Here is a 72,089-nt window from a genome sequence, read left to right as displayed (position 1 = left end):
TGCACTCGGACTGCCCGTCCGTCTGAGGGTGAAAAGTTGTGCTCAACTCAATCTGAGTACCCAACTCTCACTACACAGACCTCCAAATCTGTAAAGTAAACTAAGTGCCCCTATCTGAGATGATGGAAACTGGGACACCATGCAAATGAACAAACTCCCGGATATAGATCTCTGCCAACCACGCTGAAGAATAGGTAGTACACACAAGAATGAAGTGCGTGGACTTGGTCAGCCGATCCACAATCACCCAAATAGCATCGAACTTCTTCAAAGTCCATGGAAGTCCAACTACAAAGTCCATAGTGATCCTCTCCCACTTCCACTCTGGAATATCCATCCGTTGAAGCAAGCCACCCGGTCTCTGATGCTCATATTTCACCTGTTGACAATTGAGACACCGAGTTATAAATCCCACAATGTCTTTCTTCATTTTTCTCCACCAATAATGCTACCTCAAATCGTGATACATCTTTGCGGAACCCGGATGAATGGAATATTGCGAGCTATGGGCCTCCTCCAGAATCAACTCTCGAAGCCCATCCACATTGGGCACACATACCCGGCTCTGCTTCCTCAACACCCCATCATCACCGATGGTTACATATCTGGCATCATCATGCTGAACTCTGTCCTTAAGGACAATTAAATGCGGATCATCATACTGGCGCTCTTTGATGCGATCATATAAGGAAGACCGAGAAACCACACAAGCCAATACCCGACTGGGCTCCGAAATATCTAACCTCATGAACCGATTGGCCAAGGCCGAACATCAACTGCAAGAGGTCTCTCCCCAACTGGAATATAAGTCAAACTCCCCATACTCACCACCTTTCAGCTCAAAGCATCAGCTACCACATTGGCCTTTCCCGGATGGTATAATATAGTGATATCATAGTCCTTAAGCAGCTCCAACCATCTCTGCTGCCTCAAATTAAGATCTTTCTTCTTTAACAAGTGTTGGAGGCTATGATGATCTCATAAGACACACCATACAAGTAATGCCTCCAAATCTTCAATGCGTGCACAATGACAGCCAACTCCAAATCATGAACGGGGTAGTTCTTCTCATGGGGCTTCAATTGACGAGAAGCATAAGCAATAACTCTACCCTCCTACATCAATACATAACCAATACCAACTCCTGAAGCATCACAATACACGGTATATGAACCTGAAGCTGATGGCAAAACTAATACTGGAGTTGTGGTCAAGGCAATCTTGAGCTTCTGAAAGCTCTCCTCACACTCATCCGACCATACAAAGGAAGCACCCTTCTGAGTCAACTTGGTCAAGGGTGATGCGATAAACGAGAATCCCTGAACAAACCTTCAATAATAGCCTGCCAAACCAAGAAAGCTGCAAATCTCTATGGTGAGGATGGCCTGGGCCAACTTTGAACCGCCTCTATCTTCTTCAGATCAACCTGAATACCCTCGCTGGACACCACGTGCCCCAAGAAAGCCACTGAACTGAGCCAAAACTCACACTTGGAGAATTTTGCATAAAGTTTCTCCTCCCTCAATCTCTGCAACATAACTCTCAAATGCTCCGCGTGCTCTTCCTGACTACGCAAATACACCAGAATATCATCAATGAAGACTATAACAAACGAGTTAAGATAAGGCCGGAACACGATGTTCATCAGATGCATGAATATTGTTGGGGCATTGGTCAGCCCAAAAGATATCACCAAGAACTCATAATGACCATATCGGGTCCTAAAAGCTATCTTAAGAATATCCGAGTCCCTGATCTTCAACTGGTGATAACCTGAATGGAGATCAATCTTGGAGAACACTCTCGCTCCCTGAAGCTGGTCAAATAAATCATCAATGCGAGGCAAATGATACTTGTTCTTAATTGGTACTTTGTTCAATTGTCTATAATCAATGCACATCCTTATAGTGCCATCCTTCTTATTCACAAATAGAACCGGCGCACCCCAAGGTGACACACTAGGCCAAATCAACCCCTTATCAAAGAGTTCTTGAAGTTGCTCCTTTAACTCCTTCAACTCCGTTGGTGCCATATGATATGGCGGAATAGAAATGGGCTGAGTGCCCAATACCAGGTCAATACCAAAATCAATATCCCTGTCCGGTGGCATGCCCGACAGGTCTGCAGGAAACATATCGGGAAAATCCCTCACAACTAGAACAGAATCAATACTGGGAGTCTTTGCACTGACATCCCTCACAAAGGCTAGATACGAAAGACAACCCTTCATAACCATACGCTGGGCTTTCAAGAATAAGATCACTCTACTGGGAACAAAATAATCAAACCTCGCCACTCAATCCGTGGCACACCCGGTATAGCCAATGTCACTATCTTAGCATGACAGTCCAGAATAGCACGACACGAAGATAACCAATCCATGCCCAAAATGATATCGAAATCCACCATACACAATAATAAAAGATCCACTCCAGACCCCCCAATAGTCACTATACACGACCAGTACACACGGTCTACAATAATAATATCACCCACCGGGGTAGATACATGAACAGGTAAAGCAAGAGACTCATAGGGCGTATCCAAATAACGAGCAAAGTATGATGACACATAAGAAAAGGTGGAACCGGGATCAAATAATACAGAGGTATCTTTGTGGCAGACTGAAACAATACCTGTAATGACAACATCGGAAGCAATAGCATCGAGTCTAGCTGGAAGTGCATAGAAACGGGTCTGACCGCCACCTGATCAAACTCCCCCTCTAGGGCGACCCCTAGTTGACTTACCTCCACCCCTAGTTGGCTGGGCGGGTGGTGGTGAAGTAACTGGCGCTGAAGTCGATGACTGACCCCTTTGCTGAGATGAACCCGCAAGACGACGAGGACACTGTCTCCACATATGGCCCATCTCTCCACACTCATAACAACTCCTAGGTAACAGATAAGGGGACTGAAGGGAACCCCTCGCACCGAAGTGACTAGCAGATACACCTGGCATGGAAGAGCCCTAAACTGATGGAGTACGAGATGAACTCTGAGCTGGAAGGGCACTAAGTGATGACTGGACCTGATGAGAATTGTGAGAACCATGACCCGATGACGCCCCACGATAACCTGGGCGAGCTGGCTGAGCATGCCTAAATGGACAACATCTGTCGTGCTGAAACTAACCTCTCGAAGTAGCACCACTATAACTACCAGATCCTCGATGCCTCTTGGCCTCCCTCTCCTCTCGCTCCTGGCAATGAATAGACTCAATATCATGAGCAATGTTCACAACCTCCTCAAAGGTAGTACCAGTCACCCTCTCCTTGGTCATAAGAATACGAAGCTGATAAGTGAGGCCATCAACAAATCTCCTAATCCTCTCTCTATATGTCGGAACCAACCAACTAGCATGACGAGATAACTCAGAGAACCTCATCTCATACTACGTCACAGTCATCTCTCCCTGATGCAACCACTCAAACTCCCTACGCAACTCCACTCTACGAGACTGCAGCACATACTTCTCCAGAAAGAGAACGAAAAACTACTGCCAGGTAAGGGGTATTGCACCAATAGGCCTACGCCTCTCAAAAGTCTCTCACCAAGTGAAGGCAGCTCCAGAAAACTGATAAGTAGTGAAAGCGACCCCGCTGGTCTCCAGAATACCCGTTGTACGAAGCATCCTCTGGCACTTATCCAAGAAACCCTGGGCATCCTCGCCCTCTGCACCACTGAAGGTCGGAGGCTGAAGTCTACCAAACCTCTCCAACCTACGCTACTTGTCATCTGGCATGGCAGAAACTACATAGTCCTGAGCAGCTGCAACTGGCTGGGCTGGATGTGCCCCCGGCGTCTAAAGTCCCTGCACGACCTGCTCAGGTGTGCGAGCGGCGGGAGTCTGATTGCCTCCCCTGGCCTGAGAAGTAACTACGGCTGTAGTGACTGAAACCGCCTAAGCTAGGCTAGTGCAAACTGATAGAATCTGAGCCAAGGCCTCTTGAAGACCTGGAATCACAATGGGCATAGCTGGTGCCTGAGCTGGTACTGCTGGAGCATCCACAACTGGGACCTAATCCTGAATTGGGGTGGCTGGTGGATCTGCAGGTGCTGCCCTAGCTGTTGTGCGGGCCACGCCTCCGCCCCTACCATGACCACGACCGCGTTCTCAGCCTCTAGTGGTCGCAACTAGCAGTACTGCTGGTTATCCATCCTGATCGGTAGCGTGTGTCCTCACCATCTGTGAGAGAATAGAATAACAGAAGTTCAGTACTCGGATCAACAAATTTGCACGACAAAAATTCCAAGTATATGAAGTTTTTCCTAAAGGTTCTACAGCCTCTCAAGGATAAATACAGACGTCTCTGTACCGATCCACGAGACTCTACTAAACATGCTCATGCCTCGTGAGACCTATGTAACCTAGACTTTGATACCAACTAGTCACGACCCCAACCCGGACCCGGTCGTAATGGCGCCTCTCGTGAAGACAAGGTCAGCCGACACTTACCAATTTCAGTTTTAGGCAATTAAACAGCACAAATTTAGTTTGAAACATGATAAATAATCCAAAAGTAAGTAGTTAACAGTACAGTTGCGGAAGATAAACCCAACACAGCCCGATACCGGGGGTGTCACTAGTCATGAGCATCTAAAAATATGCTATAAGTCTGAAATGCCTATGAAACTATTACAGAACAACTGATAAGGAGATAGAAATGAGATAAGGTGGAGAAACACGGGACTGCGGACACCAAACAGCTACCTCGTGGACTCCAAAGTCTGTCGGGAGCTCTCAACTCGCGCTAGCAGGGTCAGCAACGCCTGAATCTGCACACGGGGTGCAGGGAGTAAAGTGAGTACTCCAACTCAGTGAGTAATAATCATAAATAAATGACTGAGAGATATGAAAACACGTAAGGCACATTACATGCTATAATGAAGTAGTAAAACAGGTAAGAATAGTGATTCAGTAAAGATATGTAAAATCATATAAGTTCAGTTTAAGCTTCATGAAATGCCTATTCAACAATTAAACATGTAAACGATGGACAAATAAGAAAGATAAACACATAAATGTTCGCCCCTCGAGCACAATATCAACAAATCCGCCCCTCGAGCAATATCTCGGAACAATACCAGCCCCTCGGGCTATATCTCATATCACAATGGGTACCCACACTCACTGGGGGTGCGCAGACTCTTGGAAGGGCCCCTTTCGGCCAAGCACAATATCAAGCCATCTCGTGGTATCATCACTAGGCCCTCGGTCTCATATCAAAAAGCCACCTAGTGGCGTACATATCTCAAGCCCTCGGCTTCATAATCATAATCAGTGTTTCCTCACAACATAAGCCCTCGGCCTGACTCAGTCAGAATCTCGCAGCCACTTGAGAAATAGTAAAACATAGTGCTCAGCCCAAAATATCATTTAAAATGTCATTTAAGTGTTAAAGTAGAGTAAACATGGCTGAGTTATGAAAAACATTAGGATATAGCATGACTGAGTTCAAGTATAAAGTCAAAATAGTGAGGAAATATCAATACAAATACCCTAAGGGTTCAAATAGATAGCACGAAGCCCAAATATGGCATTTAGCCCAAAACATGATGTTCACAAATAAGTTTCAGTCAAATACGTGGTAAAATAGTCATTCGGGACGGACTAAGTCACAATCCCCAATAGTGCACGACCCCACGCTCTTCATCTAGCGTGTGTGTCACCTCAATATGGCATAACAATGTGCAATCTGGGGTTTCATACCCTTAGAACATCATTTACAATCATTACTCACCTCAATCCAGTCAAATCTCTAGCCCACGGCGCCTTTGCCCCTCGAATCGGCCTCCACTCGCGTCGAATCTATCCAAAATCATAATCACGACGTCAAAATATGCTAAGAGAACGAAGCCCAAGCGAAAATATGCAATTTACAACATAAATCCCGAAATTACCAAAACCCGACCTCTAGGCCCACGTCTCGGATCCCGATAAAAATCACATAAATGTATTCCTTATTACTCCTCGAGTTCATACATACCAAAAGCATCAAAATCCAACTACAAATGACCCCTCAAATACCCATTTCTAGGTCTCCAATTTCAAGCCCTAGTTCTTCCATTTTAGGCTTAATTTCCATGATTAATTAGGTAGATTTCACATTAGAATTGAGTTATAAGTCCATGAATCTTACCTCCAAGTTATTCCCCTTGAATCCCTCTTTAATCATCTTCAAAAAGCTCCAAAAATGCTCAACAATGGTGAAAATAAACCCCAAAATCGCGGACAAGACGACTATTTAAACATTCTGCCCGGGCCTGAAATCCTTCTTCGCGAACGCGGTCGACGCCTCGCGTTCGCGAAGCACAAATCAACTTTGACCAAAATTACTCTTCGCGATCGCGACCTTCCCATCGCAAACGCAATGCTTTCCTCAGACCACTCTTCGCGATCGTGTTAGCCCTCTCGCAAACGCGATGAATAAAATACCTCAAGTCCAGCTGACCAAATTCCTCTATGTGAACGCGGTCCTCTTCACGTGAATGCGATGACCCAACACCCAGCCCTTCGCGAACGCGGAGCCTTCCTCGCGAACGCGAAGGCTTAAATCCCAGATCAACTGACCCTTCACGAACGTGAGGACCCTCTCTGCAACACTGATTTGCAATTTTCTGTAATTCCAAACATCATGAAATGGTCCGATTGACCACCCAAAACTCACCCGAGTCCCCCGGGACCTCGACCAAACATGCCAACATATCCCATAACCTCATTCAAACTTGTTCCAACCTTCGGAATGATCAAAACACCAAATTCGCATCGGATTCAAGCCTAAGAATTCCAAAATCTTCTAAATTACGCTTTTGATCAAAAACCCAACCAAACCACATCCGAATGACCTGAAATTTTGCACACACATCCCAAATGACACAACGGAGCTACTGCAACTCTCGTAATTCCATTTCAACCCCTATATTAAAATCTCACCCATCAAACAAAAATCGCCAAAATACCAACTTCGCCAATTCAAGCCTAAATCTACTCTGGACCTCCAAAATACATTCCGATCACGCTCCTAACTCCCAAATCACCTCCCGAAGCTATACGAACCATCGGAACTCACATCTGAGCCCTCTAACATATAAGTCAACATTCTGTTGACTTTTCCAACTTAAGCTTCCTCAAAAGAGACTAATAGCCTGTATGGCCAAAAATTGAGTTGTTTGGCCAAGGTTATGGAATGAAAAAAAGCAGTTTTGGGGAAGCAGAAAAAAGTAGCCTCTCTCCAAAAGCACTTTTTTGAGAAGCACTTTTGAGAATACACTTAGAAGCAGTTTTTTAAAGCTTGGACAAACACTAATTGCTGCTCAGAAGTGCTTTTCAAATTAATTAGCCAAACACAAACATCTTCTCACCAAAAGTACTTTTGAGAAAAGCACTTTTGAAAAAAGCACTTCTCAAAATAAGCTGATTTTTGCAGCTTGGCCAAACGGGCTATAAGTGTCTCAAACCTTACCCAATCCTTTTCGAACCCGAGCCAATCAACCTGATCATATATAGAACCGATAGACAAAGCAATAAGAAGCATAAATGGGAAAAACCGAGCGCTAACTCATGAGATGATTGACCGGGTCGTCACATGAGTCCCTCAATGGTTTTCTCTAGGTTAGTGATTATCACTAAAGAATCATCCCTCTCTTGCTCAGTAGCTAAAAAATTTCTTCTAGAGTGTGTTTCTCATTACTGAGACCTTCTATTGTTTCCTTCAAGTCAACAACCACTACCATCAGGTTATCTCTCTCATTTTCTACACTATTTATTTTTTTATTTAGAGCATCTTTTTCTTTTTCAAGATTAGCTATGGTCTCAATTAGGTCCACTACACAGACCACCAAATCATCTCTAGATTGTTCAGCTTCTCCTAGTTCTATGGTCAGGATCTCCTTATCATTATCAAGGCTATAATAAGCATCAATTAGAACATTTGCTAATGACCTTAACTTCTTAGAAGAGTAGGATTTCAGATTTCTCTGAACATCCCTGAAATTTACCTCATCATCTTCATCCTCATCATACTGAGCCATCAGCGCGAACAATGAGTCATACTTCATTGCTTCAGATTCCACTGCCATCATGGAACTGTTTTTTGCATCTGGTTCCCTTTCTGATTCACTGGAGGAGTCTCCTCAAGTAGCAAGAGCCTGCTTCACAATATTGTCAGCTGCACTTTTTCGATTGAATCGTTTGTCTGGAAACAGGTTCCTTTTTTATGCTTTGTCAGGATTTTGTTTGTATTGCTCCCGTTTCACAAATGGACAGTCTTTGATGAAGTGCCCTGGCTTTTCGCACCTGTGATAGAGATCATTGTTCCTTGCCTTACTTGAACTGCCCCTCTTTGGTATACAACCATTTCTTCGAACCATCTTTTGAAAACTTTTAGTAAGATAGGTCATATCACTATCTTCATCACTTGAGTCACTGCTTTCAGCCTTGAGTACCAGGTTCTTTTCCTTCTTCGGCTCTCTCCTTTCATTGTCTTTCTTTCTTTTCATCTCGTATGTCTTCATATTACCAATCAACTCATCCATGGTTAGAGTTTGTAGATCTTTAGCTTCAGTGATGGCATTTACCTTACTTTCCTAAGAACCAGGTAGAACACTGAGGATTTTCCTTACAATCTTGTTTCTGGGAATAACATATCCAAGTGAATGAAGCTCATTTATGATGGAATGGAATATGGTGTGCATATCCTGTATAGACTCATCATCCTTCATCCTAAAGAGCTCATACTCTATGGTGAGCATGTCAATCTTGGACTGTTTGACCTGAGTAGTTCCTTCGTGTGCGGTTTGCAATGTTTCCCATATTTCTTTGGCAGTATCACAAGCTGAGACTCTATTGTACTCATCAGGTTCTATACCACACACTAAGATTTTCTTGGTGTAATAGTTTTTTTTCTACGGCTTTTCTGTCAATGTCGTTGTACTCTTTTCTATCTTTCGGCACTATTGGTCCAGTTTCTTCAAGCTTCTTCATAGGAACATGTGGACCATCACAAATGATGTCCCACAGTTCCGAATCTTCGGACATTATGAAATCATGCATGCGAGACTTCCACCAGCCGTAGTATTGACCATTGAATCTAGGAGGTCTGTAGGTTGATTGTCCTTCCTCAAAGTTGGGTAGAGCAGCCATTGAGATCCTTTCTAGGTGTTAACCTTTTAGAAAGAACCTGCTCTGATACCAATTATTATTTTATATGAGTCCACCAAACAGTAGAGTACCTGGTCCTCTATGAGGTTAAGTTGAGAATGCTAGTAAAACTGTAAGTAAATGAGACACAAGATTTTTACGTGGAAAAATTCCACACAGGGGGACAAAAACCACGACCTACACTTGTAGGCTTTCAACTTCACTAACTTGTAATCTCACTATTACAAGCCACGTTGTAATACCTATACTACAAAGGATTCAACTTAACTAACTTGTGATACTCTTACCACAAGCCACTTTGTGACTCTCTAGTTACAAAGGCTTTAAACTTATGACTAAACCTAGTCACAACATAAACTCAGAAAGTTTACGGATTTTGGGTTTCCTAAAACAAAGCTTCTAAGAAAGCAAGATAGGAGTTACAATGAAGAACAAATAACAAGATTACAACTCAACTATGGATACACATAGACTCATTGTCAAACTGATCCTTAAGTGGAGTTGTCTTCTTGTTCTTGACACACCAGTGACTTCAATGTCGGATAAACACTTTAATGTTTGAGAGAATATCACTGAATGCACAAGTAAATGTGTTGTGCCTTGCACCAGGTTGTTATACCACAAAAGACATCACAGTGGTGATGTCAAATCTCGGTACATGCTTCTTTCTAATGAGAAGTGATTGATGCACTGTTTGCTGCACTATCGCGTGTATAGTTGCGGACAGTCACTTTCTGCAGTTATGTACTGCTACACTATCACGTGTACAGTTGCGGACAGTCACTTTCTGCAGTTGCGTTCCAACTGTATAGTTGACTTGTACTTTTGTCAGAGAACCCTAAAGGATGTCCCTGTTGTGTTTCTCTTTGTAGTAGTTGCGGATAGTCACTACCTACTGTTACATTCCAGCTGTACAGTTGACTTGTACTTCTATTGGAGAACCAAAGGGACCAGATCCCTGTTGTGTTCTTCCTTGTGGTTGTTCACTCACTTGCTGGAGATTAGACTGAACATTGTTCATTTGAAAAGTACACCAGGTGGATAAGGTTCTTTATCTGATTCTTGACAATAAGTTTGTTAGATTATCAAAACATAAGAGGCATAAGGCAAAGACATTGAAAACCCATCAGTAGTGAATATGAATCTCCTTTTGAAGAAATATGTTTAGAATATGGCATCAAACAACGACCCCTTACACGCCCCAATCCAATGGGATTGCAGAAAGAAAGAAAGAAAGAACCGTTCATTAAAGGAGATAATGAACACATTGTTGATAAGTTCTGGTTTGCTACAGAACTTGTGGGGGGAAGCCATTCTTCGGCTAACCGAATACTAAATTGAGTACCCCATAGCAAAACGCAATCAATTCCATATGAAAAATGGAAAGGAAGGAGGCTCAACTTGAATTATTTCAAAGTGTGGGGGTATTTGGCAAAAGTGCAAGTTCCTAAACCCAAAAGGGTAAAAATAGGACCGAAAACCGTTGATTGTGTTTTCATAGGATATGCGACCAATAGTAAAGCATATCAATTTCTGGTTTATAAATAAGAAAATCCCGACATTCATATTAATATAGTTATAGAATCAAATAATGCTGAGTTATTTGAAAATATATATCCGTATAAAAAAGAATGTGAGTCGATTGGTGAAGGATCTAAACAACCTCGGGAAGAAACAAAAGAAAGTACATTTAATCAGGAGGATCCAAGACGTAGTAAACGTCAAAGAACGTCTACTTCGTTTGGATCAGATTTTGTAACTTTCTTATTGGAAAATGAGCCTCGAACATTTAAAGAAGCTATACCGTATTCAGAATCATTATTTTGGAAGATGCAGTCAATAGTGAAATAGAATCCATATTGAACAATCATACATGGGAATTGGTTGATCTTCCTCCTGGAAATAAACCGTTGGGTTCTAAATGAATTTTTAAGAGGAAAATGAAAGATGATGGCATTATTGATAAATATAAGGTAAAACTTATGGTCAAAGGGTATAGATAACGAGAAGGTCTTGACTATTTTGATGCATACTCTCCAGTTACATGAATTATGTCCATACGAATGTTAATAGCATTAGCTACAGTTTATGGTCTTGAAATTCATCAAATGGACGTTAAGACGGCCTTCTTAAATGAAGATTTAAAGAAAGAAATCTACATGGAATAACCTAAAGGGTTTATGGTTCCAAGTAAAGAAAAGAAGGTATGTAGACTTGTTAAGTCCCTTTACGGACTAAAACAAGCACCCAAATAATGGCATGTAAAATTTGACTAGACAATATTGTCAAATAGTTTTAAGATAAATGAATGTGATAAATGTATGTACATTAAAAATGTTCCAAATTACATGGTCATTGTTTGCTTATATGTGGATGATATGCTGATAATGAGTAATGACATTGCCAACATAAATGCGACTAAGCATATGCTAACTAGCAAGTTTGAAATGAAGGACTTGGGAGTTGCTGATTTAATTCTGGGTATTAAGATCCATAAGACTCCTCAAGGTCTGGCATTGTCACAATATCATTATATTAAGAGGGTACTTGAAAAATTCAAGCACTTAGATTTTAAAGTTGTAAAGACTCCAATTGACGTGAATCTTGCACTAGCAAAGAACAAAGGCCAAAGCATTTCACAATTGGATTATGCTCGTGTGTTGGGATGTTTAATGTATATCATGAACTGTACATGACCAGATATAGCTTGTGCTATAAGTAAATTGAGTCGATACATGAATTATCCAGGTCAATCTCATTGGATGGCAATAAAATGAGTTTTGGATATTTAAACCATACCCAAGACTTTGCTTTGCACTACAGTAAATATCCTGTGGTGATTGAGGGATACTGTGATGCAAATTAGATCATCGGTTCAACTGATTCTAAGTCTACAAGTGGATATGTATTCACTATTGGTTGAGGAGCGGTATCTTGGAAGTCGTCCAAACAAACTTATATTGCACGTGAAGAAGCTGAATGGATCCGGAATTTCTTGGAAAACATTCCATTTTGGCCCAAACCATTGGCACCAATATGCATACATTGCGATAATCAAGCGGCAATTGTAAAGCTGGGAGCTTTATGTATAACGGTAAATCTCGTCATATACGACGAAGACATAAAACCATTAGGCAATTACTCTCTAGAGGAATTATCATGATTGACTACGTAAAGTCAAGTGATAATGTGTCGGATCCACTTACAAAAGGTCTAACTAGAGAGGTAGTTGAGAAATCATAGAGTAGAATGGGACTATGGACGAGAACAAGTCATTGTGACAGTAACTCTACCTAGAAGACTGGAGATCCCAAGATCTAGGTTCAAGGAGATCAAACAAAGTCATTAATGAAGGTTTAACATTGTCAACTAAAATTTTGGTTCATTCTCGTGATGAGACAATGTTCAGTACCAAGAATAAAACATAAAGGATTTTTAATTATTTTTAAATTTGATATGGGGTATATCAAATAGTGTATCTACGGGATGACACGTTTAGGAATCACATATATAAGTGTGAAGTGTTAGCCGCTTCAAGGAGAATTTTGTAAGGTTAGTTCTCTACACACTTATGAAACCAGTCGGTGTTCATGGCTGAAACGAACACAACAATGAGAACCAAAGACGATTAAAGGTTGATTGTGTGACTTATGGTTGTCTAGGTATAGAACAAAGTTCGACGGTTCAAAGATATCAAATCTACCGATTAACCGAGTATATCTGACATAAGTTCACTACAGAAAGTTCAAAGGGAAATCTACTTATCCAGATGCGATTAATCCTTGCTTGCGAATCACACAATTTTTCATACATACTTCTGTGATATAGCCATTCCCCATTTATGTGGGGGATTGTTGAGTTTTTTTAAGCTATTTTAGCTTGAAAGATGGTGAATGAGAAATGGAGAAAAAATAAAATATTTGAGTTTCCCTCCTTGACAAAGGGACATTGTACCATATTGAAGGAAGAAAAAACGTTTGATGAGTATATATACAATTGCTCTTCTTCTAGCTCTTAATGAGTTAAGAAGAAGGCAAGACTCGCGTCTTCGTCGATGTCGCCCGCTCGGCTCAGCTTCGGGTTCGGTCGATTGATTGATTAATTTTTTGAATTTGTTAATAGTAAATATTAACGTAATATTATTAAATATCCGTTTTTGTAACGGAAAATTAATATTAAATCCAAATTAATTTCTCCGCTAGTCCATTTTTTGTAACGGAAAGTAATTTCGTTGCCCGGCCGTTTTGCGTAACAGAAAAGTAATTTCCTCTGCATTTGAGTTCTCGTTTTAATTTGCGTAAATGGCCATTACGTTATGGCCGTTTTACGTAACTGACCCTCTTCGTTTGAGCTCAACAGGTTGGGGCTATAAATAGCAGTCCATTCTCTCAAATTTTCCATACGAAATTCTGAATTCTCCTCCTTTCTCCTGCATTGTTTTAACTACAAAGAAAGCAATAGTAAGTGTGATTTACTACCGATCATTGTGTTTGCTGAAATATTGGGGTTTGAAGTACTGCTACACCAGTGTGTAATTCGTTCTATCCTGTGAGGAAATAATCCACAACCTTGGGTACTAGGAGAGGATTAAATTATTTAAGGAAACACTATGAATTCAGTAAGCTCGAATTAAATTCTGATTCTTTTACATTTCTGTTTATATGTTATTTTATCTTCTCCAGGATTATTTTACAAATACAGTTTACTAACAAAAACATTTTTTGTTTTCTTGCCTTTTTGTTAGTCAGTTGCTGCTGTGTTCTCGCTCTTGTTGTTGCCCTCTTGCTTTGACTTAATCTTGGAGCAGCAAAAAAATGTCCAATTTCTCTTATAGTTTCTTTTCTCTGAAGTACTCGGGATATTATTATTTGGGGATGTCATTCTGCGGTTTGTTTTGGTGGATTGAAGTGTTATTGTTTATGTAAATGGTATAGGGTTGGAAAGATCCTTGATTTAATTTCCTTTATGACATTGCATGTTTTTGCAATTTGATCATATTAGATTTATATAAATGATACAACAATTGCCAAAGATCCCTGATTAAATTTCCTTTATGACACTGTTCTTGATTTATTTTCTATAATTATTGCAACATTTAGTTTTCTAGTCTTGCAAGCCTTTGAAAATATTGGCGTGGAATTAAAATATTAGAGGATTGATTATAGAGAAACATAATTGATTACTTATTGTGCCCAAAGTTCCTTCCAAGAATGAATGTTATTATCTATGTCTAATGTTCCAAAATAATTCATTGCATCAAACAAGTTATTTACAACTATAAAATTACTCCCTCCGTTCACTTTTACTTGTTCACTTTGGATTTTTCACATCTCTAAAGAAATAATAATTATAATATGTATCTTATCATATAACCCCTAATAATGATAGCATTTCAAAAAGTTTTCTTGGGAAATAATTTTGAAAATGAGAAATTAATGACAAGGGTAAAATAGGAAAAACAGTGATTGTTTTTCTCTTGATTTAGTATAGTGGACAAGTAAAAGTGAAAATGTATTTTTTGTATAATGGACAAGTAAAAGTGAACGGAGGGAGTATAAAATAAAAAAGTAAAAATAGCACGGTCTAGCCAATTTTCGGACTGGTCATTCAAAAATAGTCAGCGTTTGCCAAGTCATTGAAAAATAGCCACTATTTTGCTGCAAGAGAGACCGGTCCAGCATAATATACTGGAGTTCGGTGCACTTGTGTATGACCTTCCAGCATATTATGCTGGACCAGTATATTTTGCTGGCTCCAGTATAATATACTGGAGTTTGGAGCACCGGTGCTCCAAACTCCAGTATATTATGCTGAACCGGTATATTATACTGAAACTCCAGTATATTATGCTAGAGTATTTTTCCGGATTGTGAATAGTGTTTTTGTTCAGATTTATCTTTACATAAAAAGTGACTAAATTTCGATTACTTTTGAAACTGTGGCTATTTTTGAATGACCACTTGTAAATCTGGCTATTTTTGAATTTCTCCAAATAAAAAAGAGAGAATCCTAATATCAAATTTCGCAATGGTTAACCTGCATTTTGCCATATATACTTGGATTTCTCCGTTTTCTCTTTCCTTTTGTCTTTTAAGTCTATAAATAGCAATTAATAATGCAACTGTGCAATTTATTAAACTCCATAGCAAAGCATGTCCTAGCTCTAAACACTGCAGATTTTCCAAAACCTATTCAGAGATTCTCCAATTACAAAAGGTAAGGTCTGTTCAAGTCCACCTAGTTAAGTCATCACGAAAATGCAGAGGCTAAGCCAAAACATCTACCTGCATCTGAAGACAGCCAGAAGTTTAGCATTTAGCCACTATAAGCTTCAAACATGCTATACTAGCCGATAACAAACATGATGACAGAGTGTGTGTGTGTGTGTAATCCCTCAAAAGCAGCAATAACAATAATGCGCTACTTAGAACATTATGAACTGAAAACATCACAAGTGCAATCAAGAATGTTTTCACAAGATTAAGCTGATTGAAACAAGGAGAGCTTTTATGTTATCAAGATTGATTTTTGCAAGAGATGTGAACAGTAAAAAAAACAACCAACAAGCACCTGAAGCGTGGCAACAGAAGCAAATTTCTTTCATACTGATGTACATCCCCTGAGATTGTGGAGTTAATGATTTTGACAAGCAAGGGAAATACCAGTACTACAAGAATCAATTTGCCAAACACATAATTACTACTATATTCAAACTTCTCCAAGTTATGTTGGATAGGAAGTAGATCTGGGAAGAAACATTCCTAGCATAATAGTTGTGAATCCATGTTATAACTAAGATTTGGTTACATTAGAGAAGACATAGAGAAAACACCAAAAGGTAGACACCTGATATGTCACAGAGTAGTTGATAGATCTAAAAATTAAGACAAGCCAAGGCATGCGTTGGTGCCGAGCATCTACTCCACCTTGCAATTGGAGTTGGTTTAAATCATACCTCAATTAAGAAAAGACCCTCCCTCTAAAAATTGTCATGTGCACGAAATTGAGTTGTAGTTATAAACTTAAGGTATTTTGGATTTGAATATCTTATTAGCACTACAGCATATGCTTCATAATAGAATCATTTTTAGATTGGATTTCCCAATCTTGTTAGGCAAACAAGAACAAACTCATAGCTGCTGCTAAGCATGAGCCAGTGAGATTCTTTAATTAAATTCTTTATTATTTTTAGATGAATCGCTAGCTTTACTAAACCATTAAGAACCACAAAAACTAAGTCTCGCAGGCACCATGTGTTATATTTCCCATCTGCAGTGGTGAAGCTTATAATCAAATTCTATATCCAATTATGCTAGAGTATGATAAGAAAGAACCCATAAAGTATCATGCCACTAAATGGATACAGGAGGAATATGAACACAACTAAGATCAGCATTCTTCTCCTCTTCCTATGTCAAACAAACAAACGAAAAAATCGGCATCACAGAGAAGTAGATAGTGAAGCACATAAAGCCAGCGATATAATATATTATTATACATGTGTAATGTCTAAGTAGTCTTTAATACGAAATAAGTAATTTTTACGTCAGTAAGCATGATGAGATGAGCTTAAATGGAGCGATATGGGACAATGAAGATTCATATAGTCACCTCAACTTGCCTGGGGCTGAGGCATAATAGTTGTTTGTAAGTCAGTAAGCAATGATATAAAGGAAAAAACATATGCCTAGATGCACGAAATTTTGTCAATGAGACAGATAAATGCGTAAGCAGAGTAAGATAGAAAACATAAGTGCGTAATTGCAGCATCTCACTAGCAGGGGAGCTCTCGCCTGAAAAAGGAACGTTCATAACTGAGTCCAATAAACAAATAACAGTTGCTAAGACAGCATATCTGCATTTCAAGAGAAAGGAAATCTTGTTTAGATGAGACAACATCATCTTACCAAAAAATTGAAAGCCCAGTTTTCAGGAATAACGTTGAGATAAGGACCTCAAAAATTGACAATAAAAGTGCCAAGCAGAAGATAAGAATGATGGTGTTCAGAAAGTCTTGGGAATTTCCTGGAAACTGCTTTTCTTTTCATCTTCTTTTGGGAAAAGTAGGTAATTAAAAAGTAGATTAACTTATAAAAAGAGGGTTAAAGTGATAACATTCAGAATTTGGGGGCTGTTGTAGAAGTTGGTTCAATTTTGGTTTGAGTCAAACAAAACCACCAAAAGGTTGTTTTTTTGTTTTCTTTTGATTTTGTTTTTTGTTTGTTCTCTAGAATACAATGTTGTCCTAATAAGCAAACGGACATAATTTCTTCTTTTAGAAATCCTTTTTTCAAGGCCAAACATTGCCTTAAGACACTTGAGCTTTTGCAAGGCGCACAGCATAGTGGTGAAGTTTTTGGCTGCGCCAAATGTCAGAATCAAGGAGCCAAAGGCTAAACGAAAATTTGCAAGGAAATAGCAGCTCTATGTTAATATCTATACCTTTTCAGTTAGCTTCACGAGATAAGGCATGCATAACAAATAGGAAATCTATCCAATTATCAGCCACCTGTTGCATGTACTTCAACTCCCACCTGCAGACTGTCAATCAGACCATCTTGTATTTAGGCAAAACGGTTTATTTGATTATTCATTATTGTACAAGTGCAAGGGGAAACAAATGTAAAAAAACAGAATTGGAAAGAAACTGAATGCAGTCTTTATTTTCTGGATATGCTCAGTAGTGTAATCTGAGGACCTTCGATTTTTCAATACAAAATCTGATTCCCACAATTTCAGGCTATTACTGCATATACATCCTTGTAATTGGCAACTCTTTTATTTGCTCACTGTTATACTTGAATTATCATCTTGAAACTATTTAAAGCTCTCTTGCCTTAAGATTCGTTGCTTAGCAAGCCTTGACCACTACACAAAAAGCCTAAAATTATGAAGATTCACCAAATCCAGCTTTCACCCCCCACCCCCACCCCTTTTCTTTCGAAGAGAATCTAAGACTTCTCTCATTGGGGGTAATGGTGGAAATAGTTGAGAGAAGTATAGTAATTAAAGTTGATGAGCTGTCATAAGGGAAAACAGAATAGTTCATAATAGATCGAAGTTAATGACAACTCTATACTGATTCATCTTGCCATGAAAATAACCAGCTGTAGTCCTACCGATTTCTTATCTGTTTATATATCTTGTGATTCGTCACCTCACTAAGAAATTTTAACAGCAGCACATTCAACCTGATTTGAACTGGAATCATTCAAAAACCAGATTTCATGGTTAGAGAAGGGCCATGTTTCCATTGTGGCATCGAGCGTAAGTTCTATTGACCACCTATATCCCACCTTTTGTGTTTATCAATAATCTCATGCTTAAAAAGGGTACTTCATTCAGTGATGCTTAGAATTTTTGTTCCTGATCTTCAGCAAATAAAATTTGTAGGCTCACATGCATGAAACACTAAGTCCCCAAATTTCCCAAAATTGCTTATCTGCTAAATATAAAACATAGAGTACTTTATTTCTCTCACCTCTCGAGCCAAATGTTAATTGATTTCCAGTACAGCAGCCATTAGTCAAACAGGAGCCGAGGTCATCTAGGATAAATTGCAGATATGGTCCCCAATCTCTGGCATTCATTCACAGTTAGTCCCCCTTTATTTAATATTTTGGCAACTGTGGTCCGTAAGTTCTAGATGATGTATATTCCGAACTTTTTTTGAGCAAAAGTTGTTCATAGACAGCTCGATTTAGAACAGCAAGCAACATGGAGGGGAAAGGTCCTGAATGAATGTATCCGATTCTTGAGCTACTTTAAGTCGAGCTAAAACTTCATGTTGAAGACATAATTAAGTAAATAAAAGTGCTCCCTCTAACCGCTTAAGCTTTTAGATGAGACGGACACACACTTCACCATGGTATCAGAGCAGGCAGAAGTCCTGAGTTCGAGTCTCACGGCTAACCAATACCAAAAAAGAATTTCCACGTGCTTGGCTCATCAAAAAGAATCAAGCCCGCACGTGAGGGGGCATGTTGAAGAAATAATTAAGTAAATAAAAGTACTCTAACACACATTCCTTCTACATGCTTGTCAAAAATCTTCTGTGTCAAGCTCTTTGTAAACGGGTCTGCCAAATTGTCCTCTAGCGCAATCTTCAACACTCTTGCATCACCTCTCTGAGTTATATCCCGAATTAAGTGTTATTTACGCTCAATATGCTTACTCCTTTTATGGCTTCTTGGTTCCTTCGAGTTTGTAACTGCACCACTATTGTCACAATAAAGTACAATTGGTGCTTGAACCGAAGGGACCACATTAAGCTCTTTCAGAAAGTTCCTGAGCCAAACAACCTCTTTAGCTGCCTCAGATGCAGCCACATATTCGGCTTCCATGGTGGAATCAGCAACACATGATTGCTTGATGCTCCTCCAACTTTTGGCTCCACCTCCTAAGGTAAAAACATATCCTGAGGTAGATTTTCTAGAGTCTCTATCTGACTAGAAATCTGAATCAGTATATCCGCACGTGAGGGGGCATGTTGAAGAAATAATTAAGTAAATAAAAGTGTGCTCTCCCTAACAACTTAAGCTTTTAGATGAGATGGTCACACACTTCAAAACTTCATTCACACAATTGTCCAGAGTCCACACTTTCTAGAAACTAAAACATCATAAACTAAGAAGTTTATATTTGCTCAGGGTGCTCAAAGAACGGGCTGGTCGTTCCCAATCTATCCAGTTATTAATGTTCACACCATGTAATAAATCTTTAATTGTATACTTGTCATAGCTATGGTCCAGTGCTTTCGATACTATGACAAGTCATGAATCTGGACAACTCTTTTCCTTCAACGAGGGAGTGATGAAACCAAAATAAAAGATATTGACACCGTTTACATATTACTATTTGACATGAGGTCTTCCAATAGAAAGGTATCCTTTAAAATCCTGCATGCCCTCAAAACATGAACAGACTTGAAGTACTGAAGGTTACGTCCAGAAAAATAAAAGCAAGCAGGTGCCATTCAGCTAGAGGACATATGAGTAAACTGAAGTGAATAGGCTTGAGACTGTATCTATGATTCTACAAACTCCTTATAAATAAAATGCAGTTTGACAAGAATTAAACTAATTTTATATAGTTCCTTAACATGGTTTGAAACTGCAAATACCAAAACAGTTGACACATCCTAAATGTTGATGCATGTTTTACGGAGAGATATGTCCCCTTGTTTTACCCAAAAATTTCATGTGCTCCTCGCTTTACATACTTTTAGACCATAGCGGTTTTCATTCTTGTGTCATATATTCTATAGCTTTTTTACAGGTAATCTTAATTGTCAATGATCATCGTGCTTTAGTTTCTGACCTGTATGAACATATTCATATTGTGTACCAAGTTTCAACACTAATGAATTGTAAACTCATTCAGAAACCCCCCTTTGGAGAACAGGACCACCTAAAAAACCAGTGCTCTGCAATGCATGCGGATCAAGATGGCGGATTAGGGGGACTCTAGATGATTATTTTCCCAAACATGCAAACAGAGAAACTCAAAGCTATCAATTACCTTCTGAGATGAAGCCGCATGTCTTAGCTCGTGATGACCAAAAGCTAGAAGTTGAACCAGAGGTTGCTGCTGGAAAGGATGGCTCTTCAGCTTGTCTTGAAGAGGAAATGAATAACATATCAAGCTTAGGATCAACAGGATCGTCTTCGGACAACTGCATACAGATGGAAGAAACAAATGGTAAAATAATTTCATTTATACATAGAGCACTTCTCTCGGAAAATATGAAGCACATTCTGAATTAAATCCTTTCTTAAGCATAAGGGTTATGAAAAAGGTAGGAAGCTATTAGCTTCCTATTCAGTTTCAGGCGAATGATTTTCCTCTGGTTGATAATAAGCCCAAAACTCTCAGTATAGCTCAAAAAATTATGAGAGACGGATGCAATCAGGCAACCAAATCTCTGGAGATTCGCCTTCCCAAAAAATAATCCAGCAGTGCATCTTCGTCTGATTCAAAATAAAAGGACAGAGACATTTCCCCCCAATATTATTATTGATTCCAACTAAGAACTTTTCTTCTTCCAATGGTTACATTTGATCCCCCCCTAAAAAACACCCCAAAAAGTTTTTTAAAAAAAAAAGCGAAAACAGAGGAAGAATCTGCAGACCCTACACAACAAATTTAACAATTAAACAGAATTTTCATCAGTATTCTCCCACTTTCCAAGTGGTTGTTTTATGTTAGGATTTCATCAGTACCTAATACTCAAAAGGATTGCTACATCATGAGCTTTAAGCCAACTCGACATGCATATATCAAATTCATCTCGAATGACAGTCTGATTTATTCTTATGGAGGAAAGTCTTTTCATTTTCGATTATTGTGATGTGTTTATCAGATTATGCAATGTCTAATCACATTTGAGGTCTTACCAAATAAGCAGTAGGGGTGCAATCACCATATGATACTCTATAAACTAAATATTGGGTTTCTTTCTTGCTCATAGGCCATTAATTATAGTGTCTCCCTAAGCTTCAAAAACTTACTTTTTTTTACACATTAAACTGACATTGCCAAACTTCAGGTAATTTGGATTCTCAATAATTAAGATATGAACTGATCAGTCCAATTATACCTTAACCATACAAATAATAAGATTTTCCCATTAAAAAAAAGATCTAGTAAACTGATACCTAATTGTTTTGCATGCGCTAACGTTCACCTTTTATTAGGAGAAGCAGACAAAGATCCTCTCTGGAATCCTGATGGTGTCCCCAGAAGAAAGAGATCAGAGCTTGGACAACACATTTTGTCACCAGTTGAAAGACTCCAGAGGCAACTTTATTATATTCTACAGGAACCAGACTTTGAGAATATATCGGCCGATGATGAAAATATTCTAATTTATGACAAGAACAAAAATATTCCTCCTAATGAGATTGGTATTGGAGCTATGCTGCTCATACCACCAACTACTACTACAGAACGCTCAACATCTCTATCAACAACGGCAGAAGATAATGTCGCTTCCTCAATGAATGTTCCTATAGAAAAGTCATATATGTAAGTGAATTTGGGATGCATGTATAAGGTTCAAGTGGTGTGTGAAGCCAACTCTTATTGTCGTAGCTAGTGCAATGTTGGTTAAAAAAAGGGGCTGTTCCAACTTTACTTGATGTCCCCAAACAGGCAACGCACAACAACTTGGGTAAATTGAGACCATCTAATTTGCCAGATGTCGTGCATACATTTTTTCAATATGTCAATTCTGTTTTTTGGGTGCATTTAATATGTCAATTCACACGTCTGTCAGCACGTCCTTATCTACAAGTTTGTTAGTTTGTGTGGACTCGATGGTAGACTTGCAGTGTAACATCTCAAATGGCATTTGACTTACAGATGCTTGTCGTTACAACTGTAATGCTTTATACTTTGTTTCAGGATAAACAATAATGTACTAGATCATGTGGCTATGCAAAATGAAACTACTGCAAACGAGGGTGGAAAAGCAAAGGCACCTGAAAATAGACTTGCTCCACATCATATGGATACTACATCAAGGGTATGTCAATATTTTGTTCTCTAAGATAATGCTGCTATTGAATCTTCTTCCATACAGGGAGATGAAAGTCTGATTATTGAAGAAATAGGTATGTCGGCTTTAGGATAAGGTATGCTGAACCACAAGATGTTTCAAAATTATGTTGACTAAAATGTCTCTTCAATCTCCTTTTATGTTATAAAAACAAGTCGATAAGCGACTACACCTTTCAATGGATTTACACTAAAGAGAAGCTAGCGACCCATCAACACGTAATCCAGGAGCAATTAAGACTGATTCACAAAATGCCCCAGAGTAGCAACATGGCACTCTTCAAAAAAGATTTAAACTCTTATATTAGTAGGTAGACCTTGAATAAATTATGAAGTAGACATAGTAAAAGCAAAAAGACAGCACTCGTTGGTGGCATACAACTACATATACCTGCTACTCTAGCAACCAGCATTGCAGAAACCGGAGAAAATGGATCCCCTATTCACAACCAAAAAAACTTCTTAAAGTGTCAGAGCGTACTAAAAAGAAAGAAAGTAAAATATATTACTCCGTAAAAAGGGAAATGGGACATGGAAGAACTGAGAATATCAAAATCTGTCATTCTTTTGAACGGTGGCAGACCAATGTAAATGATGATAGCTGAAAATATAAGGAAACAATGGGAAGTGATTCCTGGGACTGTATAAGCATATCTTAGGCTCAGGAGCATCATACAACTGAAAAAGGCTACTTTTGGGTTGTACTTTTGTATTCTAAGTTTCATTTGAATCTTAGGATGCTTAATCTACTAAATTAATTACTTGGTCCAAAAAGGAAGTAGAAATGGCTGGAGAGATAAATTTTATGCCAAAAAAGAAAAGGACAATGATGGAGCGAAGATATTCAACTATATGTCAAGGAAAAAACTAAATCTTGATGCTATCTTTCCTAACATAACATTATAGCTTAAACTAAACTTGCAACTGAGGATATCAAAGTCAGAAAGTATACCTGCTTGCTGTCTTTCGGAATAACTTTCCTTCTTTCCAGGCAAGCCTATTTATTGTACCAATTCCTGTACTCTTAACCTTTTATATAAGCATTGAGAGAAACACGTACTAGTCCAAATGCATTAAATATTACTAAATACGAAATAATTATCCAACTAAAACCATAAATTTATTTATAAATTTTAATGAGCACTCAAATAATAAACTCTAACCCAAATTCACTACTAAGACCATGGTGCATCTAACAGAGAAATAGAAGTTTAATTGACGGGCATGCAAACCCGAACGAAATAATAGACATAAGATAGGTAGAGCTGAAATAGCGGCCTCCACGAATAATGCGGCGGCTCACCTCAGCAGTAGAATCCACTCAACGAATTTGTTAGCCACTAGCATCGTCCTCAGCAACAGTATCTGCATGGACATGCAGGTATGGAATGAGTTATACGTAAATATAACCCAGTAAGATCCTCGACCAACCACTTTAAATACTCCTGAAACAAGTGTTAGAAAATACAAATACAGAACGAGTAGAGAAATAATATGCACAGAAACCCTTTCACCATATAATTACTCCATAAGGTCCAAATAATTATTCTATAATATATATATATATATATATCAGCACAATCCATCCTAAGGACTTGTCATAAACGGCAGTGAAGGAAATTAACCGAACACCCCGACAAATCCACGGCAGCATACATAATGCTCCAGCTCTACCTGACGGCATATGCAATGCCCCAAATATATTACGGCAACAAAGAAATAATTTCTAATGCTCCAGCGCCATAGCACGAGGCTACGTCACACAACAAATCACTTATTAAATAATTTCAGCTTTTTCACAAATAATAAATATTTGCGGCTGGTCTAAGACCACCGATTCTGCCAAGCACACGCTCGTCCCATCACATGGACCAGGCAGACAAAACATACTTTCAAAACGGACTTTGGAAAAGCAAGCATCAATGCTTAAGGCTCAATTACCTCGCTAACGAGAAGTTCCCCAACCTTGCAACGTCTAGACCACCAACCAAATGGCCCCCAATGGCCTCAATCTATTAAAAATATTGAATAACACGTCCTAATTAGTCTACGTGAAAAAAATTCACAATTTTAGAACAAGCCAAAATTAAAGTCAACCCTCGGTTTAAAAATTTGTACATAATTAAATGCCAAATGAGGCATTGTAACGCTGCAATGGTAACGTCCCAGAAGAATTTTGCGTGCTTATACCACTGTTTTCTTTCCAACATGCAAACTCCCATAACTTTCATACGAGTAATAGTTAAATTCCTGATCATTGTTCTCATCATTACTTGTTCATTACTATAATAATTTCTCATCCTTGTCTTAATTATTGTTAACATATACATGGTAACCATATTACTCATATTAGTTCACTACACTACTTAAGCATAGGAGTATATACAAATTACTTGATTACTTAGATTCTTTCTACCATAGTTCAAGACAATTAATTGCTACTGCTCCTAGTTTCTCAAGTCAAATTAGCTTAATTATATTACATTAGAATATAGCATATTAACCTTGCTATGTCAACAACAACACTTAATCATCCTTTAGCCACCAATGTTCTAAGACAATAAAGTCCAAATAATTCCTTCATAGACCATTTCTTAGTTTGCAATCCCCCGCTACGTAATTTTACAAGCTTACACATTATTGCTATAATAATTGGTCTTGTAATTATCACCTTAATCATTGGCTTATACACTTTATTCTAACCAAAAGAATCAATTCAAAAGACATAACAAAGTTTAGTATTATCTGAACTTTGGTTTCTTCTTAATTTGGTATGGATTCCACATAGGATCCTTGGCCGTCGTTCTCCAAGCCAACTTGTATTCTTTCTTTTTTTCTTTTTCTTTTTGTTTTCTCATAGTAGGGAACTTGAATTTCCATCTATATACCCTAGAGTAAGTTTACGTGACCCACTAGTAAATTGCGGGACTGACATACTTTACATCTTTACAAAAAATTTAACTTACGTCACTTACTTTAAATTCTTAATTTGTAATATGTAATTAGCCCACTAGCCACTTATTTAATACACTATCCTATCTTATATACTAGCTTAGTATTTGACTTAATAGCTACAAATAAAATTAATTCTTCAATCTCACAATTAATAATTACATAAAAATATTTCTGGTTATTACAATATTATCTTTGGAGGTGGAGGATCTTACCTCCCTCCCTTATCACCCTATATACTACTTATAACAACAACAACAACAACATATCCAGTATTATCCCACACCGTGGGGTCTGGGAGGGTAATGTGTACGCAGACCTTACCCCTACCTTGTGAGGATAGAGAGGTTATTTTCAATAGACTCTCGGTTCGGGAAAGCATAAGCACCACATTAATGAAAATATAGACAAGAAAGGACAGTACCAAAAAGCCATATAAAAGCAAAATAAAAACAACAAGACAGTAAGGTATCAATAATGAAAGAAAACAACGGTTAGTTATAAAAACCTACTACCAACAGAAAGCGAGACTACGTGCCAATACTACTGTTATGAACAGTCTAGACCACCTACTCTACTACTCTAATCCTCAACCTCCATACCTTCATATATACTACTTATAGGAAGAGCTTTTAGGAGTAATACATTAACGTCTAGTATAGGTTCCATGCTCCAATGTTCCTCTTTTCCAATCATACCTCATTTCCAAACGACAATAGTAGTCATATAATCCCCATAGTCGAATATCGTGTTAACATACAACAACAACAACAAGCAGCCCAGTAATTTCTTATGAGTGGGTCTGGGAGGGTAAGATTTATGCAGTCTTACCCCTATCCTGGAAGGGCAGAGAGGTTGTTTCCGATAGACCCTCGGCTAGAGAACGGATGAAAAAAGAGGGGAAAAAAAGAGTGGTGGCAACAAGTAGGAATAACAACAAGATAAAAAGACCGAAGCCAAGAAAGCAGTTAAACTCTAGATAGTAAAAGCAATCTATGAATAAAAGGATATTATACTAACTGAAAATGTTGGTTTATGTTTAGTTAACAATGGCATGCTGAAAATGTTGGTTTATGTTTAGTCAACAATGGCATGCCAATTGGAAGAGTTGGTGGAAAGAGTTGGTGTTGATGCTAGGAGGAAGCTTCCTCCTTTGATGTCACCCATGACATCAAGAGGAGGTAGTTTGATGTCACCAATGACATCAAGAGGAGGTCTTTACCTCTATAAATAGATGCACTCCTTCACTTGTAGAAATCATCCCAAAATAATACAATACATTGTAGTGAGTAGAGAGTTAAGAGAGAAATTCTCTTAAGTGTAATTGGGAAATCTCCCCTTCCTTTGTTAATATTAAAAAGGGCAATTGTTCTCTGGTGGACGTAGGATTATTTTGATCCGAACCACGTTAAATCTTGTGTTCTTTCTTTTACGTTTCCGCTAACAATTGGTATCAGAGCGACAGGATTCTTTAACGATCCAAGGAGAAAGAACAAGCAAATATGAGTTCCATGAAGTTTGAAATTGATAGATTCAATGGACGCAACAACTTCAATATCTGGAAGATCCAGATGATGGCGTTACTGCGGAGGGAAGGTTCAATCCATGCTATTGACGGAAAGTATCCTACGGATATATCAGCTCCCGACAAGGAGAAGATTGAAGGGGATGCATTGAGTGCAATCCAACTATCCCTTGCACCTAACGTGCTTTGTGAAGTGAGTACGGGTACCGAAGAGACGGCCAAACAGTTGTGGGAAAAGCTAGAAGGGCTATACCAAGACCGATCAGTGACAACAAGAATGTTGTTACAACGGCGTCTTCACACATTTAAGATGGGGTCAGGTACTTCGTTACAAGATCATTTAGATGCGTTTAATAAACTTGTCATGGACTTACAGATTGCAGGAATTAAAAGGGAGGAGGAGACGCTTGCATGTGCTTTGCTATTTTCATTGACTTCAGGATATCGTGATATTGAGAATTCAATGATGTATAGCAAGGAGCCTATCAAGCTTGAGCAAGTGCGGCAGGCACTTAACTCTAGTGATGTGCGGAGGCACATTGAAGGAGATAGAGATGACCAGGCAAGTGGCCTCTTTGTAAGAGGCCGGACTAGCCAACAGGGAAAGACCAAATCAAAGCACAGATCAAAGTCTCGTGTGAACAAGAAGAATACAGAGTGTTGGGGTTGTGGCAAGAAGGGGCACTTTGAACGAGATTGCCCAATGTCAAAGTCCAAGGAAAAGGCGAGTGCATCTACAGTTGAACAGGTACATAATTTTGATAATGATTATGTACTAACAACATCGTGTAATAATAATAGTAGTTATGAAAACAAATGGGTGTTAGACTCTGCTTGTACTCTGCATATGACGTTCCGAAAAGACTGGTTTAGCAGCTACGAGAAAAGTGGAGGAACCGTAGTAATGGGCAATAATGCAACTTGTGCAATAGTTGGCATTGGCTCAGTTCGGGTTCGCTGCCATGATGGAATCGTGAGGACTATTACACAAGTCCGTCATGTTCCTGATCTGAAGAAGAATTTGATCTCCTTGGGTACTCTGGATGAACAAGGCTACAGGTACATGAGCGAAGCAGGAACTATGAAGGTGACTAAAGGTTCTTTAGTCATGCTGAAAGGCAAGCTGGAGAACGGCCTTTACACATTGGCCGGAAGCACCATTGTTGGCTCTGCAAATGCATCTACAGTGCAGTTATCTAATGATGACAAGGCAAGACTATGGCACATGAGACTAGGTCATATGAGCGCACGTGGACTGGAGATGTTGAGCAATCGTAAACTTTTGGAAGGTGAGAAGATCAGCACGCTTGACTTCTGTGAGCACTGCGTTCTAGGGAAGCAGAAGAAGGTCAGCTTCAGCACTGGCAAACACAAGACAAGAGGAGTGCTAGACTACATCCATTCAGATTTATGGGGTCCTTCTAAACTTCCATCGAAGGGCGGAAAGAGGTATCTTCTCATTTTTATTGATGATTTCTCACGAAAGGTTTGGGTGTATTTTTTGAAGGCAAAAAGTGATGCTTTTGAAGCATTTAAAGAGTGGAAGATTTTGATTGAAAATCAAATGGAGCGGAAAATCAAGTATCTTCGCACAGACAATGGCTTGGAGTTTTGCAATGAAGAGTTTAATGAATTCTGCAAGGTTCATGGGATCTCAAGACATAGGACTGTCAGGCATACCCCACAGCAGAATGGAGTTGCCGAGAGAATGAACAGAACTCTTCTTGAAAAGGCTCGTTGTATGCTCCTACAAGCCAAAATGTCCAAAGTATTTTGGGCTGAAGCAGTTCACACTGCTGCTCATATTGTCAATCGATCTCCAGCATCGGCAATTGACTTTAAGACTCCGAATGAGGTATGGTCAGGTGAACCCTCTAACTATTCATACTTACGAGTATTTGGGTGTCCAGCTTATTATCACGTTAATGAAGGAAAGCTTGAACCAAGGGCTAAGAAGGCCATATTCGTAGGGTATGTGGATGGAGTAAAAGGGTACAAACTTTGGTGTTTGTCTTTACTCAAATTTATAGTTAGTAGAGATGTCACCTTCGATGAATCCTCTATACTTGATCCCCGTAAAGTTTCCGTGGAGTTTTCAGGAAACAAGAACAACGAGCAGGTGGAGCTTCCGGTGGAGCTTGCCAAGGAAAAGGATCAAGAGACTCAGGTTAAAGATGAGTCAGAAGATGTAGGCGTTGAAGAACTTGCTGTCAATGAACCATACACAATTGCGAAGGGGAGGGAGAAGAGGCAGACACGAGAACCGGAACGCCTTATAAATCAAGCAAACTTGATTGCATATGCGTTCGTAGCTGCACAAGAAGAGATTAAAGATCTGGAGCCCTCCTCGTATATTGAAGCAACTTCTTGCAAGGATGCCGCACAATGGCGGTTAGCCATGACTGAAGAGATGGAGTCTCTTCACAAGAATCAGACATGGGTCTTAGTGAAAAGACAAAAGGGGAAGAGGACAGTTGGATGCAAGTGGGTCTACCGAAAGAAAGAGGGAATTCCTGAAGTGGAAGATGCTAGGTTCAAGGCGAGATTGGTTGCAAAAGGTTTCAGCCAAAAGGAGGGAATTGACTACAATGAGATTTTCTCTCCGGTCGTGAAGCATAGCTCAATTCGCGTGCTACTAGCATTGGTTGCACAATTTGACTTGGAGCTTCAACAGCTTGATGTCAAAACTGCTTTCTTACACGGTGATCTAGAAGAGACAATCTATATGGATCAACCTGAAGGTTTCCTAGCTGAGGGAAAAGAAGATCACGTATGCCAACTAAAGAAGTCTTTGTATGGTTTGAAGCAATCCCCTAGACAGTGGTACAAGAGGTTTGATGCATTCATGACTACACATGAATTCTCAAGGAGTGCATTTGATAGTTGTGTGTATCACAAGAAGATGTCTGGTAACTCAATGATTTATTTACTGTTGTATGTTGATGATATGCTTATTGCTGCTAACAACATTACAGAGATAAATGCTTTGAAGAAACTATTGAGTAAGGAATTTGACATGAAGGATTTAGGAGCTGCAAAGAAAATCCTTGGTATGGAGATTTCAAGAGAAGACGATGTTGTACATCTTTCTCAGAAGAGGTATATTGAAAGGGTTCTCGAGAGATTCAATATGCAAACGTGCAAGCCTGTAAGTACACCATTAGCTCCTCATTTTAAACTTTCAGAGTCACAAATGCCTCAGTCCGAGGATGAGGTGGAGCATATGTCAAAGATTCCTTATGCCAGTGCAGTTGGTAGTATTATGTATGCTATGGTATGCACACGTCCAGATATTGCTCAATCTGTAAGTGTGGTAAGTAGATACATGTCCAACCCAGGAAAGAGGCATTGGGAAGCTGTCAAGTGGATATTGAGATATCTCAAAGGAGCTTCTGGTGTTGGTCTTACCTTTCGAAAAAGTGGTACAGGTATTTCAATTCTCGGTTATGTGGATTCTGACTATGCAGGAGATCTTGACAGAAGAAGGTCCACAACTGGATACATCTTTACCCTCGTTGGCAGTGCCGTCAGTTGGAAGTCGACTTTGCAGTCGATTGTCGCTTTGTCTACGACAGAAGCAGAATACATGGCAGCAGCGGAGGCGGTAAAGGAAGCTATCTGGTTGAAAAGTTTAGTAGCGGAATTGAGTTTGGTTCAGCTGGAATCAACTCTTAGATGTGATAGTCAGAGTGCTATTCATCTAATGAAAAATCAGAGATTTCATGAGCGCACTAAACACATTGATGTCAGATTTCATTTTATTCGAGATGTTATTGATGAGGGAACTATCAAGGTCGTGAAGGTTATCACAGACGATAATGCTGCAGACATGTTGACCAAGATAGTCCCGCTCGCTAAGTTTGCACACTGCAAGGACTTGGCGGGGGTGTGCATCAACTGATGCAACTCCGAAGAGAACAGTTGCTAGGTGGAGGTGGTATGTTCAACAATGGTTTGATTCTTCTTGTTTCTTACAACGGGGTTGCCCAGTAAGCTTAGAAGTTTTGGCCAGAGTTGTTCACACGCTCGAAACGCAAACCAAGGTGGAGATTGAAAATGTTGGTTTATGTTTAGTTAACAATGGCATGCTGAAAATGTTGGTTTATGTTTAGTCAACAATGGCATGCCAATTGGAAGAGTTGGTGGAAAGAGTTGGTGTGGATGCTAGGAGGAAGCTTCCTCCTTTGATGTCACCCATGACATCAAGAGGAGGTAGTTTGATGTCACCAATGACATCAAGAGGAGGTCTTTACCTCTATAAATAGATGCACTCCTTCACTTGTAGAAATCATCCCAAAATAATACAATACATTGTAGTGAGTAGAGAGTTAAGAGAGAAATTCTCTTAAGTGTAATTGGGAAATCTCCCCTTCCTTTGTTAATATTAAAAAGGGCAATTGTTCTCTGGTGGACGTAGGATTATTTTGATCCGAACCACGTTAAATCTTGTGTTCTTTCTTTTACGTTTCCGCTAACACTAACATTAATGCTAGCGAACTGAGTAAAACAAAGAGAAACACTCGACTACCTACTAGCCTTCTACCCTAATTTTCGACCTTCACACCCTCCTATCTAGGGCAATGTCCTCAGTCAGCTCTAGTTGCGGCATGTTTCACGTAATGACCTTTCCCCAAAACTTCTTAGGCCTACCTCTACCCATCCTGATACCCGTTGAGGTTAACCTCTCGCACCTTCTGAATGGGGCTTCTATACTTCTCCTCTTAACATGCCCGAACCATCTCAACCTCACTTCTCGCATCTTATTCTACACAGGTGCTACTTCCACCTTATCCCGAATAACTTCTGTTAGATATAGATATGTAGTTGTCCCACATTGGAATAGGTGTAGTATGCCATTTGTATAGAGTAGCTATAAATTAGCACATTCTGTATTGCATTAGACACACAACATCAATATATCATATTTTCTCCCGTGCCTTCTCACATGGTATTAGAGCAATCGTGAGAGATTTATCGCTGTGCATAAATTCCAGCGGCTCCGGGAAGGAAAATTAGTTGACCGGAAGCCTTTTTCCGGTAGGTCTGCCGCAAGTAAAAAAAGCCATTTTTGTCAGTGTTGTGCAAAAACCAACACCACCACGAAGTAGATCGGGCTCCGGCGACCAACCCGTAAAAAAAATCTCCGTCAGAATACCCTCCACGCGCCGCCACTCGCCACCGGAAGAAAATTTTCCGACGAAGTTCCGACGTCGCATGGGCCACCTTCCAGCCATTGTTTGGCGACGACTCTTCAGGACAAATTGTTCCCCTTGCAATTCCGAGCCTACCCATCAAGGTTACACCAAATTCCGACAACTTTTATATTTTTCCGGCGTGAATAGTGATTTCAAAAGTGGACTTCCGACCATTTTTTTTGAAAACGTTTCTTCAGAACAGTTGGGTCGTCTGGTAATTCCTATCTTACCCCTACTGTTTTTATTTCATTCCGACCACTTTGAATTTTCCCGGCAACTACAGTACTATTCCGACTGCTATAGTAATATTCCGACAGCTACAGTATTTCCTTGTTCTGTTTCACTATTCCTTACTCTGTTTCAGTGGATTACATTTGATTATTTCTCTAATTTGGTAATAATTTGCAATGATGTCTTTGGGAATTGATGTTTTTGGGTCTAAAAACATGAGTTCTGGAAACTCTAGTGTTATGATTACTTCGGAACCTTTAATGGGAGGTTCAAACTACTTAGCTTGGGCTTCATCTGTCGAGTTGTGGTGTAAAGGTCAAGGTGTTCAAAATCATCTAATTAAACAGTCTAGCGAAGGAGATGAAAAGGCGATAGCTCTTTGGGCAAAGATTGATGCTCAATTATGTAGCATCTTGTGGCGTTCTATTGATTCCAAGTTGATGCCTTTTTTCGTCCATTCCAGACATGTTATTTGGTTTGGGCAAAGGCTCGTACCTTATATACTAATGACATATCTCGCTTCTATGATGTGATATCACGGATGACAAACTTAAAGAAGCAAGAATTAGATATGTCTACTTACTTGGGTCAAGTACAAGCAGTCATGGAGGAATTTGAGACATTAATGACAGTCTCTGCTAGTGTGGCAAAACAACAAGAGCAGCAACAAAAGATGTTTCTAGTTCTTACACTCGCTGGACTTCCTAATGATCTTGATCCAGTGCGAGACCAGATTTTGGCTAGTCCGACTGTTCCCACAGTTGATGAATTATTCTCTCGATTACTCCGCCTTGTTGCAGCACCAAGTCACCCACTGATCTCATCACAAATACTTGATTCCTCTGTTCTCACATCGCAGACAGTGGATGTTCGGGCGTCTCAAACTATGGAGAACAGAGGAGGACGAGGTTGTTGTGGGAGATCTAGACCCAAGTGCTCTTATTATCACAAACTTGGACACACTCGTGAAATGTGCTATTCGTCATGGTCGTCCACCCAAAAAGGCTTACGTTGCTCAGACCGAGACTACAGGTAACCAAGGTTTTTCTGTATCTAAAGAAGAATATAATGAGCTCCTTCAGTATCGAGCAAGTAAGTAGACATCTCCACAAGTAGCCTCAGTTGCCCAGACTGATACTCTTGTTGCTGGTAATTCTTTTGCTTGTGTTTCCCAGTCTAGTACTCTTGGACCATGGGTCATGGACTCAGGCGCTTCTGATCACATCTCTGATCTCTAGTAATAAATCACTTTTGTCGAATATTGTATATTCACAGTCTCTTCCCCCTGTTACTTTAGCCAATGGATGTCAAACTAAGGCACAAGGAGTTGGACAAGCTAACTCATTGTCTTCTATCACCCTAGATTCCGTTCTTTATGTCTCTGGTTGTCCTTTTAGTCTTGCATCTGTTAGTCGTTTGACTCGTGCCCTCCATTGTGGTATATATTTTACTGATGATTCTTTTATTATGCAGGACCGCAGTACGGGACAGACAATTGGTACAGGACGTAAATCAGAAGGCCTTTACTACCTTAATTCACTCAGTCCTTCCACAACATGTCTAGTTACCGATCCTCCGGACCTAATCGACTGTAGTTTAGGACATCCAAGTTTATCCAAACTTCAGAAGATGGTACCTAGTTTATCCAATTTGTCTACATTAGATTATGAGTCGTGTCAGCTTGGGAAACATACCTGAGCTTCCTTTCTGCGTAGTGTTGAGACTCATGCAGAATCTGTTTTCTCCTTGGTTCATTCTGATATATGGGGTCCTAGTAGAGTCAATTCAACCTTGGGATTTCGTTATTTTGTTAGTTTCATTGATGATTACTCAAGATGTACTTGACTTTTCTTAATGAAAGACGTTCTAGAGTTATTCTCTATATTCCAGAGTTTTTGTGCTGAAATAAAAAATCAATTTGGTGTCTCTATTTGCATTTTTCGCAGTGATAATGCCTTAGAAAATGTATCTTCTTAGTTTCAGCAGTTTACGACTTCCCATGGAATTATTTATCAGACATCTTGTCCTTATACCTCTCAGCAAAATGGGGTTGTAGAGAGAAAGAATAGGCACCTTATTGAGATTGCTCGCACACTTCTAATTGAATCTCGTGTTCCGTTGCGTTTTTGGGGCGATGCAGTTCTCACAGCTTGTTATTTGATTAATAGGATGCCTTCATCTCCCATCAAGTATCAGATTCCGCATTCAGTATTGTTTCCCCAGTCAGCCTTATACCCTCTTCCACCTCGTGTTTTTGGGAGCACATGTTTTGTTCATAACTTAGCCCCTGGGAAAGATAAGTTAGCTCCTCGTGCTCTCAAGTGTGTCTTCTTTGGCTATTCTCGTATTCAGAAGGGATATCGTTGTTATTCACCTGATCTTCGTAGGTACTTTATGTCAGCTGACGTCACATTTTTTGAGTCTAAACCTTTCTTTGCTTCTGCTGACCACCATGATATATCTGAGGTCTTACCTATACCGACCTTTGAGGAGTTTCCTATAGCTCCTCCTCTACCTTCGAACACAGGTTTCACCCATACTAACCATTGAGGAGTCTAGTGTTGTTCCTCCAAGTTCCCCAGTCACAGGAACACCACTCTTGACTTATCATCATCGTTTGCGCCCTACATCAGGCCCAACTAGTTCTCGTCCTGCACCTGACCCTGCTCCTACTGCGGACCTTGCTCCTAGTACACCGATTGCACTTCGAAAAGGTATACGGACCACACTTAACCCTAATCCTCATTATGTTGGTTTGAGTTATCATCGTCTGTCATCTCCCCATTATGCTTTTATATCTTCTTTGTCCTCGGTTTCCATCCCTAAGTCTACAGGTGAAGCGTTGTCTCATCCAGGATGACGACAGGCTATGAGTGACGAGATGTCTGCTTTACATACAAGTGGTACTTGGGAGCTTGTTCCTCTTCCTTCATGTAAATCTACTGTTGGTTGTCGTTGGGTTTATGCAATCAAAGTTGGTCCCGATGGCCAGATTGATCGACTTAAGGCCCGTCTTGTTTCAAAAGGATATACTCAGATATTTGGGCTCGATTACAGTGATACATTCTCTCCTGTGGCTAAAGTGGCATTAGTCCGCCTTTTTCTATCCATGGTTGCGGTTCGTCATTGGCCCCTCTATCAGCTGGACATTAAGAATGCATTTCTTCACGTTGATCTTGAGGATGAGGTTTATATGGAGCAACCACCTGGTTTTGTTGCTCAGGGGGAGTCTCGTGGCCTTGTATGTCGCTTGCGTCGGTCACTTTATGGTCTTAAGCAGTCTCCTCGAGCCTGGTTTGGTAAGTTAAGCACGGTTATCTAGGAGTTTGGCATGACTCATAGTGAAGCTGATCACTCTGTGTTTTATCGGCACTCTGCTTCAAGTCTATGTATTTATATGGTAGTCTATGTTGATGATATTGTTATTACTGGCAATGATCAGGATGGTATTACTAATCTGAAGAAGTATCTCTTCCAGCATTTTCAAACTAAGGATCTAGGCAGATTGAAGTACTTTCTAGGTATTGAGGTTGCTCAATCTAGCTCAGGTATTGTTATTTCTCAAAGGAAATATGCTTTAGACATTCTTGAAAAGACAGGGATGATAGGTTGCAGACCTGTTAACACTCCGATGGATCCGAATTCTAAACTTCTGCCAGGACGGGGAGCCGCTTAGCGATCCTGCAAGCTATAGGCGGCTGGTTGGTAAATTAAATTATCTCACAGTGACTAGACCCGACATTTCTTATCTTGTGAGTGTTGTAATTCAGTTTATGAATTCTCCCTGTGATAGTCATTGGGATGCAGTACGCCGCATTATCCGATATATAAAATCGGCTCCAAGCAAAGGATTACTGTTTGAGGATCGAGGTCATGAGCAGATCGTTGGGTACTCAGATGTTGATTGAACAGGATCACCTTCTGATAGGCGTTCTACGTCTAGATATTGTGTTTTAGTAGGAGGAAATTTGGTGCCCTGAAAAGCAAGAAACAGAATGTAGTTGCTCGGTCTAGTGCAGAAGCAGAATATCGAGCAATGGCTATGGCAACATGTGAACTAGTCTGGACCAAACAATTGCTCAAGGAGTTGAAATTTGGTGAAATCAGTCAGATGGAACTTGTGTGCGACAATCAAGCGATTGATTGTCACTTCGTAAGAGAGAAGATACTTTCAGGAGATATTACTACGAAGTTTGTGAGGTCGAATGATCAACTTGCAGATATTTTCACCAAGTCCCTCCCCGGTCCTCGCATTGGTTATATATGTAACAAGCTCGGTACATATGATTTGTATGCTCCGGCTTGAGGGGGTGTTAGATATAGATATGTAGTTGTCCCACATTGGAATAGGTGTAGTATGTCCTTTGTATAGAGTAGTTATAAATTAGGACATCTTGTATTGCATTAGACACACAACATCAATATATCATATTTTCTCCAGTGCCTTCTCACAATTCCTAATTTTATCCAACCTGGTATGCCCACACATCCACCTGAACATCCTCATCTCAGTTACTTTAATCTTCTGGACATGAGGATTCTTAACAGGCCAACACTTTGCTCCATACAGCATAGTCGGTCTAACTACAACCTTGTAGAACTTGCCTTTAAGTCTCAGCGGCACATTCTTATCACACAAGAGACCAGAAGCGAGCCTCCACTTCATCCATCCTGCTCCGATATGGTGTGTGACATCCTCATTAATCTCCCCGTTACCTTGTATTATAGATCTAAAGTACTTGAAACTACCCCTCTTGGGGATGACTTGTGTATCAAGCCTCACCTCATATCTGCTTCATGGGTAACGTTGTTGAACTTACACTCCAAGTATTTCGTCTTGGTTTTGCTCAACTTGAAACCCTTAGACTCAAGGGGTTACTTCCAGACCTCCAGCCTCTCGTTAACACCACTCTGCGTCTCGTCAATAAGAACAATGTCATTAGCAAATAACAAATACCATGGCACCTCTCCTTGAATGTGTCGCGTCAATGCATCCATCGCCAAGGAAAATAGATGGAATCCTAAAATGCATTTCAAAGTTCGGAGTGAATGAGAACAAATCAAAGCACTGGTACCTGCTATTTTATTTTAGTAACCTAACCACTATGTAAACAAGAACTACAAGCCCAATTTTTTTTACATGCTCTCTCTACCTGCTCTCAGCTCATGTTAGTTAACGTGCGCTGACCTCGTCTCATCCATGGCGAGCGGGAGTGGAAGAGGGCGTGGTAGGCCCAATAAAGCTCCTACTACCACTGTAGGTAGTTCTGTAAGTTCGCGAATTCAAGCAAAGGACGGTAACATTGATCGATCTGGTCTGATACTAGGGCTCAATGGAAGGATATGGGAGGTGCCTCTAGCTTTGGAGTCTAAAAAAACCTAGATCTAACAACATTTTCATCAATTGGAAATCTTCCCCGACCAGAGAATGCACCAAAGCAACAGTCAAAGAATGGAACAGTAACAACTGCTGAGGAACCTAGAGAGATGAGGAATTATGCACCTCCTCCAACAGATGCACCTCCTAAACCATGGTGCAACCTCTTCCAGAAGAATCGCTCTGCAGCAAATGGTATGCCTCTATCTTATATTCTTCCACAGATCAAAAATGGCCAAATAGTTGCTCAATTGGACAAAAATGAGGTTAAATCTGAGACAGAGAAATGGAAATGTGCTCTAATTATGTACATACTTGGGGAGATACCGGGGTAGAATACTATGAAGCAATATATCAATGTCAATTGGGCCAATGTTGCAGAACCAGATGTATTCCTACATGAGGAAGGGTACTATATTGTCAAATTTCGAACAACTGCTGACATGCAAGAGATCTATTATTCTGGGCCTTACTCCATCAATAATAGGCCTATGATCCTGAAGCCATGGACCTCGGACTTTGATTTTAATGAGCCTTCCCACTGAAATTCCCCTCTTGGTCAAATTCCCAAAGTTGCCTATGAACTGTTGGGGATCTTATTCACTCAATAGAATAGCCCGTGTTGTTGGTACACCCATATTTGCTGATGAATGTACGACTAGGAAGACTAGGGTGTCCTTTGCTAGAATATTAATTGAGATTACTTTTACTAAGCCATTACCTAATGAGATCTGTGTCATGGATCCAAATGAAAGGCAATTTGTGCAAGGTGTGTATTATGATTGGAGACCTGATTTTTGTGACCAACACCAAAAAGCTGGCCATAAGTGAGCTCCTCATAAGGGATTAGATAAACAAGAGGCTAAACAACAGACTAAGCATCATGTGAAGACAAAGGAGCCCAAGAAAGTGACTATGGAATGGAGAACTAAAGGGCCTGTACTGAAAGTTGATAGCCGGCCTTTGCAACATCAAAACCACCCTACACCAATGACACCAGCTGACAGCAGGTTCTGCATATAGCCTCTTCAAGTTGTATGCTAGAAACTAGCCAAAGGCAAAGAAACAGCCAATCTCCAAATGATGCTCCTGTGTCCAAGGAGTGTCATCGAGGGAAACAAGTGGAAAGTAGCTCTGAGTTTAATCTAGCAAACTTCCTTATGCTTTCTGTTGTCACAGTGAAAAGTTCTCTTGATGTATTACCCAGTGGGACTGGAGATATACACCAATTGCCCCTTGACAGAGGTAGAGGCCATCTTACATGTTGATCAACTGGCTATTTTGGAATGTTCGGGGAGTCAATAAGAGGTATAAACAAAAAGAGCTACATCACTATATTAAAAATTGGAATATCAAACTAGCTGGATTGATAGAGACAAGAGTGAAAGAACATAACTCACATAGAGTTAGCAAAGCTATTGTACCTGACTGGAATATTTTTACCAACTACCAATATGCTCAGAATGGTAGGATCTGGCTCATTTGGGATTCACGATGGTATACTATGAACTTATTAAAAGCTGGTGCACAATTCTTGCATTGCCATCTAAGAGATAATTTCGGGAAATTGGATTGCTTAATGACTGTTGTTTATGGATATAATACTGCTGAGCAAAGGAATGGGCTGACATGCAGGGTTTGGCTACAAATATAACTGCACCTTGGATAATATGTGGAGATTTCAACGGTGTACTGTACCTTCAAGACAGGTTGCTGGGTAATCGTATAACATATGTTGAAACTCAGGACTTCTCTGCTTGTATTCAAACATTGCAGATTAGTGAATTGCCATGGAAGGGAAACTACTATACTTGGTCAAATAAGCAGCATAGACCAGATAGAGTTAGTAGTAGAATTGACAGTCTTTGAAAATTTTGAATGGATGATGCAATGGGGGCATGTGCAAACTTAATATGATCTGCCCCTAATTTCTGATGATTCACCTATGTTGCTCTCCATCTGCACGGCTACTAAGTCTGGAAAAATTCCTTTCAAATTTTTAAATGTTTGGGCAGACTGTGCTAACTTCCTACAGCTAGTGCAAGATGTATGGGGTCAGAATTTAGCAGAGTGGAGAATGAAGAATATTTGGCTAAAACTTAAAGCTCTAAAGCCTAGACTCAAGATATTGAACAATGAAGAATTCAAAACTATTACTACTAAGATTGACCAGGCTAGAGGTGAACTTCAAGGTATTCGGGAGCAGATTGTTTCACAGTGTACTGATTACCTACCGGACCAGGAGAAAGCTATGTTTCATCAGCTAGAAAAATGGTCTCTCATATAGAAAAGTGTACTGAAGCAAAAATCTAGAGCTAAGTGGATTAAGCTTGGGGATTCAAACACCAAATACTTTTCTACATAGTGAAGGAAAGGACTCAGAAGAAGCAGATCAAAGAAATTACCTCTCTAGATGGACAGACACTAAATGACTCTTGAGGGGATAAAACATGAAATTATTGAGTTCTACAAATCCTTGATGGGACTGCTGCCCAGACTCTTCCTGCTATCAACAGGGAGATCATGAAGCAACGACCAACCCTCTCACAACAGCAAAGACTTCAGCTGTGTGCAGAAGTCATTGATCAAGAAATCTTTGAAGGATTACAAGCTATTGGTGATGACAAGGCACCAGGGGTGGATGGTTACAATGCTCATTTCTTCAAGAGAACCTAGCCAATTATGAAGGAGGAGGTTTGTGAAGCTGAAAAAAACTTCTTTACCTCTGGTAGAATGTACAAAGCCATAAATTGTACTACCATAATATTAGTCACTAAGGTTGATAAACCTATTATTGTGAAAGACTTCATACCAATAGCTTGTTGTACCCTACTTTATAAGCTAATCTCCAAGGTGTTAGCAACAAGAATAACGAGGATCATTGCATCTATAATCAGTGCAAATCAGGTTGGTTTCATACCTGGGAGAAGAATAGATGATAACACTATCTTTGCTCATGAATTGGTCAAATCTTATACAAGAAAGCATATCTCTGACAGATGTATGATCAAGATTGATTTACAAAAAGCCTATGACTCAGTGGAGTAAATTTTTTTGGAACAGGTAATGGATACATTGGGCTTCCCTACAAAGTTTACTGGCTGGATACTTGAATGTGTCAAGACTGTCAATTATACTGTATTGATAAATGGGGAAACTACTGTTCCATTTGATGCTGCTAAAGGACTTAGACAAGAAGATCCTATCTCCCCTTTCCTATTTGCAATTGTCAAAGAGTACCTCAGTAGAAGCTTAAATGGACTGAAAGGAATCAACGAATTCAAATATCATCCAAAGTCTGTTAAACTGGGCATCACACATTTAAGCTTTGTTGATGACTTACTTTTGATTGCAAAAGGAGACTTACCATCAGTTGCTGCCATGCATAGATGCTTCAGTCATTTCTCACAATCTTCAGGACTCCAAGCCAACTTGGGAAAAAGCTCTGTGTACTTTGGAGGGATCTCTCCACCTGAGAGAACTAGAATTCTACAACACTTGGGTATGGGCATGGAGAATTGCCTTTCAAATATTTAGGCATACCACTATCAACTAAGAAGATCGCACTGATTCAATTGCAGCCCCTTATTCAAAAGATAGTGGCAAGAATATCTTCGTGGACAGCTAAGAAACTGTCCTATGCAGGGAGGGTACAGTTAGTGCAAAGTGTGGTATTTGGCATCCAAGATGACTGGGCTCAACTGCTTCCATTTCCTGTCAAGGTGCTGAAGCTTATTGATGCTTATTGTAGGAGCTACATTTGGTCTGCAGCCAATAATATTACTAAGAAGGCCCTGGTATCATGGGAGAATATTTGTTCTCATAAGTCTAGTGGAGGCCCGAATCTAGTGAATATTCAATTGTGGAACAAAGTATTGCCAAAGTGAGTTGGGATGTGGAAATAAACAAGACAGGTTGTGGATCAAATGGATCCACTCTTACTACATCAAAGGACAGTATTTTTGCAAACAGCAGTGCCTAAGCAAGCCTGTTGGATGATCAGGCAGATCTTTAATGCTCGAGTAACTATGAACCAGGTGCAAAGGAATAACTCTGGGACTAGTTTAACTAAGCACATATACTTACAGTTACTGGGAGATAGGCCTCATGTGAATTGGAAATGTTTAATGTTTCAGAACAATACAAGGCCTAAAGCACAATTTACCATGTGGATGTTATTACATGGCAGGCTTCTCATTACAGATAGGCTTCGACAATGGGGAATGGCTGTGGAGACACAATGTGCACTATGTCATGATCGTGATGAAAGTAGGGAACATCTGTTTGTAAACTGTGTTTTTACCAAGACCTTATGGAGAAGATCATGCACTGGATGCAGCACGGATAAAGGACAACAAATACTAGGGAGCAACACCTGCAGTGGGTACTTCAGAATGCTAAAGGAAACTCCCAAAGAGCCAAACTATATCGGATGGTTTATGCAGAAATATCGTATGCCATTTGGATTGAGAGGAATCTGAGGATTTTTTAAAGAAGGCCTAGAGAATGGAATACCATTGCACGCGAAATAGCCTACATTTGCAACATTAGAGCTGCTACTGGACTACATAGATTAGCACAGAGTTTTGTGTTTGTTTGATTTCATAGTCTACATGTTTACATAGGTTGTCGGATTTGTAATGAGATAGCTAGTTGTGTAAGCGATGCTATGGCTTTGTACAGTTATACCGGTGATTAAAATAAAGTGATTAAAAAAAGAACTACAAGCGCAAGGAAAAATTAGACTATTTATCCATAACTCCTCCGCATTTATGTTGGTTCCACTTTATTTCCCTTTTCTCTTTTTCCAAGTAAATGAGACTATGTTTCCATTCCATTGCATGTATCACAGAAATAATACATTTTCTTCTGTCCCTTTTTCTGCTTAATCTCTAGGGTAAATTAGCCATCCACAAAAAAATGTAATTTAGAGGCTATATTTATAAATCTTCAAGTATAGACATATTGACACTTGAAACTGCACAACTGAAAATTTCCCATCTGAACGATCAGCACCTAAAATCCTAAATGAGCAAAATATGTATTTTCATTTTTACTACTGCTAGGAAATTAAACACTCAGACCCTTGTACTACTAAGAGCAAAACCCATCTTCTGGAATTTTATCCTGAGTTAAGCAAGCCTCCCAGGTGACAATCCATCCAAACCAGGCAGCTTTGACAGGGGCCTTAGTTCTCTGGATACTCTTCCAAGGCCAATTTGGAAGTTGGAACCTCTGAACAGAAAGATTATTAACAAACATATTGTCCTTATTATTCACCCAAATCAAACCATCCTCCTTATTTTGATCCACTGAAATTGACTCCAACTGTTGAATGAGTTGACGGTAACCTTCTATCTCCCAATCATTTGAGTTTCTCCAGAATTATATTTGCCTTCCTGACTCAGTGAAAATCAGATACAAAGCCATCCATATTCACAGAACAACTGAATAAAACTGGAAATCTGCTTCTTAAACTATAATTCCCAATTCAAGTATCCAAAACTTAATTCTAGCCCCATTACCCATAACTTAGTATGTTGCGAGAATTCTTCCCACAACCCCACTAATGCCCTTCCAGACTCCCCCTGCAACCCTCAGCTGTGTGGGACTTTGTCTCCAATCATCCATCTTGTCATAGATAGCATCAAGGAGCCTTTTCCAGATTTCATCACCACCCTTGTTGTATCTCCACAGCCTTTTAAACAATAAGCTTTTAATGTGCAATCTCAAATTCTTCACTCCCAAACCTCCCTCTTTCTTATCATTTGTAACCATTTGCCATTTAACTAAGTGAATCTTCCTTTTATTTTTACTTTTTTTGATTTGCACCGAATGTCCGAGTCTCTAAGAGCCCCGACTAATTCCGGGGGTGCACAGGCCCTCGGCAAGGAGTTTCCCGTAAGTGCACCACGGTTAATTCAGGTTTTACCCAGTCCGATGGCCTCAGAAATTGTTTGCACCCAGTGGGTTTCGAACTTGAGACCTTGAAAGGGAGCAAACTCCAAGGCTCAAGTCAATTGCCACCAGACTTGAAAGGGAATCTTCCTTTTATTTGCATTACCTTTCCATAAGAAGTCAATTCTTATGGAGTTCAGCTTCTTCTCAACTGCTACAGGCATAGGAAATAGAGACATGGTATATGTTGGCATTCCGTCCAACACACTACTAATTAGAATAAGTCAACCCCCAAAGGATAAATATTGTTTCTTCCATGGGGTTAACTTATTTGTACATCTCTCAATTACTCCTTGCCAAATATTTTTCTCTTTCTTCTTCACCAGTAGTGGCAATCTCAGATATACTATAGGGAATTGTCCACCTCACATCCCAAAATATCAGCTAATTCTTCAATATAATCTTCAACATTAATACTAAACATACTTGCTAATGTATGGACTACAGTACACAGCTAGGTTAGGTAATACAGCAACATATATTAAACCTCTTTTGTGATTTGGATTTTGGTACATCCTCATATATTTCATAACAACTTGAAGTTCCTTATTTGATTACTGCTTGACATTCATTGCTTGTTCAAGGTCTCCAGCCAGAAATTATATTCTCAAAGTGATCATTGTGGAGAAAAAATGGGACACTCAGTTAAGAGGCCTAGAGGACGACCACGGCTCTCCACAACTCAAGGTACATATCTTATTTAGTTTGTTTTGGTTAATAAATTTCCCTCTAGAAAGCTATACGAAATTGAAACCAAACAAACATCACATATTTGAAAGACAAGTTCTGGTATATCTACCGGCATCAACAAACTTATGCAAGCACAGCCACATCCTACTAATTTTTCTTTCCTTTTTTTGATAAGTGAACCGAGAAATCCCCAAGGGCCATAGGCGTATGGTTTCGGAACTCGGGGGATAATGAGCCCGACCCTCTACCATCGCGATAAAGTTTTCTGTTAGCCAATTGGGAAATTTGAAATAATTAACGATGGTATCTAGTGCACAGCTTACTTTTCCCCTCCTAAAGGTCTTTGAAACATAGTCCCGTTGTCCAAATTCTACTGACTTCTGCTATGCATGGAGAAAAATTGAGATCATGTAGTGTTATAGAGAAACTGAAGCCAAGTATAGAGTTGAAGTAATTTTTCTCATAAGTTTAGAGGGCATAATGATAAAATGATCTCTATATAACTTTCTTTTTAATCAAGGAGTGTTATATTAACACTTTGACAAAGGCTCTATAGAGGTGCTAGACTTATGTGGATACAACTTTTCAAATAGTGTAATTTTCAAAAGGTGATAAATAGGGAAAGAAACAAGATTTTGATTTAAGTTAAATGGAAAGCATTTTGTAAATTCATTTTGGAATAATTTTAAATTAAGGAACAATATTTTCAATTTAGAAAGCAGAATGCATTTTGCAACAGAACAAAAGGGAACAATACAATCTATAGGGAGCAAGGGGCCGGCTACAAAAGTTAAAAAAAATTTAGAGATGTTTCTCAACATTGTAGCAAAATCATGATAATTGTTCTAGCGTGATCTTTGACATTTAGTAAGAAGATTCCTGAAACAACAGATTCCTTGCAGTCACGTTCATAACATATAGTGAGAGTACCATATAGAGTGAAAGAGGGAAGAGAATGTGTCCATCAGCTCTACAAACACAGAGGAATCTAATCAACCTGTGGTAAGGAAGATCGGTGGGAAACATATTACTTGAAATAGATTGTATCTGCATACCTTATCGAAAAATAGATTGTATGTGCATTGATATTTACATATAACATGTTTTTTATCTCTGTGTATCTTTGTCCACTAATTCACATGAGTTCAGAAGTGAAGAACCACCCACAGAGAGGAGTTCTCACACACAAAAATTGTCACTTGCCTCTCATGAATTTTCCAGGCAGATGTCCCGACAAGGATAGAAGGTCTTGTCATTCTGGAACAGCAGATGACAATTTGCAAGTCTGGAGCTCCTCTCTAGTAGATGTCCCCATATCATCAGTTGATTTGAATGAGATTCCAGGTACATCGCCCATCAAAGGAACGAAAGTCGACACAGTTACGGTCCCTATGGATAACAATCTGAATTAACATGTGGTGAAAGAACAGAGACATGTTCAAAGGCTTAAACCACAGAAATTTTGCTTCAAAGGACCTAAGATGGGAAACATGGCAAGACACTGCATTTTTCAGATATCCTCAGACAAGGAATGAGCATAATGAATGAACGGTTTAGAACTATTACTTCTCTGACCTGACTGATGATGGAACTAGGAGAGATAAATCTTAAGCACATAATTGCACCTTACTGGTTGTACATTTTCTAAGTCACTCTAATAATGATGTCTCCTATGCTACTTCATTTTGTTTTGCAACATTTCAAGTTTTTCTCACATTCTGTGTTAGTACCTAAGACGCAGATGCATAAATTACCTGATAAACTCTTGATTGGATGCAGTCCGCTCCTCGTGATTTCCTGCACTTCTAAGTTTTCAAATAGCACTAAAATTTCTATTTTGACAAAATCTAATTGGTCTTAGTACTCATTTTATGTTTCTTCCTATTGCTGGAAGTCTAGTACTTCAGACAAAGACTTACCAGCTCAAACAACTTTAATATGACTAGCTTCTGAATCTGCAATAAGGATACATCTGATATATCCATTGCACTCAACTGTGCTCCCAGAACCACTGGACATTTCAAGAAAATGATTTGTAATTAGTAAATTATTTTGTTCCAATTTTATGTATCTCTCCGAACACCCAAGAGACCAATTAATCAATTAGATTTTCAGAATAAAACTATGTTTACTGCTTAAAACGGAAATAAATAATCCACTGCAATACTACTTCCAGCTAGAAAAGCATATATAAACGTGCATTTAACATGTAAAGTTACAATGATTACAAAGAGAAATTCCTTAATTCCGCGTTTTACAACTAAAAACAATCATTGCAAGCACGGCATTATAATCAATACACTGTCAGAAGTGTTTTACCATTGATATCAAAGAAAGGATGTATTTGTCTGATTATATTTATAGAAAGAAATGAAAACATATTTAGAGGGAGAATCATGCGAGGTAAAAAAGAGAAACGTACAATTTAATTGCGTCAGATAAATAAAACGTGATGAGATCGCTGCAGAAGGCGACAGAAAGCAAAATTTCAAAGCTGAAAGCAGTTCGAGCTGAAAAAATTAAAAATAAAAGAAGATCGAATTTGGGTCCATTTGCTTGTTTTCGGGCCATTTGCAGAATGGTCAATATTAAGAGCATGTTTGCACGTAAGAATTCTTTCCCCTTTTTTTCGAAAATTTTTACTCTTTTTCTCTAAATCAGGCCATAAAATTTTTAATTTTTACTTGAAAATAAATTTTTCAAAATTTTCAATCATCACTCACAAAATTTCAAAAATAACCCAAAATTATATTTATGTCCAAACACAACTCTAAAATTTTCAAATATCATTTTCACTCAAAAAAAAATCGTTTTTTTTTTAGAATTTTAGACTTCTTATGTCCAAACGTCCACTAAAGCTAGTACTTTTGAAAACATAGCTATAACGTGTATCCTATACTAAAAAGTATAAAATTTTAAAGAAACAAATAAATAATAATGTGCTTGAGTTATAAAATAAGAAAATAAAAATGATGAATGTTGATTTTCAGCTGTAATCTCCATTTTATATTTATGGCGTTCAATATAATTTTTCTCTAAATCGTAATGTCATGTTTATCATACATATGTAACAAAATTAAATTCATGTTGGAATTCAGAGACAAAATTTTGACAAAAAATTTGCATCATGAAGACATTTAAGAATAGTTTAATGCAATTCTTCCTATTATGATTGATATTCCTTGTTTCTTATTTTTACAAATAAAAATAATATTTTTACTTGCAAATATATATTTTGAATAGGTAGTTATTCAAATTCAACTTTTTTGAGCTCGACAATTTGAGGGAAACTTTAAGTCTTTAAAAATAAATATTTTTATAATTTTTATGGCATTAAATATTTTTCATCGATTTATATATCTTTCGATGTGGCTAGCTGGTATTTCAGTTAAATTATTATTATTGATCTATACCTTAATATTAGTTCTGTGACATTAAATTATTTGTTAAAGGTAGAATTAGTGTGGCAATAATTAGTTAAAGAGTATAGAGAAAAATTCTTAAGAATATTATATAACATATCCAGCAATGGTTAAAGCCATGAAGAAATTTATAATATATATATATCATAAAGGTAATAAATAAATAAAAAATCACAACTTAAATGAGATAAACACTTAACGTATGCTTACCGAAAAAAAAAGTATGTTGAAATAAAAAAGGAGAAAAAATGAATACGGGGGCACAAACTGGGTCTTCTTCAAGTGCAATTTAGAACGTGAAAATAATTCAGGACTTTCGGTGCTCGCTTAAGTTTTACTCCTATTTTTCTATTTTTTCATTTTTATACACTATTTGAAACTTTATTACCCTTAATGTTCATGTTTAGTAAATTACTCTATCTACACAAGTTTTGTTTACAAAATATATACATTCCACCTTATAAGACTTTCAATCCATTATTAATGCTTTCAATCAGGCTACTTAACACCTCAAGCAGCTTGCCTCCTCTGTTATTATAAGTTATCGCACTTTACAACCATTTGAATTTCTATTGTCGTTATTAAATAAATTTTCATCTTGACAATATTCACACCAAGATATTTGTAGTTGTACAAAAAGTGTTTTACATCCCACCCATACCAAAGGAAGACAAAAACCTTAATGTGAGAATAATTGAGTTCACACAAAACTGAGAAACGGTCACCAAATTTCACGAGAAGAATGATCTTTCCAATGGAATTCCTTTATAAATTAAAATTGGAAAAAGACAATAAACTGACAAGAAGATGATAATATTATTCTTGCATCAAATCAATTATAGAAGTTTCTTCTATCTGGCCAACTGAAGTACTACCGTTGAATTTGATACAAACAAAAATGGAAATTTGGTCTCTTGATTAGATGATCAAATGAGAGTCTCAGTTCTTCGACTTGGCAATTAAATAAGTTTTGGCAGATTTGATAACAGTCTGCAATGGCACAACCATGATAAATTATCCAATTATATTATAATACCAATCAGCAAATATGCAGCGCCTCAATTTCACACTTAAAATTAGTTTGTTCACATCTTCATATTTTCTCTATAAGTAAACAAGTCAAAAATCGGTACCAATACACCCTTTTAAATGTTTACAAAAGTAGTTTCAATTTTATAAGAAAATAGATGAAAACGACTTCAGATTCAACGATTTCTCTGTTCCTGACACTATTTCTTATTACACAAATACAATTTTTATACAATTTTATAAAATATATCTTTTATATATTTCGTATCTGATTTATACATAGTAAAAATAAATTTCATACAACTAATTATATATTATACAACTTATCTACAACTTTCACACATTATTTCTACCCAATTAAATACAACTACAATAACATACAACTTAAATACAAATTTTATACAATATGTCTTTTGTATATTTCGTATCTGATTTATACATAGTAAAAACAAATTTCATACAACTAATTATATATTATACAACTTATCTACAATTTTCATACACTATTTCTACTTAGTTATATATAACTATTATATCATACAACTTAAATATAATTTTTATACAATGTTGTTCAACTTTCATACAATAGTTAAATGAATAAAAAAAAATATATAAACAACAGAATATACTTTTTTCTACAATTTTACTACAATTTCTGCAGTATAATGTATGTCATGTCTTCTTCTTCTTCGAGTTTCAATCTGAAACTCAGCCAAAACCAAGTCTAATCTTTACCAAAACCCCTCAAAATTGAGATATAAACTCCAAATCATATTCCCAATTATTTGCAACAACGCCCAATCCAAACAAATAATGATTTTTGAAAACCCAAATTCGAATTCAAAGCTTTTTAATGGCTGTCAATGGTGGAATTGCTGCTCTCTTTTCCTTTGCTTTACATTACTGAAATTTGGAATTGAGAGATAGAGAGAGACGTAGAGATAATTCTCAATTCTTTGCAACAACATCCAATTCAAACAAACAATATTGTTTGAAAATCCAAATTCGAATTAAAAGCTTCAAAGTTTTTTAATGGTTGCCAATGGTGGAATTGCTGCTCTTTTGTGCAAGATACGTGGGGGATGGGGTGGGATGTGGAGAGAGAAATGTGGGGGAGTGGAAGATATGTTAGAGTAATTTTAGGACACTAATTATTATCATTAATTCTCTTAAAATATACATAAATGGTAATTAGGTATATAAAATGTAATTATAGTAAAACTTGAGTAAGGAGGGTAATATAGTTTCATATAGTGTATGGGAATGTAAAAATTCCTTTTTTATTTCGTGGACCAGTTCATGAAGATTTAGCAGTGCAACTGTCATCTCTTATCCGACTTACGAAAATAAATAAATTTTAACCAGCTAAAAATAATAATATATTTTTACTTAATAATGCTTGTTTTTAAAAAAAATCATAAGAACATCAATTCAAATCACTAAATCATAATAAATAGTAGATTGAATTAAATATTTTAATTTTTTACGCAAGAATTAGAATAAAGAGTTATAGTTATTTCACACAATTCAAATAAGTAAATAATTTACATAAATAAAATTTTACTCATTATTGTGTTATCTCAATATACTTTGTTGTTTTAGGTCCAAAAGCTTCTAATACATGATACCACAACCTAAAATTGGAAGAAAAAAGCAGAAGAATTAGACAATACCAAATTAAAAACATAAAAGGAGATGAATACAACAACAACAACAACAACAACAACAACAACAACAACAACGACTCAGTATAATCCCACAAGTGGGGTCTGGGTAGGGTAATATGTACGCAGACCTTACCCCTACCCCGAAGGGTAGAGAGGCTGTTTCCAGGAGACCCTCGGCTCAAAAAAGCAACAGGAGACGATATATTAGTACCATAAAAATGTATAATAAAATAACAGCTTTATAAGAGATATGAAATACAGAATACGAAATACGAAATAGATGGCTGGTATAGTAAAAATTAGCAGGTAAAGCCCTGCATCAATAGACGACCAATGGCATTCTTAGTCTAACTCCTAACTGGCTAGTCTCACTCTATTGTACTGTAGAAATATTCACAGTTTTCCCCTAACCTACAACCTTAATGCTCGACCTCCATAATTCCCTGTCAAGGGCCATGTCCTCAGTAATCCTAAGTCACGTCATGTCCTGTCTGATCACCTCTCCTCAATACTCTTAGGTCGCCCTCTACCTCTCCGCGTGTCCACTACAGCCAGTCGCTCACACTTTCTCACCGGTGCATCAGTGCTCCTCCTCTGAATGTGCCCGAACCATCTGAGTCTTACTTCCCGCATCTTGTCCTCCATGGGGGCCACGCCCACCTTTTCTCGAATATCTTCATTCCTAATCTTATTCATCCTTGTATGCCCGCACATCCACCTCAACATCCTCATCTTTGTACTTTCATCTTTTGGATGTGTGAGTTCTTTACCGGCCAACATTCAGTTCCATATAACATGGCAGGCCTAACCACTGCTCTATAAAACTTACATTTTAGTAACGGTGGCACTTTCTTGTCACACAAGACTCCCGATGCTAACCTCCACTTCATCCACCCCACCCCTATACGGTGTGTGACATCCTCATCAATCTCCCTGATCCCCCGAATAACCGATCCAAGGTACTTGAAACTACCCCTCTTGGGAATGACTTGAGAGTCAAGCCTCACTTCAACTCCCGCTTCCATCGGCTCAACCCCAAATTTGCACTCGAGGTATTCCGTCTTCGTCCTGCTCAACTTGAAACCTTTAGACTCAAGAGCATGTCTCTAAATCTCTAGCCTCTCGTTGACGCCGCCTCGTGTCTCTTCAATTAGAATAATGTCATCAGCAAATAGCATGCACCATGGCACCTCCCCTTGAATATGATGAGTCAGTGCATCCATCACCAGGGCAAATAGGAATGAGCTGAGCGCAAACCCTTGGTGCAACCCCGTAATAACTGGAAAGCGTTTAGAGTCTCCTCCTACTGTCCTAACCCGAGTCTTAGCTCCAACATACATGTCTTTAATCACCCTAATATAGTCAACCGGGACCCCTTTATCTTCTAAGCATCTCCATAAGACCTCCCTAGGAACCCTATCGTACGCTTTCTCCAGATCAATAAACACCATGTGGAGATTCTTCTTCCTATCCTTATACTGTTCCACCATCCTCCTAATAAGGTGGATAGCTTCTGTGGTAGATTGCCCCGGCATGAACCCGAACTAGTTGTCTGAAATAGACATCATCCTTCGCACTCTCATTTCTACCACTCTCTCCCAAACTTTCATGGTATGACTTAGTAATTTGATGCCCCTATAGTTGTTACAGCTCTGGACATCACCCTTGTTCTTATACAACGGAACCATTGTACTCCACCTCCACTCTTCAGGCATCCTATTAGACTTGAATATAACACTAAACAATCTAGTAAGTCATTCCAAGCCTGCTCTATCCACACACCTCCATAGTTCAACCGGAATTTCGTCTGGCCCGGTAGCTCTGCCCCTTCTCATCTTACGCATTGCCTCCATGACTTCATCGATCTCAATGTCCCTACAATTACTTACTTCATGGTGACTGTCGGCATTCCTCGATTCCCCAAGTATAATATCCTGATCCCCTTCTTCACTTAGAAGTTTATGAAAGTAGGTCTGCCACCTCCTCTTAATCTGGTCATCTCCCATCAAAACTTTGCCGTCATCATCTTTTATGCACCTCACTTGGTCCAGATCCCGAGTTGTCCTCTCTCTCGCCTTAGCGAGTCGGAATAACTTCTTCTCCCCACCTTTGTTCCTTAGTTCCTCATACAGACGAGCAAAAGTTGTCGTCTTAGCCTCCGTCACTGCCATCTTCGCCTCTTTCCTAGCTATTTTATACCTTTCACTGTACTCTCTTTTCTCCTCCTCGTCAGTGCTCCCTACTAACCGCAGGTAAGCCGCCTTCTTTGCTTCCACTTTACCTTGGACAACTGATAAGCAAACAAACTTTGTCAAATTAGTAATCCAAAACATAGTTTGATATGGAGATGAATAACAGAAGCAAAAAACACTAATAAGCAAACAAACATATCAAAGTATTGATATGGCAAAGTAAAAAAGAAAAAAAATAGTAATCCAAAACACAGACTTTTTTTTTCCAAATTGAAGCAACAATTAATCATGAATTATGAATGCTCCACAAAGTAAAAGATAAGAAAATTGACTCTTAAAGATATAATAAAATCATTAAGCTTAACTAAAATCCAAGTAAATAAACATAAATATGTCATGGTTCCTGTCTAAGAATGTTTAGCAAAATAAAACCATACTATCGACAAAGTTTATGTTGGCTAATATCGTAATTGACTCCAAAGCCCTAAAGGAGGATTAGCCGTAAATATAGTTTGTTATAACATACTTCAAATAAAAAAAGAATTCTTATAAAGTAATTAAAATCTTATTTGATTTTAAAGTGCTAAATTTAGGACTTTTTACCTAGTTCAAATAAGGAAAAATTTAGTAATTATAATTTTAGTTGTTTTTAATATCCTAAATATTAGGAAAAATTATTAAATGACTATTTTATCCGGTAAGAACTCTAATTTAAAAGGATAAAAAAGGCGAACGATATTTCGCTAAGGACCTTTGTGCTTTTAATATAATAACTAGTGTTAGGATACGCACAGTTGCACGTGTATCCTGCTCTCAATTAATAATATATTAAAAATTATGTTTTGTGTATAAAATAAAAGGTTTAAACATTAAATTAATAAATATAATGTCTATTGTTCAAAGTTGAGGGGAGAATTTGATATTTAAAGCAAATTTGGAGGTGTAAACAACTTTCGCTGCTTCTTGAAAAGTTATCTTTTCTCTTTTATTTAGTTTAGAATTTTAGCAATTGAAGAACCTTCGAGTCCTTCTTGAAAAAGTTGTTTTCCCATTTTTTTATGATAGGAATTTTAGGATTTTATTTTTTTACTTGTTGTATAAGTATTCAAGTTAGTTTGTGCATATCTCGATTAATTTTATGGAATCCCTGTTATTTACATAACATGTGTCGCACCTCCTTTCTATATGCGCCCTCAGGGGCATAGAGAGAGTTTTTCCAATTAAAGGACAATCGAAACGGGATTTGTTTATTTATTTTAGAGTCGCCACTTGGGAGATTTATGGTGTCCCAAGTCACCGGTTTAATCCCTAATCGAGGAAAAGAATGACTCTGTATTACAGTCCGCGAACCAGAAATCCGGATAAGGAATTCTGTTAACCCGGAAAATAGCACGGTCTCTCAACTGTCATATTCGACTCATTTATCTGATTTTTATACATGTTGAACCTGTGTGCAAATTTTACTTTTACTGCTTTTATTATTATTATTTTTAACGAGAATTGCAACGTCGTGAAAACACATCTCGAACCACGTTACATCAACGCACCTGTGGTTATTGACACATTTCGACTCCGTTGAAATTTGGATTTGGGTCACATAAATGTGCACCCGAGTTTAAGAAAGTAAATTATTAAAAGCGCGCCTAAAGTGGCTAGCACGTTATTATTTTGGGAAAAATCGTGAAATTCGCTAAACGGCCCGTCCCGAAATCTAAGTGTTTTAATATATACATTTAACGAGGGCCCCGCGATCTTTGTATTTTTTATTTGGCGAGGCTCGTCTCGTTTTATTATTAAAGGAAAACCTAAAGTAAACTACGATTTTCTATTTAGTTTTATTGTCTCTAAATAATAATAAAAAACTTAGTTAATTTATGAACTACTATATTTAAAAACCTGCGCGTTTAAAAAAATGCCCAGTTTTGGGGCCTTTGATCAAAGCATCGGGCTAGCAAGCATATTAGTGGCTTAAAGGGAGGTGGGTTTGTTACCAAATTTGAATGATCCATACAATTGGGCAACAGTATAGCCCAGACTGCTCATATTAACTTAAACGATCCTGAATGAAGTTTCTAAGCCACTAGTTTAATACTAATTCACTAATTCATTACCTATTGTAATTAGAACGAATTAATAATGCACTGAAAGCAGGTAAGCAACTCGCAAAATGATTTTGTATTTCCAAAACATGCAATTGACACTCCAACTTTGTTTTTAACTAACGGATCAGCCAACGTCTTATGCCACTGCCATACTAACATCTAGTTCGACATTTACATGACTGTTATTACCAATTTGAACAACGGCCATTAATGCAAGCACAATACCACAAGTTCCAAAATAGAATGCTAACTCCAGTTATTTTCTAGCTTTAAGTGTTTAAACTGAACAAACACGCTAAACTAACTATAGCTAATGCCTACAGTCAATGCTTTAACCAAATTCCAATACTATTTACAATTTACACTTTCCTTTTCCTTTCAATTGATGTAGTATTTTTCCTGAATTAGCAATTGGCATAAAAAGACTGATATTCAGAACTAGTCGAACATAATCCAACGATCCAGTAATCTAACAGTCACAGTCCAGATTAATTTAACAGTCCAACAAGCTCATTTTTAACTACAGGAATCAGTTACCAGCTGATAACATGTTTCAGTATGAACTATATTTAAAAAAATCTCTCATACAACTCCATTTCAGTCCACTTACTACATACTAACAGGGCTCTACCTATCATCAGTGACTGAAGAATTTAAATACCCAAGTCATATAGAAACCAAAGCAGAATTTCAACTCTTCACGTATATTCAAACTTCATGTTTTCAGCTTACAAATGCCAAAGTTACAGTTGTGTACCTGGAAGTTGAAATACGAGAAAGGAATGGTCAGCAACAGCAATACAACAGCAATTACAACAGCAATACCACAACAGTACCAGTTCTGAATTAGAAACACACCCAAACCAACGCACGAACAGATTTGTAAGACTCCACAACAACAATCAACACTCAAATCAACTCAACCGAACTTAAATTAAACCAAAAATGGACCAAAACTTCAATGAGACGGTGTCAGCTTGTATTCTCTTTTTTTTCAACTCTCAGAATGATGATGTTCAAGCTCTCAGGAAAACTCTCAAAGAAATGCTCTCTAAAATCTCAAAGAAAAACTGAATGTTTCAGCTTTCAAAACGCTGTGTAAGATTGCCTGAAAACTCCTTCAGTTCTCCAAATCTGTCCAGAACTGGAAACTAAAGAAAAAACTCTCAAAAAGCTCCCTAAAGACTGCCTGAAGAACTGATTTCCTTTAGTATTTTCATAAAGTGTTTTCCAGCTCTAAGAAATGGATCCTCTTTTCAATGTTCTCTCCAAAATGTCCTCCCCTAGACTGATCCCGGACTCCTCCTTTTATACCCAAACACTGACCCTGCCAGCCCGTAAGAACACTAGGCAGATTTAAGAAACTAATTTTGTCCATGATACCTTTAGTACTCCACTAGAGTATGTTTTCTTCCCCATTAACCCTTTTCTTTATTTAAAGTTCAAGCAGGTATGGGCAACATATTTTAATCAATGCCTTTTAAACCTCCCCATACCATTATGTTTTGTTCCCCACTAATACATTAGATTAATGGTTAATTAAGTACTTTACTGACAGCCCACTAGCAAGACCATTTGCCAAATTTGAATCCCAAATTACCCCATGAAATTACTGTGATTTACTGTCCTAGTCCCATCCCATGTACCTCATCAGCTATAACCAATTTCCTTAATCAAAATCAAACAGCAACTCAATCTACACAGATTAGATCAAATAACAAACTGATATTAAACTGCTAAGATACACATGTATATGGGAATAACTGACTACACTCACAATTCTAAACCAAACCTAGACAAAAAAGAATGAAACATTGTAATATCATGAATTCATATGCAACAAACTGATTGGCAACGGAGAGGAAAGAATCAAACATAACATAATAAGACAATTTGAACTAACAGTAATATCAAATGATCACAGTTTTATACAATCACTCACTGAACTTGCCTAACTCGAAATACTCAACAATGTAAAGAAGAAACTAATCCAGAGTGAAACCAAACAGACAGGGGTTCGAGCGATTTCAACTAAATCCAATTAACTATAAAATCCAATTAATACAGTGATGAAAATTTGGACCAGAAAAAGGTCCGAAAGAGGGGGAAGAAGTAATTGACAAACATAGCAATGAAACCTAATTAGGCAAACAACAAACAACAAAAAAAAAAAAAAAGGAAAAGAGGAGAAATACCTCAAAATCAGAAACCAAATGAACTCCGTTCTCATTGACCTTCGTAATTCCGACTTGAACTTATGAGGCAAAAAATGGACCTTAATCGAGTGTTCTCGACTGAGAATACTCGACTAAGGTCGATTAACAACCTCAAAACTCTCCTAATTTTGGACAGGTTCCAGTCTTGGTCTTTTTAGGGTTTGTTAGTCGATTTAAGATTCGACTAGTTCTAATGGGATTCAAACAAAAGCAGGGGTGATTTGGGAACAAGGGAGGTCAGGTGGCTTAGTGGTGTAAGTTTGGGGTTAATCGGAGGAGGTGAGGTTTTTTGGACGATCTTCGATTGAAGATTCGAAGAGTTCCGTTGAGATTCGAAGTAAACGGAACATGGATTCGTGGAGAGGGTGGCTAGAAGGTTCAGGGGTATTATTTGGGTGGCCGGCGGCGTTGTTGCCACCGGGTTTCAGGTGAAGGGGCATGAGGGCGGCTAGGGTTTCAGGGGGTCGTTTGGTCTCTGACTTGGAGACGAAGGAGTGAAAAATGAGGCGGGTGAAAGGGGTTTGGGGGTTTTTGGTATATTGAAAATTAATTGATTAATCTGGGCCGTTGGATGATGGGAACCAACGGTCCAGATTAAGTCGCTTAAACCAAACGGGGTCGTTTAGGCTTAGCTGGGGCGGGTATGGTTCGGGGTAAGCGGGTCAGGCTAGAAACGGGTTATGGGATGGGGTGATCTGGACTGTTGGATCAAGTCATATCAACGGCCCAGATTGGGCATCAGAGAACGATGTCGGTTTGGCCGTCTCTGAGACCAGCCGGTTTGGGCCTGGGTTGGGGTGTGACATTGGGCCTGAACCTTTCTTTTAAAAGTAGCCCAGTCCGATTTTTAAACTTTTCTTCTCTTGTTTCTTCTTTTTCTTTTATTTTCTTTTTGATTCCTAATTACCAAAATTCTAAAATAAATTGTAAAGCCAAAATTAACTTAAAAAATACTAATTAACCCTTAATAATAATTATCACACAAAATTAAATACAAAAATAATCACACAATTTGACATTAAACCCTAAAAATGCGAAGTACGTTATTTTTTTCGATTTTCAATTTCGTGAAACAAATCACTGTTTAATTATTCCTAAATTGTAAATGCAAATGCAACACATATATTTTTTGTATTTTTCATTAATTAAAATAGAATAAACATTCATAGACAAAAATCCAAAAAATGCCACGCGAATTCTCCAAATTGCACACAAAGGCAAATTATTTTATTTTGAATTTTTGGGAGTAGTTCTCATAGGGCAAAAATCTCGTGCTCACAGCTGCCCCTCTTTGTCCGGAAACACGAAGAGTTTTCGTGCAAAGATAAAGTAAGCGGGTATGAGCGATTTTTGCCCGTTTGGTTACTCCGTGTAAAGCATTTTTTGAAAGATTCGACCAAACCTCTGCTTTAAAGGTTTCCTACATATCCCTGGCTAAAAGGGAATCAGGTCAATGTAGTTCGGGAAGTTTTGGTAGCTGGGACTACCACGGAGCTGTGGTTTTACTGTTACTGTTGTTGTTGTTGCTGTCGCTACTTACTGACCTCCTTATTACACTATGCTAAAAGAAAACAAGAAGCTAGACTAAACTATAGTCTATGAATTACAAAATCTTATCTAGATCTTCAGTCTTGCTCTTATGTCTCTTATTGCTTTGATGTCTTGCTAACTGGTGTTTCCTCTGACGTTTCTTTCTTTCTATCTTGACTCGTAGTCTTCTCTTGATTGTCGAATTTGAACTGCTTATTTCCTTCTTGTGAGCTTCGAATTATTTTCCTTTGAAGCTTGAACTGCCTTCTTCTGACTAGTGTTGCCTTCCTTCCGACTTCTGAACTTTAATTTATGCTGGGGATCTTTGTTGCAACCCTCCGCTCTCCGAGCGGGATCCTGACTTCTGTTATGACTTAACAATATAATACTTCCATTCTTCAGGCGGGCTCCTGACTTCAATAAACCTTAAAATATAACACCTCCATTCTCCAGGCGGGCTCCTGACTTCAACAACTTCTTAAAAATATAACACCTCCATTCTCCAGGCGGGCTCCTGACTTCAATAACTTCTTAAAAATATAACACATCCATTCTCCAGGAGGGCTCCTGACTTCGACTACAACTTGAAAAATATAACAACCTCCATTCTCCAGGTGGGCTCCTGACTTCAAAAACTTCTTCGAAATGTAATACCTCCATTCTCCAGGCGGGCTCCTAACTTCGACTACAACTTAAAAATATAACACCTCCATTCTCCAGGCGGTCTCCTGACTTCAAAAACTTCTTCGAAATGTAATACCTTCATTCTCCAGGCGGGCTCCTGACTTCGACTACAACTTAAAAATATAACACCTCCATTCTCCAGGCGGACTCCCGACTTCAAAAACTTCTTCGAAATGTAATACCTCCATTCTCCAGGCGGGCTCCGGACTTCGACTACAACTTAAAAATATAATACCTCCATTCTCCATGCGGGCTCCTGACTTCAACAACTTCTTAAAAATACGTTCTATTGTCGTTGTTCCTTCCTGCCTCCTGAACTATTTTCCTTCTAACTTGAATTATCTTCTTTCAGAACTGCTTCCCTCAAAACTGGTGTTTCATTCCTCTGAAAACTGTTGTGGATAACACCGGTGTTTTATTAAAAAAATATGTTATTTTCCTCCTTCAAAGACTACTTCCCTTAAAGCTTGTGTCATCTTCCTCCTGAAATTGCTTTCTTTAAAATTTGTTTTGCCTTCTTTCGAAAACTGCTGAGGATACCGCTTTTCACCAAACTTGTATTATCTTCCTTCTTCCCCAAGTGGGTACCTGACTTCCAGAAAATTTTCAAAACGAAAGAAATTTTCTGCCCTAGTTCGATAATCTTTCTTGTGGCATGTCTTTCTGTCATCAATAACATTTCCTGTCCCTACTTAAAATCAAAGAGAATTTGTTAGTTTAAAACGTGAGGATGCTCCTGCTGAGGACGGTTTTCCCTTTCGCTCTTTTCCATGATCTGCATTGTTCGACCATCTTGAAACTTGGCTGATAACTTCCGACCTTCTTGATGATTCTGTATTCACCAACCTCTCAACCGTTGTTTTCCACCTTTGCTCCATACTGTCCCCGAAAACGTAGACCAATCCATCATTTGGCCTTACAACGACGTCTTTCTAGTCCCGTCACATTATCCTCGCCTATCTTATCCCCATTTACCTTGCACCATGTTGGCAACTGGTAGTTGGCTTTGAAAATCCTTCTTAAAAACAAACTACTACTGACCAAAAAAGAAATGGAAAATGATGACTTCGAAATATAGAACAAAAAAAATCTTTCTGAGCAATTGTTTGAAGAGAAAATAACTTATCTGAATGGTATAATCGATCCCAATGGTCATGTCGTGCATTTTCGGACTAATTAATCCAGTCTATTTACATCAATCAATCTTTCTGATATCCCTACTTCGCATTTCAAAGGTCCCGCAACCCATCTTCTTTTGCCGAAACAACATCTTTATTTTATTTGATGTCTCGGCGGATCCTTTCTATCAAGCTTATCTTGTTTGCCCCCTTTAATTCATTGTCGCCTTATAGTGCCCTTCGGGGGTTTTCACTAATAAGACTCTCTCGTTTCTCTCAACTCCCGTCGCCTTATGGTGCCTGTGAAGGTTTTCACCAACAAGACTCTCTCATTTTATTTCTCGCAACTTCCGTCGTCTTATGGTGCCTGTGAAGGTTTTCACCAATAAGACTCATTTTATTTCTCTCAACTTCTGTTGCCTTATGATGCCAGTGAAGGTTTTCATCAATAAGGCTCTCTCATTTTCACTAATTTCCCTACTTGGACTGGAGTACTACCCTGATATGAATCACCCTATTTGCTAGACTTGTCATCTCTAGAAAACTGATCAAAATGTCTTTCTTTGGACCGTAATGTAGACTTTTGGATGGGATTAAAAAGAAAGGGTATCAAAGGCTCAAAATAATTTGTCATGAGTTTAAAATTACAACTTTTGGAATCACATTTCTTATTACAAATACAACCTCTGCCCCAGTTTCTTGTTTGGGAATCTTTGGATATTTTATATCACTTTTACCGAGCCGTAAAACTGCCTACCTACCCTTAACAGGGATTAGGTCAAATGTAGTTCACACCTGAATTTCCTTGTTGTTATATTTTTCACTTCTTTTCTTTTCTCTTTTTCTTTTCTTTCTCTTCTCTCTTTTTCGTTATTGATTCCAAAAGAGGGGTATGAAAGAAATAAATAAGGCTCAAAAAGGGGAACAAAGGGTAAAGTTTTTAGATAGTAGAACAAATTGCCTTCGTCATTTCAATCTTCGAAATAATGCCAAATACAAACAATTAACAATTATACCAAAGAAATTATACATAATATCTTTTTACTGCATAAGAATTGATAGCCATGTCTATGCATTTTCCTTCGATATCTGTTAAACATAAAGCACCATTGGACAATACTCTGGTTACAATAAATGGCCCTTTCCAATTCGGGGCGAACTTGCCTTTTGCTTCAACCTGATGTGGAAGGATGCGTTTTAGCACTTGCTGACCCACTTTAAATTTCCAGGGCCGCACCTTTTTGTTGTATGCTCTTGCCATTCTCTTTTGATATAACTGGACATGGCACACAACTGCCAATCTCTTTTCGTCAATCAAGTTCAACTGCTCCAAACGTGTTTTGACCCATTCATCATTATCAATCTCAGCTTCAGCGACAATCCGAAGGGATGGGATTTCAACTTCCGTCGGTATTACTGCTTCAGTTCCATATACCAACAAATAAGGAGTTGCACCTACCAAAGTACGGACAGTAGTGCGATAACCTAGCAATGCAAATGGTAATTTTTCGTGCCATTTCCTAGAACCTTCCACCATTTTCCGAAGTATTTTCTTTATGTTTTTGTTGGCTGCCTCAACTGCTCCATTCGCCTTGGGACGATATGGGGTAGAATTGCGGTGTGTAATCTTAAACTGTTGACATACCTCTTTCATCAAATTGCTGTTAAGATTAGCACCGTTATCTGTGATGATCACCTTCGGGATTCCAAATCGACAGATGATATGTGAGTGAACAAAATCGACCACTGCTTTCTTGGTCACAGACTTGAAAGTTTTGGCCTCAACCCATTTGGTGAAATAATCAATGGCTACCAGAATGAACCTATGCTCGTTGGATGCTGCTGGCTCAATTGGTCCAATGATATCCATGCCCCAAGCGACGAAGGGCTATGGCGCTGACATTGTGTGTAATTCCGATGGCGGAGAATGAATCAAATCTCCGTGTATCTGGCACTGATGACATTTGCACACAAAACTAATACAATCTCACTCCATGGTGAGCCAATAATAACCTGCTCGGAGAATTTTCTTTGCCAACACATATCCGCTAATATGTGGTCCGTAGACTCCTGAATGTACTTCGGACATGACAGACGTAGCTTGTCTAGCATCTATGCATCTTAACAATCCCAGGTCTGGTGTTCTTTTATACAAAACTCCTCCACTCAATAGACATCCGCTTGCCAACCATCGAATTGTTCTCTTTTGATCCCCCGTGGCTTGTACCGGGTATATCCCCATTCTGATGTATTCCTTGATATCATGGATCCACAGTTCGCCATCAAATTCCTCTTCAATCATGTTGCAGTAAGCATGTTGATCTCGCACTTGAATGTGCAAAGGATCAACATAGGCTTTGTCCGGATGGTGCAACATTGACGCTAGGGTAGCCAAAGCATCGGCGACCTCATTATGGACCCTTGGAATATGACTGAACTCCACTGACCTAAACCGTTGAAAAAGATCATGCAACATTGTCGGTTTGGTATGAGCTTCAGATCTCGCGTTTCCCATTCTCCTTGAATTTGGTGCACCAGAAAATCCGAGTATCCCAAGACCAGAACTTCCCGGACATTCATGTCTGCAGCTAGCCTCAAACCCAAAATGCATGCCTCGTATTCAGCCATATTGTTGGTGCAATTAAACTGAAGCTGAGATGTAACAGGATAGTGATGCCCTGTTTCAGAAATAAGCACAACTCCTATTCCGACTTCTTTCATGTTAGCAGCCCTATTAAAGAAAAGTTTTCAACCTGGTTTTTCGGCCTGTTCTAGTTCATCAATATGCATCACCTCTTCATCAGGAAAATAAGTCCTCAGTGGCTCATACTCTTCATCGATCGGGTTCTCGGCCAAATGATCGGCCAATGCTTGGTCTTTCATCGCAGTCCGAGTCACATAGATTATGTCAAACTCTGTGAGCAAAATCTGCCATTTTGCAAGTCTTCCTGTCGTCATAGGCTTTTGAAAGATATACTTCAACGGATCCAAACGCGAAATGAGGTAGGTAGTGTAGGATGACAAATAATGTTTCAATTTCTGTGCCACCCAAGTTAGAGCGCAACATGTCCTTTCCAGGTGAGTGTACTTAACCTCATAAGATGTGAACTTTTTGCTAAGATAATAGATGGCTTGTTCTTTCCTACTGGTGACGTCATACTACCCCAATATACAACCAAATGAATTTTCCAAGACTGTCAAGTAAAGAATCAAAGGTCTCCCTAGTTCTGGCGGAACCAGCACAGGTGGGTTTGTCAAGTAACCTTTTATCTTATCAAACGCTTCTTGACACTCATCAGTCCACTTGATTGCAGCGTCCTTCCTCAATAACTTGAAAATAGGCTCACAAGTTGTCGTGAACTGAGCAATAAACCTGCTGATATAGTTCAGCCTTCCTAATAGACTCATCACTTCAGTCTTGTTCCTCGGATGGGGCAATTCTTGTATGGCTTTGATCTTTGATGGGTCCAACTCGATGCCTCGCCGACTGACTATGTTTTCCGGATGGAACACCAAATGCACACTTGGCAGGGTTAAGCTTGAGGTTGTACCTGCGAAGCTTCTGGAAGAATTTCCTCAAATCCTCGACGTGGTCGGCCTGATGTTTTGATTTTATGATCACATCATCTACATATACCTCGATCTCTTTGTGTATCATATCATGAAACACAGTAGTCATCACCCTCATATAAGTTTCCCCAGCATTCTTCAACCAAATGGCATTACCCGATAGCAATAAGTTCCCCATGGCGTGATGAACGTCGTCTTTTCTGCATCTTCTTCATCCATTAGAATCTGATAATACCCGGTATAGCAATCCACAAAAGATTCAATCTCGCGTTTGGCATAATTATCGATCAAAATGTGGATATTGGGTAGTGGGAAGTTATCCTTCGGACTTGCTTTGTTGAGATTGCGGTAATCGACGCATACTCTGATCTTTCCATCCTTCTTCGGTACGGGCACGACATTAGCCAACCAAACAGGATATCGGGTGACCCGAATAACCTTTGCGTCCAATTGCTTGGTAACTTCTTCTTTAATCTTCACACTCATATCAGTTTTGAATTTCCTCAGCTTTTGCTTGACGGGAGGGAATGCTGGATCAGTGGGCAATTTGTGGACTACTAAATCAGTGCTTAAACTCGGCATGTCGTCATATGACCATGCAAAAACATCTTTGTACTCGATGAGTGCTTTGATTAACTCCTCCCGGATTTTTGGCTTGAGGTGGACATTATTTTAGTCTTTCGGACATTGTTTGTGTCCCCTAAATTGACGGCTTCTGTGTCATTCAGGTTGAGTTTGAGTTTTTCTTCGAAGTGAATTAACTCCTTACTAATCTCTTCTAAGGCTTCGTCCTCATTCTCGTATTCTAATTCGTAATCACAATCTACTTCTTGAACTAACATTTTGGAATCGGATTGATTTTTAAGACTGGGCTGAGGATTCCTTATGCATGACATATCATTAGAACCAGCATAAAAAGAACTGTATAGAAAAGAAAAGAAAACAAAAAGAAAAACCATCAGTAATGATGAAGAAAAGGAAATTATATTTCATTGAATGATAAAAGATAACAAAGTTTACACACTTAAACAGACTGAAAAGAAAAACAAAAAAAAACGAAATCTGGATTATAACCCTGGAATAATCCGTGCAGACTTAAAGGAAAATCAAAGCGAACTACCAAGAGTCCTTCTGAGTAGGGAGAGGAGTAGCCTTCCAATTATTAAGCTTTGTTTTTGGCCTGACAAATTGCACTTTAGTGTTGCTAGAACCCTCTCCACTTTCCACCATGTTCACATTGTCGAACAACTTCTCAAATCTTTCAATCAACTCCTTGTCAGGATTAATCACAGAACTGGGAATTGTTGTCACTAGGCGACTCCTTATACCGGACTGGAGAAATGATCTGGAAAGATGTGGGACCGTCTTTGGAAGGACCCATGTCCTCTGTTTATATTTCCTGGCTCTTTTTATGTCTGCGGCTGTGGGCTTGAATCCCAGACCAAATGTTCCCAAGTTTTTAGGAAGAGACGCGGGTTGTATGATGCCTCGCAATGCTGATCCCAAACCCTTTCCTGGTACAAAACCATTCTTCAACATTTCATACGCTACCACGACTGATGAGGCATTTATCTTCGGACTTGGGACACACTTCCCTTCTAGAACTTTCTCGACTGACATTGCATCAGAAACTTGGTAGATCCATGGTCCCTTGTCATCTTCCACTTCAATGAACGACACAATGGTGTTGCTGTGAGCGCACAAATTATCTTCGCCGTGCACAACTATTTCCTGTCTGTCCCATTCAAACTTGACCATCTGATGGAGTGTTGATGGTACTGCTTTAGCGGTGTGAATCCACGATCGCCCTAATAGCAAATTGTAGGAAACAGCTATATCCAGCACTTGGAATTCCATTGTGAATTCTGCTGGACCTATGGTCAGTTCCAACATTATGTCCCCGACTGATTCTTTGCCTCCGCCGTCAAATCCCTGTACACAGATATTGTTCTTATGGATCATTTCCTCTTCTACTTTCAGCTTGCTTAGAGTGGAGAGAGTACAGATGTTCTCACTTGAACTATTGTCAACCAATACCCGGGTAACCACGGTGCCCTCGCATTTCACTATCAGGTAAAGGGCTTTGTTATGCTCAGTGCCCTCTACCGGCAATTCATCATCGAAAAAAATGACTCTGTTTAATTCGAAAATTTTATTGGCTATCTTTTCCAGATGGTTTACCGAGATCTTGTCGGGAACATGGGCCTCATTCAAGATTTTCATCAATGATTGGCGGTGCTCATCTGAATGGATTAGCAATGAGAGTAATGAAATCTGAGCGGGTGTTTTCCTCAACTGTTCTACAACAGAATAGTCATGCACTTTCATTCTCCTCAGAAATTCCTCTGCCTCTTCTTTAGTTACAGCTTTCTTCACCGGCGTTGGATCATTTTTTGTTCTTCTTAACTCCTCGGGAGTAAAACACCTTCCTGAGCGAGTCAAACCTTGTGCTTCGCAAACTTTTTCCTTGATTTCTTTCCCTTTGTAAATCACCGTCACCCGTTCATAATTCCAAGGAACAACCTTGTTGTTGATTAGTGGAAGCTGAGTTACTGGTTTTATAATAACAGGCTCTGTGCGAGCACCCTTCACGACCACAACAGGTTCACTTGTGACCCCTGGTACTACCACTTTAACTTTCTCTAGTTTCACTGCAACAATGCCTGACGACCCTCTCTCGGTTGCCACAGCTGGCTTATCATCTACCCCTCTCAACTGGACTACTGATTTCCCATTGATTACTTTTTCCTTTGAGATGGTTTCGCTGGAACGGATCATCATTACCGTCTGTGAGGGCTTCCTGGGCTCCCCTCTTTGTGTATTAACTCAATCATGTGTGTCTCATGGTGAGCTGGCAGTGGATTCTGATTGATATTAGGTGCTTCTGGGGCTTGAACCTCGATCCGATGAGTATCAATAAGCTCTTGCACAACTATTTTTAGTTTCCAGCACTTCTCTGTGTCAAGCCCAGGGACCCATGAACAGTACTGACAACTCACCGAGTGGTCAAGATTTCTAGGGGGAGGATTTGGCATTTTAGGCTCAATTGGATTCAACATGCCCAACTGCCTCAATTTGTGGAAAAGACTGGTATATGATTCCCCTAGTGGAGTGAAAGTCTTTTGCTTCTGTGACCTCTCATTCTTGAGGGCTTGGTCGGAAACCTGTCCCGGGGGATTTCTGTAGGCCCTTGGGGGTGGATATGTGTTTTGTGGAGCTGGGTATGGATTTTGTGGAGCCGGCGCACGCCATTGTGCGTGTGCCGGAGTTTGGGTATAGGTTTGTGCATGATGGACGGAAAAATGGGGATCTGGCGGTGGGTAATAATGTTGTGGAGGGCTATATGGAGTGTATGGGTAATTTTGGTCATAGGGTCGTGGTTGGCTATAGTAGGGTGACGGGCCTCTAGATCCGAGCCAGGCTCCGGACTCAACAGTCGTGACATCTTCTTTCTTCTTCTTCCCAAGTACACCCCCAGTGCCGCTTTGAATGGCCTGAGTGGTTGTCTTGATCGCTGAATAGCTCATAATTTTGTTGGACTTAAGCCTCTCCTCAACCATGCCTCCCATTTTTACAACCTCATTAAAAGACTTGCCAATTGCGGACACCAAATGACCAAAGTAAGTTGGCTCCAAAGCCTGCAAAAAGTAATCGACCATCTCGCTCTCTTTCATTGGGGGATCTACCCTTGCTGCTTGCTCCCTCCACCGGAAACCATATTCTCTAAAGCTTTCACTGTGCTTCTTCTCTAGTTTAGTCAAAGATAGTCGGTCTGGAATGATCTCAAGATTATACTGAAAGTGACAAGCTAACGCTTGTGCCAGATCATCCCATGTGTACCATCTTCTGTGATCTTGGCGGGTGTACCACTCCAATGCTGCTCCGCTCAAACTCTGACTGAAGTAAGCCATTAGCAATTCATCCTTTCCTCCGGCTCCCCTCATCTTTCTGCAAAAACCTCTCAAATGAGCCACCGGATCACCGTGTCCGTTGTACAAGTCAAATTTGGGCATTTTGAACCCTGCCGGTAGTTGTACATTTGGGAATAAACATAGATCTTTGTAAGCCATGCTTACTTGACCTCTTATCCCTCTCATATCCCTGAAGTATTGTTCTATGTTTTTCATTTTTCTAAACATCTCCTCATGTTTGGGATTTTTGGCTGGTCTCTCAGCTTCTCTCGGGGGATCAGAACGTGGATTTCAGGGGTAGGTTTCAAGAACTTTGAGGGTGGATTCTGGGGGATAATACTGGTTGTCCTGGTCCTGGAACACGGGTTCACTCAGGGATCTATGGAGTGCAGTTGGTGAAGATGTCACAAAGATAGGGGTGACTGGCGGAGGAGGGTATGGAATTGATTTTGGTGGTGGAGCTTGTGGCATATGAGAAGTAGTGCCATGGTAGTTTTGATAAATGGGAAAACTTGGATCGGTGGCGGGATGATCCTGAGACTGAGCTAATGGTGGGGTAAAAGCAGGGTTAGCAGGGTAAGCTGGCGGTGATTGCCCTTTGGACCAGGCCTGGTACATTTCGATCATCTGTTGCTTAAGCTTGAGCATCTCCTCTTTCATTTTATTGATGTCCAACTCCTCTACCTCAACACTAGTGTCGACATCTGGGATAGACATGATTTCCGGTATGGTCCCTTCGATCTGGTTTGGTAATGATAATGTGCCAGTATCCTCTAAATAAACTAACTGCTTGAATTCTCTGGACAACAACAACTTTGTTAGTTTTAGAGTTTAACACATATGAAATTACACGTTGGGATGCAATGCACCTAGGCAATCATGCATTTGCTTCGGTTGTGTGCGTCATTCCGGCCTCTCATAATTGTGCCCCTTCTTTTAAGCTTCCTTTATTCTATCCTTCTTTATTTATTTTTCATTTTCCCCTTTTTATTTTTTAGTGGTGGTCGAATCCTATAGAGATTGCCTACGTATCATGTCCCCGCATGAATCAAACCGTGCATAGTTCTGTCAGATAAGTGTGCAAGTAAATAAAACATTTTTGGGATTTTTAGCTTTTATAAAACAGATGCTTCGATTACACAGACTCAATATCAACAAATTTAAAAAGACCAACAGACTCTGACGCAAAGATGACAAACAGACTCTGAAATCAAGATATCACACTCTAAAGAAATGCAGACTCGGAACAGAAAGAAAATGCAAACCCAACATGACTCACAGACTCTGACAGAAAAGGAAATACAGATTCAAACGGAAAATTATAAGTACATCAATGTTCCTGGTGTCCGTGGGACATCGTTTGGTCTTGCCACGGGCCTATGTGCAAGATCCCTTTGAAGTCGGTACAAATGGTTCATTATTTGCTTAACAAAGTCATCACTGCTGCAAAGAATGTAGTGCGAGTCATATCCTCACAAATGTGGCATTTCATAATGATGTAGTCAACGATGTTTCTAATTCTCTCTCTTATGACGCCTTTCTCCTGAAGCAACCGCCCTATTTGCTGATTACGGGCTTCTAACACTCGAGAGTCCTCCAGGTGTTGATTTTGCAACTGCTGCATTTCTTCCTCTATCCTAGCCACCAGATCATAACAATGTTCCCTATCAGCTTTGAAATCTTGAGCCTGCTTGACTGCCTCATTCTTGAGAGTGGCTATCCTTCTTCTTAGGATAGTGAAGGTCCCTTCATAAAACCGTGCTTGCTCTTCTGCCTTCTTTATCCATTTCGCCTGGATTCTCGCTAGACCAGCTTTAGATTTTTCCAGGTTTTCTTGATACTCGAGGGCTTTCTTCTTCAGACCGTTTATGAGCCTTTTATCAGCTCGGCTTCTCTCCGGGTTTCTATTCATTTTCTGGATTTGAGCTTTGAGGACTTCGTTTTCCTGAGCTAGCTTTTTCTTTTCTCCCTTGTTTGCAGCGTCTTGAACACCATTTTCAAACTGAAGCTCCATGACTTGCTTCTCCAATCTGCCTATTGCGGCTCTATACTCATGTTCTTTAGTCAACCAATCCCACTGTCCTTGCGACGCCTCGACGAATTCCTGGAGATGGGGTCTTTTGGCTGGCCTCCCAAACTCAATTTCTCTCCTATACCAAGCAAGATATCCCGGCGAAACTTCACCTTTGGACCGATCACGTACACACGTATTTGCCGTTAAGTATTGACACTCGCTCCAAATTTGGCGCACTGCTACTTCATGAAATTATCCGTTGGGCCCGATCTCGACTATTTGGCCATTAAGATCTTCATCTTTCGGAACTATTTGGCATCTCCCCAACTGCCTCAAAACTCGATAAGGGGTATAGGGCTGGATACTCCTGAGCCCCATCAAAAGGAAATTAGGTCCAGTGGCTGGCATATATATGATTTCATCCACAGGCAACCATCCAAATGTCCATTCTATTTGGCTCACAGTGACAGAACGGAGGCGCGCTGTCCACTCTGTGACCCCTTCTGGTAAGCTGATTCTGTCAACCATCGTAGGAAATTCCTCTATGCACGTTTTCTCCGTCGACCCATAACTCATAAATTGAGGACGACGACATAGGTGTTCGATCATCCACATCTGCAGCAACGCGTTGCACCCCTCAAAAAAGTCTCCCCTGCTTTGCAGGCTGTGAGGGCGTGGAAGATTTCAGCTACTATCATGGGTGCGAGGGTGTTGTTGGCCTGAGTAAGTAAAGTGCTGAAAACCCCCGATACTCGTATGTCAATGTTCCCGTCTTTTCTAAGAAACACCAGGAGTCCCAAAAAGGCTACCATGAATGCAAAACACCTATGTTCTTCCCACTTAAGGCGGTTTCCTTTGCTATAGATTTTATTTTCCAGCTTGTTGAACCCCCATATGTGGCCATATCTATTGTATATAAACCGCAAGTACAAAAACCAGCTGCCAAGTCTGGATTTTGGACCTCCCTGCTTATTTTCAAAGAGTTTAGGAACCTATGTACGGCTATGGCCCTTGCAGCAATCAGGTACTGGTGTCTCAGAGGAACAATTGGACCCCCGATGTATCCGGCTATTTCTTCCAATGTTGGGGTAAGTTCAAAATCCGAGAAGTGGAATACGTTGTGAGTCGGGTCCCAGAATGCGACCAAGGCCTTTATGATATCCCCCATAGGATTAATCTTCAGCAACCCAGTGAGGCCTCCCAGGTATAGATTGACTGTGTCGCGCCCTGATTCGCCCAAGTCATCCCACCACATGTGCAACTCCAAAGGGATCTTGTTCACAATTGTTACGTGCAAATTCTGACTTGTGCTCATTCTGCACATTTATTAGGGTGGTTAAGCAAAAATCACGGTTCAATTGACTCAAAGATAACATGGACACTTTTCTCTCTTTTTTTCATTTAAAATAAGACCCGGTTTTGCCAATACAGCCTTTCAGCACCTCGGGGTCGAAGATTTTAAGGCTGTGTCGGCTAACCTGTGAAAGCCTAAAAAATGACCACAGGTGGCTGTTCTGGCAAAAATAGCCTTCCGATGCCCTTTTAGGAACATTCGGCTATTTCTAGCAAGAATGGAATCACCCTAATTATTTTCAAATAAATTTTTTGTTCTTTTGGCTAATTTCGCAAAAAGTGAAGTTTGACCCGTGGGGGTTGCCTACGTATCTCACACCCTGTGGGAATCAAACTGGCGTAGTTCGGGCTGATAAAACAAACTTCTTTTGAAAACGAGGCTCCTTTTCATTGGTAAATAAAACTATTTTTTTTTCATTTTCTCAAAAATTCGGCAGAGTTTCGACACTATTTGGACATTGGTTTTTTTCTTCAAAATAGGTGATTAACTCTATTTAACCCTTGTACCCCTATCTCTCTTTCCTCAAAATATTCAGAAGTCAGTCAGCATGCAAGTCCGAAGCAAACAGATGCACAAGTAGCAAGTAAGATGCATCAGGATGGTCTTTTGTCATTTTTGGTACACCTGTCCTAG

The 72,089-nt window shown here is 39.2% G+C and overlaps 3 protein-coding genes across 22 annotated transcripts; all 3 read right to left on the bottom strand.

Annotated features, from left to right (window-relative positions):
• Positions 1-8,216: 8,216 nt before the first annotated feature.
• LOC138873671 (uncharacterized) lies at positions 8,217-8,537 on the bottom strand. The gene has a single exon (XM_070152151.1). It carries the CDS (start codon positions 8,535-8,537, stop codon positions 8,217-8,219), a length of 321 nt encoding a protein of 106 aa, XP_070008252.1.
• A 6,667-nt stretch (positions 8,538-15,204) lies between these two features.
• Positions 15,205-47,203, bottom strand: LOC104245192 (uncharacterized). 20 transcript variants are annotated; one of them, XM_070167223.1, is made up of 9 exons: positions 46,967-47,034; positions 46,567-46,658; positions 46,402-46,452; positions 24,023-24,084; positions 20,683-20,836; positions 20,482-20,587; positions 17,605-17,703; positions 16,956-17,017; positions 15,205-15,452 (listed from the first exon to the last, which is right to left on the bottom strand). In XM_070167223.1, the coding sequence occupies exons 1-6, from the start codon at positions 47,025-47,027 to the stop codon at positions 20,537-20,539; spliced, it is 471 nt and encodes a 156-aa protein (XP_070023324.1). In that variant the 5' UTR covers positions 47,028-47,034; the 3' UTR covers positions 15,205-15,452; positions 16,956-17,017; positions 17,605-17,703; positions 20,482-20,536. The 20 variants fall into 20 exon arrangements, 14 of the variants coding, with proteins under 14 accessions (XP_070023324.1, XP_070023317.1, XP_070023321.1 ...); XM_070167216.1 differs by having other exon boundaries at positions 16,938-17,703; XM_070167220.1 differs by having other exon boundaries at positions 16,956-17,703.
• Positions 47,204-62,594: 15,391 nt separating this feature from the next.
• Positions 62,595-63,218, bottom strand: LOC138873662 (uncharacterized). Its single transcript, XM_070152141.1, has one exon. The coding sequence runs from the start codon at positions 63,216-63,218 to the stop codon at positions 62,595-62,597; it is 624 nt and encodes a 207-aa protein (XP_070008242.1).
• Between the last annotated feature and the right edge of the window lie 8,871 nt (positions 63,219-72,089).

The sequence above is a fragment of the Nicotiana sylvestris genome, chromosome 1, assembly GCF_000393655.2.
Source record: "Nicotiana sylvestris chromosome 1, ASM39365v2, whole genome shotgun sequence".
Taxonomy (NCBI): Eukaryota; Viridiplantae; Streptophyta; class Magnoliopsida; order Solanales; family Solanaceae; genus Nicotiana; species Nicotiana sylvestris.
The sequence above is the reverse complement of the archived record's forward strand: the minus strand, read 5'-3'. Positions and strand labels throughout refer to the sequence as shown.

Excerpts from the sequence above, each read along its gene's own strand:
- LOC104245192 (XM_070167216.1), bottom strand. The coding sequence starts at position 47,027 with ATGTTTTCATTTCTTTCTATAAATATAATCAGACAAATACATCCTTTC. Across the intron at positions 24,085-46,401 it reads TCCAATCAAGAGTTTATCAG|ATACTGTTGCTGAGGACGAT; the intron begins GTAATTTATGCA and ends ATGTCCATGCAG. Across the intron at positions 20,837-24,022 it reads GAGTGGATTCTACTGCTGAG|TTGTCCGAAGACGATCCTGT; the intron begins GTGAGCCGCCGC and ends ATCTGTATGCAG.
- LOC138873662 (XM_070152141.1), bottom strand. The coding sequence starts at position 63,218 with ATGCATTTTGGGTTTGAGGCTAGCTGCAGACATGAATGTCCGGGAAGT.
- LOC138873671 (XM_070152151.1), bottom strand. The coding sequence starts at position 8,537 with ATGGATGAGTTGATTGGTAATATGAAGACATACGAGATGAAAAGAAAG.